Source organism: Haliotis cracherodii, unplaced genomic scaffold (genome assembly GCF_022045235.1).
Source record: "Haliotis cracherodii isolate W230 unplaced genomic scaffold, xgHalCrac1.p SCAF_4, whole genome shotgun sequence".
NCBI classification, from domain to species: Eukaryota; Metazoa; Mollusca; class Gastropoda; order Lepetellida; family Haliotidae; genus Haliotis; species Haliotis cracherodii.
In genome coordinates this window covers 8,522,740-8,594,828 of record NW_027266297.1, presented here as the reverse complement: position 1 = coordinate 8,594,828, position 72,089 = coordinate 8,522,740, and the positions used below count along the sequence as shown (strand labels likewise).

At 41.4% G+C, this 72,089-nt stretch overlaps 1 protein-coding gene and 1 pseudogene across 1 annotated transcript; both read left to right on the top strand.

The window, feature by feature from the left end:
• Positions 1 to 21,526: 21,526 nt before the first annotated feature.
• LOC139478487 (uncharacterized) lies at positions 21,527 to 22,672 on the top strand (annotated as a pseudogene).
• A 3,280-nt stretch (positions 22,673 to 25,952) lies between these two features.
• Positions 25,953 to 42,296, top strand: LOC139480502 (cystine/glutamate transporter-like). Its single transcript, XM_071263594.1, has 13 exons — positions 25,953 to 25,976; positions 26,728 to 26,789; positions 27,400 to 27,608; positions 29,401 to 29,625; positions 30,391 to 30,516; positions 32,241 to 32,340; positions 35,099 to 35,143; positions 35,659 to 35,782; positions 37,157 to 37,260; positions 37,738 to 37,834; positions 38,576 to 38,725; positions 40,480 to 40,657; positions 42,077 to 42,296. Exons 3-13 carry the CDS (start codon positions 27,410 to 27,412, stop codon positions 42,145 to 42,147), a joined length of 1,419 nt encoding a protein of 472 aa, XP_071119695.1. The 5' UTR covers positions 25,953 to 25,976; positions 26,728 to 26,789; positions 27,400 to 27,409; the 3' UTR covers positions 42,148 to 42,296.
• Positions 42,297 to 72,089: the final 29,793 nt, after the last annotated feature.

The following is a 72,089-nucleotide window of genomic DNA, read 5'->3' as shown; positions in this document are numbered from 1 at the left end:
AGTTTTACTTCAGAACGTGCTATTTTGAAAATAGATAGAAAACTAATAAGTACATGTACCAGTGTGACGGCACGAAGCTAGGTTGTTGGGAAAGTGATGGAAGCAATCTATAGGACATTTTCATGTTTACAATACTCACCCTTAATTCAAAGAGAGAACAGAGTTTATCATGGAGAATTGTTTGACGAGGAAAATGTTTTATTGGAAATGTATGTCGAAGCAGGTTTATTCATAGCTAATGTATAGCAGAGAGACTAAGCGACAGACCGCCCATAACAATGTCAACATACCCCGGCCTTACAATTAATGTCAACATACCAGCCTCGCCTGAAGCTTCCCATTCATAAATTGTGTGACCACTGTCCCGTATTTATGATATGTTAGGGAAGATGTGTTGTACATTTGTTATTTTAAAAGGGAGTTATTTCAGAGAGGATATATATGGGTATTCCCCTCATTAAACCTTTCTTTCGTTGGTGTCTATTAAACGTATCCGGTATTTAATACATTTGAATGATGTAGGAAAGTATGTGCGTGTAGATATTGTACCTATATCCGAACACGAATGTATGACACCTTTCAATAGATCAATTACGGTTCTAACCACGACACGCAACATGACTTATGAGCGTGGTTAGCAGTTCATATTTATAAACACATCGTAAATGACATATTTCTGATGAATGAACTCGCCCGCACACATGTCTATAGGGTTATGTTCGCCCGAACTGTAAACAGTGACACATTTCATAACAGGGAGGGTGTGTGGAATGCACTCGTCCTTGTAAGGGTAAAATACGCGTTTAAACTCACCATTTAAATGATGACACTACTTTTTAGATGTATTGGTATCAGTGAGTGAGTGAATTTAGTTTTACGCCACACTCGGCATTATTCCAGCTCTAGGACGGTGGTCTGTCAATAAACGAGCTTGGTTCAGACAATCCAGTGATCAACAGCATGAGCAGCGATCTGTGCAACTAGGAACCGATGGCACGTGTCATCCGAGTCGGCGAGACTGACCAACCGATCCCCGTCAGTCGCCGATAAGCATGGATAACTGAAGGTCGATTCTATAACCCGGACCTTCACGGGTGTAGTATGACGAAGACTATATACTAATATGATCGCTTTTTTAACATACTCACAAGTGTGCTGTGAAGAAAAGAGTGCCTTCCAAGATTCCCTGCACGTGTAAGACAGTATACACTCTACAGTAGTGTAGCTCGACAAACAATTTTACTCTCGCCAGCAAACGGATTGGACGTGAACAACTTGAAGAAAGCATCAGAGATTAGACTTGACCCTAGAGATATATTTAGGAATTTGATCCAGCTAGACGTACATGTTTTATTCCTACATTACCCGGCGTATATCATATTGACACAGCCCGTCTCTATTGTGGTATGATGTACTTTCAACACACACCCGGTATTCATCAAACCAGGTCGCACGCTCTAGCGAGCGCGGGTTATTTGAAACGACGAGGCCACGTGAGTTGTCAAGCGCGCTCAGTTCAAACTGGGCTGACGGGTACGGTCTGTCTATTTAGGGCAGCACGCAATACACATAACTCTATACATAACCCTTTACTTTTGTTTTCTTATGAATTCTTTTCTGCCTTATAAACACACACCTTTCATTCCCCACCCTTTCCCAACGCGCTGCTGATGCATGAGTCATCCTATCCGATTACGTGACTTGGATCAGCCAATCACCTTCCCTATTTTCCCTCAACCTCCCTCAACCAAAACTACCTTCTGCTCACTTAGACTATACTACTTACGTCGTGTGTAGTCGGTGAGTGAGTTGGGTTTAGCGCCGCTTAGAACAGTATGCCAGTTGTATCATGGCGTGTCGGCTTGATGTGTGAGGCAAGCTTGAAGTGATGCCGGTCTCAGACCTTTACCACTTAAGTGAAACCAACGCACACGGGTATGGTGCTGATAAAACCTAGAAACATAATCGGGTCTAACCGAGGTTCGAACCCAAGGCCACACTCGCCCCCGACGTATACATTGGGACAAGCATGATAAAGGGTTTGGGGCGAAAGTAGAATCTTTTCTGAATGCAAAAATTACAAACCTTTCGATTCTACTTGAGTTCAACTCTAACGGCCTTTTAAATCACATTATATCGGTATGCAAAAATTATATACAATTTTGAAAACTTCGGATAGAGCAATCAGAACTTGGAAGAGTGTGGTTGGGGATGGTAAATATCCTGTTTTGGTAATACCATTGTACTTAGCGAGCCTTGTCGACAATCTCTTTATCATAGAATGTCATTCTTAATGTCCATCGTCGAAATAGGTATTCTCATCTAAAAAACAATACCTAAACATTGCAAGTTTTACTAGAATGTGCGCATTGACATATTACGTCCCAATGTCACTGATTAGTCAGTCATACAACAGTCAATATATACTGAACCAAATTAAAAACTTCACAATCCTAAAATTTTAACATTTTGACCAGTTATCATTGTGGGCCCTAATTGTGTATTTAAACAGTAACGGCCACGTATTGTCTTCAGATAACACCCGTTTTTGTGCAGGTGAATCGATCAAAATCATGTGCACAGCACTATAGTGGCAAAAGTGGTTTTTCACGTGCAACTGGTCACGTGACCATAATACCGCACGTGTTTCCAGCCATACTTGTTAGCAGTCATTAACAAAATAAGAAAAACACAAGAAAACAAAAGTCTTTACGGCCATTTGTCATGCCACGCCTTTCAAGACCGAGAGCGATCAGGTCGACCACGTGTGACGTCACATGCAGAGGATCATCAGATTATCTTACGTCACCTCCGTAACCGATTTTTGACGGCTACATCAACCAGAAATGAACTGTTTAGGGGTAGACTGAGTGCGCAAACTGTTCGAAACCGTTTTAGAACTGCTCACCTTCAAGCACGACGGCCATACTGCAGGCCGATTCTGACTCAATTACACAGACGTAAACGTCAATTGTGGGCACAGCGACACTTACGATGGACTCAGAGGAATAGGAATCGAGTCGTCTTCAGTGATGAATCCCGATTTAATCTTCGATTTGCTGATGGTAGGGCGAGGGTGTGGAGGCGCCGTCATGAACGTTTCGCCCAGTGTTGTGTACAGGAAGTTGACAGATTTCGAGGCAGAAGTGTCATGGTGTGGGGTGCTTTCTGTGGCTTCTTGTCATCCGTGGCAACCTCAACGCTGCTGCTTACCGCGACCAGGTACTGGCACCAGAACTTCTGCCTTTTATGGTAGTACATGGACACGGTTTGATCTTCCAACACGACAATGCCATACCCCACATAGCAATTTTGACAAGGAATCTCCATCAGAATGCGGGAGTCAACGTCATGGACTGGCCGTCAAGGTCTCCCGACCTCAATCCCATCGAACACGTCTGGGATGCTCTTGGCAGAAGTCTGCGCACTCTCCAGAACCAACCACAGAATTTGCAAGATGGCACCATTTTGCAGCAACAATGGCGTCGTCTTCCCAAGCATGTGTTCACAAGCATCACAAGGTCCACGCGGAGGCGTTGTGTGGCAGTTGTCAACGCACTTGGTGGTTATACACGCTACCGAACTTGTGTGCCATCAGATTCACGTGCTTGGGACTTATGATTTAAACTGTTGATGTTATTACCGAATACCGTAGGTGCTTGGAACAAATTATGGTTATCACCGTTAATTAAAATCCTTCTTTGGACATTAATGATAAAAAATTACCTTCTTTGATACATTTGTCCGTTGTATATCAAATATGGGATAACTTTTAAAATGTGATGTCTTTAATTTGACTCAGTATAGTTCACACTGAAACTTCCCGCAGGCATCCACCCTAACCTCGCTAAAATGGCTTCCCGTTGGCATCTTCACTAACATTGCTTGATGATGGCATCTTCACTAACATTGCTTCTCCCTGGCATCTTCACTAACATTGCTTCCCGCTGGCATCTTCACTAACATTGCTTCCCGCTGGCATCTTCACTAACATTGCTTCGCGCTGGCATCCTTACTAACATTGCTTGCTGATGGCATCTTCACAAACATTGCTTCTCGATGGTATCCTCGCTAACATTGCTTGCTGCTGGCATCTTCACTAACATTGCTTCCCGCTGGCATCCTCGCTAACATTGCTTGCTGATGGCATCTTCACTAACATTACTTCTCCCTGGCATCTTCACTAACATTGCTTCCTGCTGGCATCCTCGCAAACATTGTTTCCTGCTGGCATCCTTGCTAACATTACTTCCCGCTGGCATCCTCCCTAATATTGCTTCCCGTTGGCATCTTCACTAGCATTGCTTCCCGTTGGCATCCTCGCTAATATTGCCTCCCGCTGGCATCTTCGCTAACATTGCTTCCCGCTGGCTTCTTAACATTGCTTCCTGATGGCATCCCCCCTAACATTGCTTGCTGATGGCATTCCCCCTAACATTGCTTGCTGATGGCATCCCCCCTAACATTGCTTGCTGATTATTTTTCTTACTCATCCCATGGTACATATTTGTTACAACCACGCAGGTACATGTAGAAGTCCTAGTGTGTTTATTAAATATGTTATCATCAAATCAACTCAAGTGTTTTTACATTTTGGTGCCAAGATATGCCTGACTATAAATCTTAATTTGGTGTGTTTGTGTCTGTGTCTGTGTGTCTGTGTGTCTGTGTTAACGCTGTTTCAGGTCTTATTTTCTAAAGACCTAGCTTACACATCTTACGAGTGGCATCGTATCCCAATCACGAGTCTGGTCCAGCTTCTTGACAGACGGCCGTCACACAGCTGGAATATTGCTGAGTGCGGCGTTAAACAACAAACAAACAAACATGCTGCTGTTAACCATTAAGAGCTGGTTTCCTAGATGAACATTTGACTCTGCCACACATGGGCAATTACGTTTAGGCTGTCATATGCTTCAATGTTCCGGTTGCGGCTGTTCACGCTTGGTCAGCACTCGTGATGGCTCCAGGCATCATTGGGAGGCAGAGGCTGCAGTTTCAAGCAACAGCTTGCATGCTTAAGTCATCGCCCCCTTGAGCGTAGTTACAGATCATAAAAAAACCCATTCCATCCATACTTTCTGCAGCAAGAAATATTAACTTGCCTTTAGACTGTCGTTTAAAAACCTTTGATGTCATGTCATTATATCTGATGTCATAGTAAACAGTTTGAAAGCTTAGAACAAAATCTTTAAAAAATTATTTAACTCTCAGCTGGATTTAAGAAAGCAACGGCTATCTTTACAGTTTAAGGTGAGTTTACTTCGAAGTCACCTTTATGTACACAGATCTGAACAAAAGTATGGTTAAGGGAGAAAAAAAATTCAATTGATTATTGATACACTTAGTTCAAAGACCTCAAGCTCAAACTTAGTGGTCGTTAGTCCTACGCCATGACTGTGGAATACGGACTGTGTAATATAAACCTAGATCAAACTACACCAATTCTACTTTCCTTGATATGAAAACAGCAGAAGAGGAAATGTTCTTTTGAATGATAAGAATTACAATTACTTTAAAGAAATGTTTTCATAGTCTAGGTAGTGGTAATCACAACCCTAAATGTTGTTCTCTTTTCCTCTGCCAATTTGTTTGCCCGGCAGGAACTGAAGAAATATTGCATTTCCTGTTTTCATTGGGCTGCTACTTCTACGTCAATCCGCGCTCTTGACAAGTAGCTTCATTATGAAGAATGTGTTTATCACTGACATACTATATCTACATTTGACCTAATCAACTCGTCGAAGTGTGACGTGATTTCCTTGAGGAAGCGGACTCGCCAAGACTACCATCGGGCTACAGAGTGTTTATTTTCACTGCACCTCTCCCTCTGGCTATGAATAGTCGCCGACACATCGCATCAGTAACTTAACCTCATCACTCTCTGCGAGCCCCAGACCCCAGGGTCTCCATCATCGTGGTGCAACTTTATCTTCACGGTCATGATCCGTGGGTGATGCGCTTCAGCTAACTCGAAACATATGTACGGGTTCAAAGCGTTTTCAGTTAGTGTCGTGAACGCTTTTTGTCTTGCTCAAGCACATGAACAGTGTAAGCGATCGGAATAACTGGATTGACGCATGATTGTTCCTATATTCCTGTACCAGGTAAGCATAGCATAGGGCCATTGCTAGTGCCTTTACCAAGCAAGTGATCAAAAACTGGGTAGGACTTGATCAAATAGTGCCATCCCGTGTCAACAATTATTACACTTTTTGTTGTTTTGTGTATATCTTATTATATAAGTCATCAAACCATGTCCACCCAGTCGTTGATCGCTTGCGTCATTACGGCACCAGCACCTGCATCGGAAAACACGTTTACTTAAGCTCATTATCATCCGGATGGAAACATTTCAACTTTGATACTCTATTCGTATATACGCACTCTTTTATACGTTAATCCTGTCTTGAAGTTTACTGAATATGGAATATAGGCTTTGAAAATAACCAATTTACAACGTAGTGAATACTATTATAGCAGTCCTTAGATGATATCACTTTACATACCAACATGGTTAAACTTGTCTTCACAATGCCGTTATGATTAAGCTTGCATACACCCTGCGTGACATGACAACACCGTTATAGTAAAACTCGCATACACCCTGTGTGACATGACAACACCGTTATGATTTAACTCGCATACACCCTGCATACTATGACAACACCGTTATGATTAAACTCGCATACACCCTGCGTGACATGACAACACCGTTATGATTAAACTCGCATACACCCTGCGTGACATGACAACACCGTTATGATTAAACTCGCATACACCCTGCGTGACATGACAACACTGTTATAGTAAAACTCGCATACACCCTGTATGACATAACAATACCGTTATGATTAAACTCGCATACATGCTGCGTGACATGACAACACCGTTATAGTAAAACTCGCATACACCCTGTGTGACATGACAATACCGTTATGATTTAACTCGCATACACCCTGTGTGAAATGACAATACCGTTATTGTCGGTTTCAAAGTCAATAAACATCAGATTCTGCATTTTCTCACATTGCTTTATTCTGTGATGTATCCAAACACTCAATGTTCAACGTATACCATACGAAGCAGGTTCAAGCTGAAACCATACAAAACAACAAACTTACTTGCATGTCCTCATGTCCGAAACACAGCCAGCTTGTTACAATACAAACACACTCCGTAATCATCCAGAAATACGGTAAATACGGCAATAACATGCTCATATCACAACACGGTGGTAACTCTCAAATAATTCTGGCTTTAAACGAACAATATATCATATTACAGCCCTTTCATAAATAAATAGATCATGCATGCATATGCAATGTATTACTTACAAATTTCGTGGCAGAATCATAGCGTTGACAACAGCCAGGTTATCACTCACTGCGATGCACACTTTCAAATTTCACGCCACCCCGCATGCTTTTTCTCACATACCATCCACCCGCAGTTACCACCCCTGTCAAGGCCAAACCATTCAACCGCATACCGCTAAATAAAGAAAAGTGTCTTTTTCTCATTTACAGTTATGATTAAACTTGCAAACACCCTGTATGACATGACAATACCGTTATAATTAAACTTGCACACACCCTGTATGACATGACAATACCGTTATGATTAAACTTGCAAACACCCTATATGACATGACAATACCGTTATAATTAAACTTGCGCACACCCTGCATGACATGACAATACCGTTATGATTAAACTCGCATACACCCTGCGTGACAGGACAATACAGTTATGATTAAACTCGCATACATCCTGTATGACATGACAATACTGTTATGATTAAACTCGCACACACCCTGTATGACATGACAATACCGTTATGATTAAACTCGCATACACCCTGCGTGACAGGACAATACAGTTATGATTAAACTCGCATACATCCTGTATGACATGACAATACTGTTATGATTAAACTCGCACACACCCTGTATGACATGACAATATCGTTATGATTAAACTTGCATACATGCTGCATGACATGACAATACTGTTATGATTAAACTCGCACACACCCTGTATGACATGACAATACCGTTATGATTAAACTCTCATACATGTACATATTGCATGGCATGACAATACCGTTATGATTAAAATTGCATACATGCTGCATGACATGACAATACGGTTATGATTAAACTCGCATACATCCTGTATGACATGACAATACCGTTAGGATTAAACTCGCACACACCCTGTATGACATGACAATATCGTTATGATTAAACTTGCATACATGCTGCATGACATGACAATACTGTTATGATTAAACTCGCACACACCCTGTATGACATGACAATACCGTTATGATTAAACTCTCATACATGTACATATTGCATGGCATGACAATACCGTTATGATTAAAATTGCATACATGCTGCATGACATGACAATACGGTTATGATTAAAATTGCATACACCCTGTATGACATGACAATGCCGTTATGATTAAAATTGCATACACCCTGTATGACATGACAATACCGTTATTATTAAATTCGCATACATGCTGCATGGCATGACAATACGGTTATGATTAAACTCGCATACACCCTATATGACATGACAATACCATTATGATTAAACTCGCATACATGCTGCATGACATGACAATACCGTTATTATTAAATTCGCATACATGCGGCATGATATGACAATGCCGTTATGATTAAACTCGCAAACACCCTGTATGACATAACAATACCGTTATGATTAAACTCGCATACATGCTGCATGACATGACAATACCGTTATGATTAAACTCGCATACATGCTGCATGACATGACAATATCGTTATGATTAAACTCGCATACACCCTGTATGACATGACAATACCATTATGATTAAACTTGCATACATGCTGCATGACATGACAATACCGTTATGATAAAACTCGAATACACCCTGTGTGACATGACAATACCGTTATGATAAAACTCGCATACATGCTGCATGACATGACAATACCGTTATGATTAAACTCCCATACATGCTGCATGACATGACAATACCGTTATGATTAAACTCGCATACACCCTGTATGACATGACATTACCGCTATGATTTAACTTGCAAACACCCTGTATGACATGACAATACCGTTATGATTAAAATTGCATACACCCTGTATGACATGACAATACCGTTATGATTTAACTCGCATACACCCTGCGTGACATGACAATATCGTTATGATTAAACTCACATACATGTACATGCTGCATGACATGACAATACCGTTATGATTAAACTCGCATACACCCTGTATGACATGACAATATCGTTATGATTAAACTCGCATACACCCTGCATGGCATGACAATACCGTTGTGATAAAACTTGCATACATGCTGCATGACATGATAATACCGTTATGATTAAACTTGCATACACCCTGCATGACATGACAATACCGTTATGATTAAACTCGCATACACCCTGTGTGTCATGACAATACCCTTATGATTAAACTCGCATGCATGTGCATCCTGCATGACATGAAAATACAGTTCTGGTTAAACTTGCATACACGTGATATCGATATATAACAATACATAAATGGTTAAACTATTCTTAACGCTGCACGCTTAATAACAATACCTATGACACTATTTTGTGGTCAAACCTGTTACTAAACAACAGATATCCCTGACAGAGCCTCACTTGGGAACACCTGCTGTCATCACTGTTTTCAGCAATATCATTTTCGCAGCTGTTTTGTCTTTTACGACCAATGGAATCTGTTTCGGCGGATAATTGAGATAATTGGTTATTCACTGGTGTTTATCTTCTATGTTTAAACATGAAACAACATGACTATTAAATCCGCACTGAGTGCCGCCAATATTTTCTCACGCCAGACGTATGTAACAACAAATACATGGTATGGTATGCAATTCCACACGAGACATTATACGTTTGTGTCAAAATAGTGAAATGAAAATCGCAGAATGTTTAGCAAATGGCTTTTTAAATAACCGCTAACATTACCGAGGCCTGCCGTCAGGATGCTTACATTTTGTAAATAATTCCCTGACAATGTTTATTTCATTTTTGTTTACCAAGTTGCACAATTCTTTCTTCATGCCTGCTGCAGCATGAAGAGAAAATATCATGTAACAAATGTTATATTTGGGATAACACTTTCTTAGTGCCAAATTTCACTTGTCAGAGGGTACGTACACAAGGTACGTGATCTAGACTACCAGTTGCCGGACTTTCACTTTTGAGAAAGCCCCGGTGGATGAGTGGGTTAGATCGCTGACTTTGATTGCTGGCGATTAGGTGCCTCACTCTGGCAGTGTGGGTTCGAAAACCGAATGGGACTCAGCCCCCCCCCCCCCCCCCAAAAGTAAGAGAATCTGTACTTTACTAAGAAAGTGTTATCCCAAATATAACATTTGTTTTTTTACCACTTTCAAAATGGCATTGTGAATGAAAATACTCATCATTGTGTGCGCACCGCTCAACGCAACAAAAGTCGGTACAATTAAACCGAATTGAGGTCATCATCTTTCAAGCAAACAAACAAACATGGCGTCTTTATCCAGAAAAACATACAAACTGGATTTCAGGGAGATTATGGGGATTAGGGGTGGGGAAGTGTAGTCTGTTCTATAAGGGTTTCATCTTGAGCTTCTGTTCAATTTGGAGTATATTCTGTTAGCAGTGTGACGAGGGGTACACGAGCCGGAGGCGAGGGATTTATGAGGAATTTATTCCCCGGCTGAGAAATATATTTCCTGCCACGGCGGGATACATAGTATTTTATCAAGATCACGTGAACCAAACAGATCTCATCGTTCTGACATGTAGTTGTGGTAAAATGATTTAATGACTGCTGTGTTCACTTTCATCTAACTATACACAGGTATGGACACAAACTTGACCATGAACTCGAGACATACCAGGCAGAAGTGTTTGTAGGGGATAGAGGGCTCATATCCTGTCTTGTGTAGACACAGAATGGAGAGGCAGCATCTCATGTGGAGTAATTTATGTGATACAATATGCGAGAGATATGTGATAAGTAATGTAATATGTTTCAGTATCTGCGATTATGGAAATATATTTCATATATATGAAGTGCCGATCGTTTTGTTTTTAAAAATATAAATAAGTGTATAGTAGACCGGTTTTGTTGTTATCTTTCTAAAAGATATAGTTATACTTGGCTATATGTTAGCAGCCACAATCTATTGTCTGACCGTCTGGTATGGGCTACAGATTAATAGGCATTGGACATGCTAATTAACATCGTTGTTACACACGACGACGTTGCGGCTCAGTGCAACAATTTTAAGACTGGATGAGAATGTACCCAAACATGCAAACCAAAAAGCCAGTTATCGAGTATTCGGGAGTTTAGTAAGCCTTTAAGATAATTATACTTTACTACTGTGACGGTCTACTGGTCGAGCGTCGTGACAGGTGATTATTCACATTGAAATAAACAGGCCTCAACCCGAGTTTTTATTCTTTGTGCAAAGGCGTATAACATACATCAAACTGGAGTTATATCCCTTCCCCAACAAACATTATGTAGCAGGGTACCTTTATCATATTCTTCCTAGTTATATCATTATTCATACATCATCATCATAATCATCTATATGTTCAATGTTTGTCTTGTCTACAGTTGAATATCAGTATATAACTCTTTAAACAACTCAACACCCTTACTCTCTGGGAATCTCTCACCAGATCTTCCCCTTCAACCTTCGGTCTATCTTTAGACATTTTTCACACCTGTAGGGTTTCCCTCAGTCTATTTATATCTTGCATTAAGCACTTCCTTTGATGCTTAATGCAATCTGTCTTCTAATTGGCCACCCTGGTCCTCTACAGGTAGTTTCTTCCATACCTGACTTCCTCCTCACTTCATGTGCTGCTGTTGAGGAGGAAGGACATTTTCTTTTCTTCAGGTATGGAATGGCCACATTTCAATCTGTTTTCATCTGCTTCTGTCAGAAATTAATATCTATATTAGGGTGCTGAATTAAATTGAATAATATATATAATAGCATTTAAAGTAATATCAAATTAATAAATGGAATATTGATATTATAAATCTTGCTTGTAAAATAATTAACCGCATGGTCCAATTTGGCCCATGTGCTTTTCAAGTGTCCTATAGTGAACTTATAACAGTAATTTAGCATTAAAGTTAGTTTTATCATAGTTATAAAATTGCTTTTGTACTTATATATTTAAGATAAATAATACCTGTGAACTTGCAAATATATGACTTCATGTGCTGCTGTTGAGGAGGAAGGACATTTTCTTTTCTTCAGATAGTTCTTCAACAGCAGCCACCCCCTTGTAATAAATCCATTATCATCATCTGCCTGTGTCTGTGTTTCCCAACGGCCCGAGCCGGATTATTACCACTACTCCGGCTACAAATTTGGCGCCCAACGTGGGGCCGTTGGCTGTCATTCTGGACACAGGCTTCATCAACTTCATCGTGTTCTGGGAGTAATCCTTCATCATTGTTGAAGGATTCATCGTTGAATGATTCAGGATGTTACTTGTGGAAGCTGTGTGTGTAGTGTTGAGCTATAACTCTGACTATAATTAAATCTTGATCAGCAATCGTCAGTGACACACACTTTGTTACAACATCAATGTCTGCATCAATGTTTATATTGAGGTGCTTCCTCTAATTCCTGCAAGTGTGACTTTTATTTTAATTGATATACATGTATTTGTCGTTTTGTTCACAAATGAACTTTTGATCAGTGAACCGTGACCATGAACTTTCTGAACCGTCTACATTCTGAACCAAATTTTATCAGAATGTTATTAGTTGACTGATGTTTCATTGTATATACATGTATGCTGGATATATTCATCACCATTACTTGAACATTTTGAAACTTCTCATCTTGTCACACTTGTGATCATCATATTTTCCACTTAGGAAGCATTTTTGACAACTGTAAAGTTGTACAGCTGTGTGACCCACTTGTTGCCATTCTGAGCTACGATTGCGGAATTCTCATTTAATTAAATTCTTATTTAAAATCAACCTATATCTCTACAGAATTTTGATTAATTCTATTTATACTCAGCTTTAACTGTGATCGGCTAATTGTGATATATTATAATTTTCATCCTCAATTAATGAATTTTATTAAATAAATTTGCAGTTTACTGGTATAAGCTAAGCCATTTAATTTGTAAAGTCAGTACGATACCTTTTGGCAAAGTAAGTACCCTAAAATAGTTATTTCCTATTTCTTACTTTAAATTTCTCACTCTTCTTTCCTGTCCGAAATATTTTTCACTGCTGGGAAATTCCTTATCTGCTCCACTAACATTTGCCATATCATGTCTTGTCCTTGTGCCGTCCTATTCATTCATACCTTTTCATCATCTTAGTTCATCATTCAATCAAAACAAATTCATTACACCTGTGTTGTTGATTACTTTTAGTTCGCAGCTTCAGCTTTAGTTCGTATATTGCTTCATACTTGGTTCTTCCTATATATATTCCTGCTCGCAACATTTTGGTAAGATTGTTGTGATCGTTGCTGCAATTGACTTAGTTTATCCTACACATCTGCTTGGTAACCAGATTGTGGTAGCTTAGTCACGTAATATTTTTTATTACAACAAGTGGTCAGTTGTGCTTACACCTATATTGCCACTTACCTTTTTCGTATTACTTACCTTAGCAAACTAGAGTTGTATTTTTCCCTTTTTGTTCTTGAAACTTTGTCAGATACTTAGTATTTTGGTATTCGGTTTCTGCTTTTCCAGTTTAGCTTAGTGAGGACTTTTGGTTCCCTTACTTCTATTTTGGCCAGCTGCAGTTCATTGTTCTTGTACCTTGTGGTGCACTAGAGGCTGAACATCAGATGCATCCATTTTGTATCCTTTGGTGAGGAGTAGTTTGTTGATGTTCAGATGTTGGATCTTAACTTGTGAGATTCGTGTCGCCTTTTAGGAGGTACTTCGGTTTTGATAGTTATCATATAGTTCATATTCCTCTCATTTCAAACATACTTGCACTTTAGTTTGTATTACCATGGCTGAATCTAATGTAAGTGGGGACCCGGAGGTAGATGTGGTACTTAGCTGCCTTCAGCATCTGCATCCTTCGGTCCGCACTTGTGTGCTAAATAGACTAGCAGATGATATTGCAAATCAGCTGCAGCATCCCAATACGACATATTGTGTTACTGGCACTGGTGCACCAAGTCTTGGGTTGTCCAATACTTATACTATTCCACCTACAATATATACCAGTCCTAGGGTGGCATTACCTGCTCACTCCCCTAGGCCGGTACCTCATCTGCTTAGTCATACACCACCATCAAGGTCACCTATGCCCACAGGTTCTGAGAATCTGTTTCAGATTTCTCCCACGACAGTGAACCTTAGTCCTATGATGGACCTACCAGCTTCACTGCCTAGGCCTCATGGTTCAATTTACAACTTTGTTCAGCCTAGGGCAACTTCTACACCTTACCTGAATAGTAACCTATCACAACCTTCACACACACCGCATGAGTCTTGGCCTAGTCACACTATTCCAACACCATATCCAGGCTATAATCCAACTACCTTTTATAGCCATAGTGTAGGTGCTCCTCCTAGACTTGTCACACCCTTTCAGTCTACTTATATGCCCATCATCAATTCTCCCAGTCCACGGTTGTCATCATTTTCTGGGGATGGGACCAAGGGTGAGGTCAAGTATAAGCAATGGCATTAAGAGATTGTTGGGTGTCGTAGGGAGAATGCATTCTCGGACACTTCAATTCTAAATGCCATGCGGAGGTCCGCCAAGGGTTCAGCTGCTGACCTACTTAGTGGGCTTTCAGAAACTGTTACCCTTGACACTGCTATTTAGCAGTTGGACTTAGTGTTTGGCAATGTGATGCCTGGTGAGACGCTTATGGAGCGTTTTCACACTGCCCGCCAGGAAAAGAATGAGTCTGTTTCTGCGTGGAGTTGCTGCCTCCAGGATTTGATCTCCAAGATAGAGGCATCTGGCACTTTACCACACAATGCTGCGCCTAGCTTGCTTCGAAGCCGGTTTTGGATGGGTCTCACTCGTGATGAGCTGAAGCAAGCGACTCGCCATCACTTTGATTCAGGGACAGACTATAACAAGCTGCTGCTTGCTGTCCGTAGGGTTGAGGAGGAGTTAGCCACCCCTGCGGATGCACAATCATGCCAACTGAGGTACACTGTTTTGAGGGAAGATAGGGGTTAGGCGGCGTCACCCACAGTGCCCCGCTTTAAACTCCTAGGAGTCAATGTTATGGGGCGAACATTGGACTCCGACATTAGCTCCAATTCTGGGTTGCCATCAAATTTGATTGGTCCCGCAAATGTCACATCTGTTAAGGTAGAAGGCCACTTGTATAATGTTCTTGTAGACACAGGTGCCCACGTTACCACTATGTCGGAGAAGTTTTACACAAATAACCTCCCTCAACATACACTCCATAACATAGGTTCAATCTTGAAGTTAAAAGGAGCCGGGGAAGCTAAGCTACCCTACTTGGGGTATGTTGAACTTGTAATCCTTATCCCTAGTGACTTCTTAGGTCAGGAAGTTGAGGTAACTTCACTTCAAGGTGCCTTTACTATTGGGTACAAATGTCATGACTGCTGCTGAAAGCCTGCATGGTGCACCAATAACTGTCACCGCATCTCCTTTGAGTCAGGCTCAGCAATGGCTCATTAGGCGTTGGAAAGACCTTAACCGGACTGAGTGTGTGCGGACAACCAAGCCAATTGTTATCCCTGCTTCATGTAATCAGATAGTTACAGGTATAAGCAGGGGTAAACCACCTCAGATTGGCATGCAGTTTTGTGCTACAGCTGCCCCCACACTACCTGGTTCACTTAACCTTGTTAATGGGGTTGTGAATTTTATACCAGGACAGTCTACAAATAGGATTAAGGTTGAGGTTGCCAATCCATCTACCAAGGCTGTCATTATTCCAGCCAAGACAGTACTTTGTTGTTTAGAGCAAGTAGATGTCTTAGATTGTCTCTCCTCTACGGATGAGCCGGCTTTCACATCTGACCCCGAGCCTAAAGACATTTTCAATTTAGAAACCCTGGGTCAGACACATACTCCAGAGGAAATAGCCAAGTTTCGCGCTCTTCTTAGTGAGTTTGATGACATCTTCAGCAAGTCTGATATGGATATGGGCCACACAGACTTAGTCACTCACAGGATTGAGCTAACTGATGAACGTCCTTTTAGGGAAAGACATCGGTGCATTCCACCTTCATTGTATCAAGAGGTTAAGGACCGTCTGAAGAACATGTTGGCTGCTAAGGTTATTCGTCCTTCTTCTTGTCCTTATGCCTCTTCCATGGTTCTTGTTCGCGAAAGGGACTCGTAATTACGTTTCTGTATAGACTATCGCCAACTTAATAGTCGTACAGTGAGAGACTTTTATGCTTTACCACGGATTGAGGAGACCCTTGATGCACTTCATGGCGCCAAATACTTTACTTGTCTTGACCTGAAGTCCGGCTATTGGCAGGTCGAAGTTGCTGAGGAACATAAAGCCTGTACTGCTTTTACGGTTGGTCCATTAGGATTTTACGAGTGTAACTCGATGCCTTTTGGTCTCACAAATGCTCCCGCAACTTTTCAACGTCTTATGGAAAGATGTATGGGCAACATCCATCTCCTACAGTGTCTCATTTACCTCGATGACATCATTGTGTTTTCAAAGACCTTTGATGAGCATCTGGAGAGATTACTTGCAATCCTTCTTCGATTGTGCAAGAATGGCCTCAAACCTAAGCCCTCGAAGTGCTAGTTCTTGCAGACCGCCATGAAATATCTGGGTCACGTAATCTCTGAGGAGGTTACAACGACAGACCCTGAGAAGATTGAGGCACTGGAGACCTTGCCAGTTCCACAGAATGTGGATGACATTCGTCATTTCCTTGGCTTCTCTGGATATTATCATCGCTTTGTGCCAAATTATGCCAAAGTCGCAAAGCCCTTGACAAATTTACTTGTTGGTCATTCCGGCAAGAAAAGGAAGAACAGCAAACCCGACTCGAACTGGATATGGGGGGAGGAGCAGCAGTTGGCTTTCAGTGATCTTGTTGGTAAACTTATCAGCGCTCCCATTTTGGCTTTCGCAGACTTCACTCAACCATTCGAACTACACATTGATGCAAGTGGTGATGGCTTGGGTGTGGTACTTTACCAAACCCAAAATAGCCAGAAACGAGTGATAGCATATGCGAGCCAAGTGCTTTCCAAATCAGGGCGCAACAACCCAGCTCACAAATTAAAGTTTCTAGCTCTGAAATGGGCTGTCACCAGGAAGTTCCATGAATACCTGTATGGCAACCCATTCACCGTTAAGACCGACAACAACCCCCTCACTAACGTTTTAACATCAGCAAAATTGGATGCAACTGGACATCGTTGGCTCGCTGACCTTGCTGCTTACGACTTTTCAATAGAGTACGTACCAGGGGCAAGAAACAAGGATGCTGATGCGTTGTCCAGGTTGCCCCATGAGGTCATGGATATCCAGTCTGTGTCTGCAGTTTGCAACAGTCAGCAGTCGTCTAGTGTTGTAGAGATGCTCTCACTTTGGCATGAGGTATTAAACTGTGTTTTAGCAGTTGATGATTTCGAGTCTACCAATGTTGGGACTGATCAGCAGATGCTTTCTTGCCAGCAGGCGGACCCCTCAATCTGCACGATTGTGGACCTGTTCCGTAAAGATCAGCGCCCTTCAAAGGAGTCTCTTAGGTCATTTGATCGTGACACAGCTTCAATCCTCAGGCAGTGGCATGCTCTCTCCATCACTAACAATCTCCTTTATAGGAAACAGAAGACTATAGAAGGTGATTATCCCTACTTTCAACTCATTGTCCCACAGCAGCAACGAGAATCCGTCATTACTCATCTTCATGACGGGATGGGGCATCTGGGTAGGGACAGGACTGTGGCTGTCCTACGGACAAGGTTTTATTGCCCAGGAATGAATGGGGATGTCGAGAACACTTTCGTAGCTGCCAGAGGTGCATTCTTCGGAAAGCTCCCAATCAGACTGAGCTCGCACCATTGGTCAACATTCAGACCACTCAACCCATGGAAATGGTGTGTGTTGACAATCTCAGTCTGGAACCTTCATCTGGTGGTTACGAAAATGTTATGGTCATTACTGACCACTTCACCAAGTATGCTGTTGCGATTCCAACTCGTAACCAAACAGCGCGAACAACAGCGAAGGCCTTGTTTGAGCACTTTATCGTACACTATGGTCTCCCTGAAAGGTTACATTCAGATCAGGGACGGAATTTCGAGAGTGACGTTATCAAACAAATGTGCAGCATACTTGGGATACAGAAAACAAGGACAACTCCCTATCACCCTATGGGGAACGGGTTATGTGAACCGTTTAACCGGACACTTCTTGGGATGCTGGGGACTCTGCAGGATCAGGAAAAGGCACATTGGAAGGACCATATTGCTCATGTGGTCCATGCCTATAAGTGTACCTTGCACGAGTCTTCTGGGTTCACGCCCTATTTTCTCATGTTCGACAGACATCCTAGACTGCCTGATGATGTTGCCTTTGCCACGTCTCTCGCCAACACTTCATCGGCATCTACGCAGTTTGCTGCTGATTTGAAGCGCAAGTTGACAACTGCGTATGAGCTCACTTCTCAAAACATGGACAAGGCCCGGGCCAAACAGAGGAAGACTTATAATCTGAAGGCCTGTGGTGCTACTGTTAAGGTAGGTGACGTCGTGTTGGTCCGCAATGTCAACATCCGTGGGAAACAGAAGCTTGCCGACCGATGGGAGGAAAATTTCTATGCGGTGGAATCACAGCCGAATTCTAATGTTCCCGTGTTTAAAGTCTGTAAGGAAGGCAACAGGAGCATCATTTACTTCACCACAATTTACTGCTTCCCATTGGTTCAGATGGCCGTCCCATTCCTAAACCTCGGAACCCTCCGCCTTCTCTACGAGAATCCGCTGTACCTGGTGATACCTCTAACACCACTTTGGAGATTTCTACAACCGACCTTGATTCCTTTATCTCCAGTGCCTGGGGTTCTCCATTGGGGCAGCCAGTTGAAACTCCTTTGTTTCCAAGGTCACCACCAGCTCAATTACCTGGTGTTCCCTCTTCGACAACGCCATCTCTGATGTTGCCGTCACTTGAGTTGCCTGGAGGAATTTCGACTTCCTCAGTGCCTTCCAGCCCTTCCACTTCTGTTGGTCCAGATTTATTTTTGGTCACCCCACCAGTGGTTACAAGTCCTGGCAGGTCACGCCAGAAACCAAAGTGGATGACTGACGGTCAATGGGTGGTGAAACAGAACATGGTTTGGGTATAGTTCTCTATTTAGTCCATTGTATATATGTTTGAGCACATTTTATTGCTTCTCAGGTTCAATTTTCTGCAAGCTTTCATTATCCTTCTCCTTTCCTTGGCTGGTCGTCTGTTTTCAGCTGTGTATGGTTAGGGCACCATTTCCCAAAAGGGGGGTGCATGTAGCAGGGTACCTTTATCATATTCTTCCTAGTTATATCATTATTCATACATCATCATCATAATCATCTATATGTTCAATGTTTGTCTTGTCTACAGTTGAATATCAGTATATAACTCTTTAAACAACTCAACACCCTTATTTTTCAGTCTCTGTGTATCTCTCACCAGATCTTCCCCTTCAACCTTCTGTCTATCTTTAGACATTTTTCACACCTGTAGGGTTTCCCTCAGTCTATTTATATCTTGCATTAAGCATCATAGGAAGTGCGTCGGGTCAGTCATATATATTGTGTTAAAATGATCATGCCGCAAATCGGAGTGGAAGGGGCAATCTACGAGAAAATTAACCTCATCCTCGACTGCGCGATTGTTACATAATTTGCAAATACGGTTCGCAAGGGGAGTAACAGGACACGAGTACCGTCCGGTCTCTACTTCTAAAGGTAAGGTTCCACATCGTAATTTACTTCACACAGAATGTTGTGATCTATTCAAAATTTTAGTAACGTATGTTTCTGTGCTGAGTACGTGTTTGAATAGGCAGTATGTCCTCAGTTTGTTGCCGTTTATGTTATTTCTATCGTCCCACAATCCAGCTAACCAATCACGATGATCTAAGGCAATGAGCCAATCTTTTACGCACAAAAATTCAAAATCACTAATATTACTTACATCGGTAAAAAGAAAATGAAATCCTGTGAGCATACAGAGAATTCTGTTACTTAAAGATTTGCAGAAGTTACGTGACCATCTGCGAATGGCAGAAACTAATCTGTTGTCACCTATAGATTGCCAAAACCTTATAGTTTCAATTTTATTTTTGGTGGATGGTGAAGTCCAACCCATTTCACCCCAGACGGCTGGATTTGGTGTTTTCCAGCCAATGGCGAGAAAGAAACGACAAGCTGTATTTTGCACTGCGTTAACACAAGAAAACTCCCTACTTCCCCATATTGCTGCACCGTAAGTGAGGATTGGTTGAACTAAGTTGTTGTAAAGGGTGTTAAAAACGTCATATGCCATTCCACCGGCGGCCTTAAATTTGCAGATTAAAATACTGAGCGCTCTATTAGCGTAATTGGCTATTTCTCTTGCTGTAAAGTTAAGATCGAGATTTTCATGCAGCCATATCCCAAGATACTTCTAAGCATGACAATAGTCGATAACGTCACCATTAATGGAGAAGGCGAAATATGATCTAATGGCTGATACTGGACGGTTATGGACAATTTTAGTTTTTTTCGTATTCACGAGGAGTCGCCACCTTAATAACCAGTTTGTCTCACAGTCTAACATTCGTTGTAGGGCTTTAGTATCAGAGCAATACGTGCAATGTCGTCCGCGTAGAGGAGCATACTCAACATCTGCCCATAATATGAATACCTGCGTTTAGACTATTCATTTCGCTCGCAAAGCCATTGATATAAACGGAAAAAAGTGTAGGCGATAAACCACAGCCCTGCCTGCCCAGCCGAAACAGGAAATGTGTCCGTTATGTAGCCATTGATATGAACACGTGACCAAGTCCTACCGTACATTGCCTGGACTACCTCAAGGAACTTTCCCTGGATTCCCAATTGTATAAGTTTATACCAGAGACAGTCCCGATTGACTTTGTCAAATGCCTTTTTCATGTCAATGAAACACACATATGTCGATTGTTTGGTAAGCTTCCTGTTATTGATAATCGAGTAAAGACTATATATGTGCTCTTGAGTTCCGCGTTTTGTACGAAAACCGTTTTGCTCATCAGCTAATACATCATTCTATCAGCTAATCACGTAATGTTCGAGATTCCATGAGATTGCAATTTGCAGTGCAGACGCTTTTTAGAGTTCTGACAATTTTCAACTCATTTGCTATCAAACAGTGTATAATTACACTGTGTGGTCATAGTATCTGACAGAGTAAATTATTATTAACTTGCTACTAGATCTAAGTAGATCTAAGCGTAAAATTACGCTCAAAACTTTCCACAAGTCAAAACAATGGCTGAGGACGTGTTGAAAAGTCCCCGTCCCGTCGACGCGGGTGTGTCTAAATCCTCTAAAGGGAAACAAAAAGCCACTAAATCCCCTAAACTGTCAAGATCGACGGCTTCTGCCACTTCTCAAGCAGATCATACTTCCTCTCATCCTCATGCGCCCGATGTTTCTGGGACTTTGCTTGACGAATTTCGCAAGATGAACGAACACATGGAAAAGAGAATGTCTGATTTTGAAGGCAGAATTGACACCCTTACACAAGATTACACTTACGATGATGAGCAGAATGTTATTTATGAGTATGATGATGATGATTATATTCCGCCAAGTAAGGCACATACTGCAAAAAGAACTATTAAGTGGTGAAGAAGTCATGCACGCGCATAACGAAATCAGTGCCGATCCTTCCGGTTTAGAAGTTGTAAACCTCATCAGAGAAACTCTGCCAATAACGACTGATGGGGACCCAATTGACACCAAACTGGCTGAATTGGTTCATCAGGTATTAACTACCAAGTGTGATGATGCGGTCATCGCACAGAAACTAAAAGATCTGAAAAAGCCAGCTAACTGTTCGGATTTGAACACGCCGGAAATTAACAAGCTAACATGGGATTCCCTGCAATCTGACACACTTTCAATGGACGTAAAAATGCATCGTGTCCAGTGGAATTATAAAGTCGACCATAGTGTTTAATTGCTCACAAGCAAGAGGTGCCAGCCACTTTGTTAAGAGATATTGTTTCCAAGTTGAGTGACTCACTTACATGTACGATGTCGACGTATGTCCATAGAGAATTAAACCTCAGAAGGAAGGAACTGATAGAACCACAGTTGAATGATCATTATCGTGCACTGTGTACCCCAAGTGCTCCGACAAGTTCAGATTACCTATTCGGGGAGGATGTGGCCAAACACTTGAAAGACATTGTTATGTCAACTCGACTTGGTCACAGGGCTACTAGCTATGGACATGGAAGAGGCCGTGGTTGGCATGGTTATCAACCCTATCCATATGGTGGTAACAGATGGGCCAGAGTCCGTGGCAGAGGCAGATATTTCCATGGTACGCCTTTTTAAGGGAACGGCAGAGGCCGCTTGAACAAGTTCTCCGAAAAAAGAGCAGGGAGGAAGTTGGCCAAGCAATAGATGGCTGTACACAAACAACAAATGATAGGCAGGTAGGTGAGTACCTTGCTATGTCTGACTGCTCAAATGTTGATTTTATGGCTGGTCGATTATCTTCATGTTTACATGAGTGGGAGAAACTAACAAAGGATCCTTTTATATTGAATGTCATAGAGGGTCTCAGAATTGACTTTATTGAAAATCCAAAGCAATTGTTTGAACCTCATCAAATTAGATTTAATCTACAGGAAAGTGCTATCATTAGTGAAGAAATTCAAATCTTACTCAAACAAAATGTTATTGAACCAGCAGAGGAGACTGCTGATCGGTTTGTTTCAAATATTTTTATTAGAAAGAAGAGTAGTGGAAAATACAGAATATTAAATTTGAAACAGCTCAATGAATATGTTCAATATCGCCACTTTAAAATGGAAAGCTTGCAGAATGTGTTGGACATGATCACTCCAAATGTCTACATGGCATCCATAGATTTGACAAATGCTACTATTCAGTAAATGTCCCTGTTGCACACAGAAAGTATCTCAGATTTAGATGGGGAAACGGTCTCCACCAATTTACATGTATGCCGAAAGGCTTAGCTGGTGACCCTCGTGTATTCACTAAGATACTGAAACCAGTCTATTCCTATTTCAGGTGTCAAGGTTATCAGTGCCTCGGATATATTGACGATTCTTTCACTCAAGCAACAGAAAAAGAAAACTGTTCAGTTTCAGTATGTGAAATGTCAAGAGCCTTCAGTTCACTTGGCTTTACAGTTAATTTTGGGAAATCTGTTTTAGAACCATCTACTAGAATAATATTTCTTGGTTTCCACATTGACTCAGAGAAAATGACACTGGCTTTACCAGATGACAAAGCTCAGGCTATCCAAACTAAATGTAATTTAGTTTTGACTCAGCGACAATGTTCTGTAAGGACAGTGGCTCAGTTGCTAGGTCTAATTGTAAGCACATTCCACGCTGTCATTTTCGGACCACTGCACTACAGACAACTAGATAGGGAAAAAACAGAGGCACTTCAAGATAATTATGGTGACTTTGATGCAATGATGGTATTATCAGAGGATGCTAAGCAGGAAATAAAATGGTGGAAGGACAGTGCCACGGGTGCTGAGAAACACATTACAACTTCCTCCGAGCCAGATATAAAAATTAGTACTGATACTAGTCTATTAGGATGGGGGGCTTGTAATAACAAGAAGTCTATAGGAGGGCGTTGGTCACTCCAGGAGAAGCAGCTCCATATCAATGCCTTAGAAATGAAAGTTGTCTATCTAGCCCTTCAAGCTTTCTCCCTGACTGAGTCATTTCAAGGAAAACATGTCCACATTTTATGTGATAATACTACAGCAGTGGCTTACTTAAAAGCTATGGGAGGTTCAAAATCTAAAGTTTGTAATGATCTTGCAAGGGAAATTTGGTTCTGGTGTATAGAACATAGTGTGTGGTTGACAGTGGCTCATGTGGCCGGGACTGACAAATGTTGAAGCTGACAGAGCATCAAGAAATTTTTCTGAGCGAACTGAGTGGTCTTTGGACATGACTGTGTTTCAGAAAATCCTTGAACACTTTGATCTGAATCCAGCCATAGATATGTTTGCTTCACGTTGAAACACGAAGCTTCCACGTTTTGTCAGTTGGCGGCCAGAGCCTATGGCCGAAGATGTAGATGCTTTCAGTTTGTCATGGTCAAAAGAGCTAACTTATTGCTTCCCACCTTTTTGTTTATTGTCTAAGTGCTTGCAGAAAATACAGTCAGATAAAGCAGATGCTCTTGTTATTGCTCTACTTTGGTCAACCCAGTCATGGTCAACCCACTATGGTCAACCCAGTTGTCCAAAGGGAAGACTGTGGTTACGTCACTGGACGGGAAGGTTCACCCGCTAGGAAAGAGACTGAATCTGGAAGCTTTCCTACTCTCCGGCAAATATGCGCAGACAGAGGCATTTCTTCAGATGCAACCAGTGTCATCATCAGTTCGTGGCGTTCCGGCACCAGGAAGCAGTACGCTACATATATCCGGAAATGGAGACTCTTTTGTTGTGAAAGGGAGATTGATTTTACTAGACCACATCTAGGACAGGTGTCGGACTTTTTTATGTGTTTATTGGTTACAGTTCTATACACACAGCACGATGTGCATTATCAACATTTATTGATTTGGACAATAGACCTAGTGGATCACACCCTGTAGTGTGTCGGTTTCTGAAGGGTGCCACCAAAACCACGTTATACAGAGATGTGGAGTATGACAGATGTTTTGCGTTTTGTTCAGAAGCTTACACCTTATGACAAGGAGTCAGGATGATATTTTGTTTACATTTCATGTGACAAATTAGTCAAGCAGTCTAGACCAGGTAGATTACCTAAACCAGTTGAAGTCAGGGCCTATTCTCATGACGAGTCACTTTGTCCACTGAACACTTTGAAGTGTTACCTCAGCAGAACTGAGAGCATCAGAGGATCGGTTACACAACTATTTATAACTTACATTAGGCCTCACAATGCAGTGTCAAGAGACACACTGGCAAGATGGACAAAACTCGGACTCTATAAGTCTGGTGTGGACATTCAGGTATTTAAAGCCCATAGTATTCGTGCTGCCTCTGCAGCGAGGTGTGCATCTGTACCCATTTCAAACATTTTGGAAAAGGCTGATTGGTCGCCAGAGAGAACATTTGACACATTCTTTCACAAGCCTATTGTAGGGGACAGAGGTCTGTTTGAATCAGCAGTTTTGGGCAGTGTGATTAAGTAAATATTGCTGGGTTGGAAAAGCTGTCAGGACTTGTCAGTCAATTCATTGTACTTTTAAGTCAGTGTACATAACGCTTATGTGCGACTTATAATGGTAATATTGTCAAGGGTAGCTACCTTCACTACCATTGTATTTGAGAACAATACATTTAACAATTAAACTCTTTTGAACATTGCCATTCTTATTTCATATTTGGAATAAAGGTTTCCACTTATGGTGTATTCCCAGCTCACAAGAGTCGAGTGTAAATCGGTCTTTAAAATATCATGGAATCTCGAACATTACGTGATTAGCTGATAGAATCTAAAAGTTAAACGAGACTTACCTGTAAGTTGAAGGTTGACTGTGGTTCTATCAGCTAATCTTAAGTAATGGAGGGATTACATGCCCTCCCATGGATTCCCACCCTTTTTTCTGGGTATAAGTAATATTTCTGATACACACTCGTACTTTAAAGTCTGACTCGCGCATGCGCATTGCAATTTCATGTAATCCCTCCATTACTTAAGATTAGCTGATAGAACCACAGTCAACCTTCAAATTACAGGTAAGTCTCGTTTAACTTTTAGATTTTCTTCTAACCAGTGACTAAGTCGACAGTTCAGAATATCGGCGTATATCGTACACGGTACTGATAGCAATGAGATTCCCCTATATCGAAGTGGGTCACGGTGATCCATATTTGGTTTCTTAATCGGATTTATAACGCTTGATCGCCAAATAGTTGGACAGACATTGTTATTAAAACAATAAGAAATCAATTTAAAAAGAATGTAAATACAGTGTTTTTTCTTAAGAGATTCAGCGGGTATCGAGTCGGGACCGACCGACTTGCCACGTTTAGCACGTGTGACTGCGGCTTCAATCTCTTGACACGTTATCGGTGAATCTAGGTCAGTAGTGTCATACAAGGGATTGTGTCTCCCGTAACCGTTGTTTACATCGTCGATGACATTTTCAAAGTGGTGCTGGTCAAATTGTGACAAGCCCTCCTCTACAAAAAGAGAACTGTAATCGGATTGCCATTTGTCAAGAACAACACTTGTGTCAGTACACAACTTGCCGTCTTTTAACAACTCCCAGGGAACGCTGGAATGCCTATCGTTATTCATGCCTATCTTACCTATAGCCTTCCAAAAGGATCGGGAATCCTCTCCTTTAAATCTATCGAGCAGCCGCTGCTGTTCACGAAGTTGGTAGATGCGTTTATGTTTTCTCAAAAGTCTATCAAAGAATTTCCGTTTCGTCACGCAAATCTCTTTTAGCTTCCTACCGTTAACCATGGACTTATCCCACAGCCCAAGACGCTCTGCCGTGCGCGGATCGTCCCATTTCTCCTGAAGCTCATCACACCAGTAAGGTTTGTATTTAGATTTAGCATTCGGGTTTCTCCTTACTGACTCATGATGCATAAAACTAACAAACTCGTCATACGCAGCGTCAACGTTATTTGAAACAGTCAATTCTCTCTCAATTTTATGAATGACGGCTGTTACTTTACCAATTAGGAAAAGCAACGAAGCATTTGATCTCATCCATGCCGATATAGCAGGTGAGTAAACTGTAGGATATCAACCAGAGAAACCAGCATGCTGCCTTTAAACGGCATCTTCAAGTTATATGTCCAACGCATCGGGTTGGAATCAAGTATTACGGGGGTCAAAAATGTGTAAATAAAAGCGAAGTAGATTGTACGATTCCGACAATATCAGGAGCATGTGTTTATGAATCACTATCAAATAGCGATGACACCAGTTGAAAGGAGAGCGTATACTACACCACGGGTGGACTCCGTCAAAAACACACGCAAAGGCAATGCTACTATTCACCTGAATTAAAACCCGAATATATGGTGCAAGTCAAATATTACTGGAAACCTTTGTCCCAGTAGGCCTTTGTTCTCCCCGACTTAAGTACTAATACAAATCACGTCAAACTCACCCACTCTCACTGATCATTTACTTTTGCAGCATCAGCAACATGACAGTAGGACTCAAGCGGCAGCTCGGCATCATCAGCGCCATTAGCTACGTCACCGGCGGCATCATTGGAGGCGGCATCTTCGTCAGCCCAAGTTCGGTGCTGTCTGGTGCTGGGGCGTCTGTTGGGCTCTCCCTCTGTGTGTGGGTGTTCTGTGGATTCATCAGCTACTGTGGAGCTTTGTCCTACGCCGAATTAGGTAGGTGGTAGTTTAGTGCCGAATTAGGTAGGCGGTAGTCTAGTGCCGAATTAGGTAAGTGGTAGTCTAGTGCCGAATTAGGTAGGTGGTAGATTAGTGCCGAATTAGGTAGGTGGTAGTCTAGTGCCGAATAAGGTAGATGGTAGTTCAGTGCCGAATTAGGTAGGTGGTAGTCTAGTGCCGAATTAGGTAGGTGGGAGTTTTGTGCCGAATTAGGTAGGTGGTAGTTTAGTGCCGAATTAGGTAGGTGGTAGTTTAGTGCCGAATTAGGTAGGTGGTAGTTTAGTGCCGCATTGGGTAGGTGGTAGTTCAGAGCCGAACTAGGTAGGTGGTAGTCTAGTGCCGAATTAGGTAGGTGGTAGTCTAGTGCCGAATTAGGTAGGTGGGAGTTTTGTGCCGAATTAGGTAGATGGTAGTTTAGTGTCGCATTAGGTAGATCGGAGTTTAGTGCCGAATTAGGTAGGTGGTAGTTTAGTTCCGAATTAGGTAGATGGTAGTTTAGTGCCGAATTAGGTAGGAATGAGTTTAGTGCCTAGCGAGGTAAGGAAAATAGTTTGGTGACGAACTGTGATAGTTAAGTGACGAAATAGATAGGCGATAGTTAACGAAAGAGCTGGATAGGCGATAGTTCAATGCCGAACTCCTCATGAGATAGGTAAGTGCCCTAAAAGAACACATCCTATGACATCGTGATTATGGCGTCCCATCTTTAGGACATAGTGAGTGAGTGAGTGAGTATGGTTTTACGCAATATTCCAGCAATATCACAGAAATGGGTTTCACACATTGTTCCCATGTGGGGAATCGAACCCCGGTCTTCGACGTGACGAGCGAACACTTGAACCACTAAGCTCCTCCACCGCCCCTGTAGAACATATCCCTACATGAATTTATTTTGTCTCATTGAAGTGGTTCAATTATCATGGTGAAAATTACCATTTGGTTACATAAAGGGAACATAAATTCAATTAAAACGGATCTTCACAGATTCCTGCATTCAAGCTTTCATCCTACAGAAAATATTAGGATCAACCAATGCCACATCACTAATCACGTTAACTATAACAACAGAGTTTGTTTTGCCATTGTTTTATGGCTGAATGGAATAACCTAGTATGCTTTCAGTATAGAAATTTCGAACTTCGATTCAATACCTAAACATTTTACAAATTCAAAACCTTAGATTAAGAAATTTACAAGTGTCCAATCTAAGTTTGAAACCTCTTTATTGAAAACAGACTTGATCTATCTCCAGAGTGAGTTGGGTTTAACGCTGCTTTCAACAGTATTCTAGTAATATCACGTCGTGTCAGTTTGATTTTGGAGGAATGCCCGAAGAGCTCGGGTATGGTGCTGAAGGTCCTAGAAACATAATCGGGGCGTATCGGGATTCGAACCCATAATCAGATATGCTTCTGGCTTGTCAAATGGACGCAACTCTGCACAGCAAATTGCAGCGCCTCACACGACTGGGCCACCCGTGCCCCCACCTCGAAGTACTGAACACGGCAGGTGGTGGGGGATAGGGGATTTGTCGCTGAATCCAGGACATGTCGTCCATGGACGTCTTTTGTTATATGGAACACAACATTGACTTATTGTAATTTCATGCTCTCCAGTTTGGAAAGGTAGTTATTGTGGGGATTTTTTTAGTGGCTCTAGTAATGTATATTACTCAAAAGAAGTTAAAGAACACCTGACTGTTTCGTATGACTATAGTTAGTCTGTCAGGGGTGGTGGATATTGCAACACACATCCTTCCAATTGTGTGTTTTTGTGTCTGCTGTTTCAGGTACCCGTATTAAGAAATCTGGCGGAAGTTACACTTACGTAAGAGCAGCTTTTGGAGATATGGCCGGATTTACGGTGTTGTGGGCACAGCTGTTTGTCGTGCGCCCCCTAGCGGCCGTATTGGGAAGCCTGGTCACTGCCGAATACATCATGAGGCCTTTCTACCTGGAGTGTCCCGGCTTGGCTCCAAAATCAGCCAAAGTTCTTCTGGCCACGGCTATACTAGGTCTGTGTTACATGTCAAACTAACATGCAACTTTAAAGACTAAGAGTGCTTAATTTGTTTCCCTAAATTTGACCACCGCCACTAATTTTCGTTATAAATTTTGATAACACCCGTACGCCATACAAGTACAGAAAATGAGGTTTGGAATGTAGAAGTCTGTTGAAATAAAATTGTATGTCTTCTTAAAACTTTAAATGTTTTTAATGCTCAAGGAAATCTAGACCATTTCATCAAAGACGTCATGTTACAGCACTCTAGTTCACCCACAAATATGCACGAACTACCCATTTGATAAATATGCATTAAATGTCATATGAATCGTTTCAACTATTGATAGCTGTAACATTCTGGATGATGCAATCTCAGAGGGTGAATCATCACAAACAATAAATCAAGAGAGTTGTATCCCTTTGTTGTGCCAGAATCCGATGACCGAAGATTGGAATCCGAGATCGAAACAACGGTATAATATGTTCTTGGTATAAGATGGCTGACGTTACATCAGGCAACTCGAGTATTATGTAAATATGTCCGCGGTATATTGTCGTGAATTACATGGGGCAGCTCGTGGGATAAGGTAAAATATTTTCTTGGTATTGTCTGGCGAGAAATACATCAGACAGCTCGAGAAGTAGGTAAATTTAAAAAAAAACATATCGGGCATTACATCGGGCAGATCGCGGCATACGTAAAGTATAATGTTAAATAAGATGTTTGTTGAGTTATACCTATGTCATAAACGTTCTACTCCATTTGGTTTCACAGCGTTCATCGTTGCCTGTAACTGTTATAGCGTCCGCGTTGGTGCCGGAATACAGACAGTGTCTGCTGTCTGTAAGGTCAGCGCCCTCATCGTTATTATAGCAGCTGGTGTGTATCACCTGATACAAGGTAGGTCCACTGTCTGCAAGATCACCTCCCTCATCGTCACTATAGCAGCTGGTGTGTATCACCTGATACAAGGTAGGTCCACTGTCTGCAAGGTCACCTCCCTCATCGTTATTATAGCAGCTGGTGTGTATCACCTGATACAAGGTAGGTCCACTGTCTGCAAGATCACCTCGTTATTATAGCAGCTGGTGTGTATCACCTGATACAAGGTAGGCCCACTGTCTGCAAGATCACCTCGTTATTATAGCAGCTGGTGTGTATCACCTGATACAAGGTAGGTCCACTGTCTCCAAGGTCACCTCCCTTATCGTCATTATAGCAGCTGGTGTGTATCACCTAATACAAGGTAGGTCCACTGTCTGCAAGATCACCTCGTTATTATAGCAGCTGGTATGTATCACCTAATACAAGTTAGGTCCACTGTCTGCAAGGTCACCTCCCTCATCGTCATTATAGCAGCTGGTGTGTATCACCTAATACAAGGTAGGTCCACTGTCTGCAAGATCACCTCCCTTATCGTCACTATAGCAGCTGGTATGTATCACCTAATACAAGTTAGGTCCACTGTCTGCAAGATCACCTCCCTCATCGTTATTATAGCAGCTGGTATTTATCACCTAATACAAGGTAGGTCCACTGTCTGCAAGATCACCTCCCTCACCGTTATTATAGCAGCTGGTTTGTGTCACCTGATACAAGGTAGGTCCACTGTCTGCAAGGTCACCTCCCTTATCGTCATTATAGCAGCTGGTGTGTGTCACCTGATACAAGGTAGGTCCACTGTCTGCAAGGTCACCTCCCTTATCGTCATTATAGCAGCTGGTGTGTGTAACCTAATACAAGTTAGGTCCACTGTCTGCAAGATCACCTCCCTCATCGTTATTATAGCAGCTGGTATGTATCACCTAATACAAGGTAGGTCCACTGTCTGCAAGATCACCTCCCTCACCGTTATTATAGCAGCTGGTTTGTGTCACCTGATACAAGGTAGGTCCACTGTCTGCAAGATCACCTCCCTCATCGTTATTATAGCAACTGGTGTGTATCACCTGATACAAGGTAGGTCCACTGTCTGCAAGGTCACCTCCTTCATCGTTATTATAGCAGCTGGTGTGTATCACCTGATACAAGGTAGGTCCACTGTCTGCAAGATCACCTCGTTATTATAGCAGCTGGTGTGTATCACCCGATACAAGTTAGGTCCACTGTCTGCAAGGTCACCTCCCTCATCGTTATTATAGCAGCTGGTGTGTATCACCTGATACAAGGTAGGTCCACTGTCTGCAAGATCACCTCGTTATTATAGCAGCTGGTGTGTATCACCTGATACAAGGTTGGTCCACTGTCTGCAAGGTCACCTCCCTCATCGTCACTGTAGCAGCTGGTGTGTATCACCTGAAACAAGGTAGGTCCACTGTCTGCAAGGTCACCTCCCTTATCGTCACTATAGCAGCTGGTGTGTATCACCTAATACAAGGTAGGTCTACTGTCTGCAAGGTCACCTCCCTTATCGTCATTATAGCAGGTGGCGTAGTATCCTCAAATCTGACAATGATAAGTGGGCGGTGCAACTTAATAATTTGAGGGGGAAATATGAAAGAGCAACATTATAAATCTCCTTAACATTTCAGTGGCTGTAAAATTGTCATTACGTGATATCAAATTCTTGTATACTTCTCTTATTTCATATTTTTGAAAACTTACATGTAAAATCAATTTTATAGGTCACAATGAAAACTTTAGAGACCCGTTCGTGATCAGCAACCTCAACCCTGGTGACTTTACCATGGCCTTGTATGCAGGGTTGTATGCCTATGTAGGATGGTAAGTTTGATTCCGCCTTGTATGCCGATATGTCTGTCATCATGCAGGGATCACATTGTGTGGTCTCACTGTGTGTGTGTCATTCTGCAGGAGTATTGTATATGCCAACTGTGTGTTATTCTGCAGGTGTAATGTGTATGCTAACTGTGTGTAATTCTGCAGGTGTAATGTATATGCTTACTGTGTGTAATTCTGCAGGTGTAATGTATGTGTTAACTGTCTGTGTCATCCTGCAGGTGTAATGTATGTGCTAACTGCCTGTGTCATCCTGCAGGTGTAATGTATGTGTTAACTGTCTGTGTCATCCTGCAGGTGTAATGTATGTGCTAACTGCCTGTGTCATCCTGCAGGGGTAATGTATGTGCTAACTGTCTGTGTCATCCTGCAGGGGTAATGTATGTGCTAACTGTCTGTGTCATCCTGCAGGGGTAATGTATGTGTTAACTGTCTGTGTCATCCTGCAGGGGTAATGTATGTGCTAACTGCCTGTGTCATCCTGCAGGGGTAATGTATGTGTTAACTGTCTGTGTCATCCTGCAGGGGTAATGTATGTGCTAACTGTCTGTGTCATCCTGCAGGGGTAATGTATGTGCTAACTGTCTGTGTCATCCTGCAGGGGTAATGTATGTGTTAACTGTCTGTGTCATCCTGCAGGGGTAATGTATGTGCTAACTGCCTGTGTCATCCTGCAGGGGTAATGTATGTGTTAACTGTCTGTGTCATCCTGCAGGTGTAATGTATATGCTAACTGTCTGTGTCATCCTGCAGGGGTAATGTATATGCTAACTGTCTGTGTCATCCTGCAGGGATCACATTGAATGTTCTCACTGTCTGTGTGCCATCCTGCAGGTGTAATGTATGTGCTAACTGCCTGTGTCATCCTGCAGGGGTAATGTATGTGTTAACTGTCTGTGTCATCCTGCAGGTGTAATGTATATGCTAACTGCCTGTGTCATCCTGCAGGGGTAATGTATGTGTTAACTGTCTGTGTCATCCTGCAGGGTAATGTATGTGTTAACTGTCTGTGTCATCCTGCAGGGGTAATGTATATGCTAACTGTCTGTGTCATCCTGCAGGGATCACATTGAATGTTCTCACTGTCTGTGTGCCATCCCGCAGTGATCACATTGTATGTTCCCACTGTCTATGTGTCATCCTGCAAGGGTTACATTGTATCGGCTTACTGTCTGTTTTTCTCGTCATGCATAGGTTATGTATGTGCTAACTTTGTGTATGGCATCCTGCAGGGGTCATGCATGCGCTACCTGTCTGTGTGTCGCCATGCAGGCGTCATGTATGTGCTTCATGTGTGTTTGTCATCCTGCAAGGGCCATTTATGTGCCAACTGCCTGTGTGCCATCATGCAGGAGTTATGTATGCGCTGTGTTATTCTGCAGGGGTCATGTTTGTGCTAACTGTGTCATCCTGTCAGGGCCATTTATGTGCTAACTGTCTGTGTGCCATCATGCAGGAGTTAAGTATGCGCTGTGTCATTCTGCAGGGGTCAAGTTTGTGCTAACTGTGACATCCTGCATTGGTCATAGCAATTGGTCATCGGATCACATTGTATGTTCTCATTATATGCGTGTCAGTCTGCAGGTCTCACTTTGTATGTTCTCATTATATGCGTGTCAGTCTGCAGGGCTCACTTTGTATGTTCTCATTATATGTGTGTCAGTCCGCAGGGCTCACTTTGTATGTTCTCATTATATGTGTGTCAGTCTGCAGGGCTCACTTTGTATGTTCTCATTATATGTGTGTCAGTCTGCAGGGCTCACTTTGTATGTTCTCATTATATGTGTGTCAGTCTGCAGGGCTCACTTTGTATGTTCTCATTATATGCGTGTCAGTCTGCAAGGCTCACTTTGTATGTTCTCATTATATGCGTGTCAGTCTGCAGGGCTCACTTTGTATGTTCTCATTATATGTGTGTCAGTCTGCAGGGCTCACTTTGTATGTTCTCATTATATGTGTGTCAGTCTGCAGGGCTCACTTTGTATGTTCTCATTATATGTGTGGTAGTCCGCAGGTCTCACTTTGTATGTTCTCATTATATGCGTGTCAGTCTGCAGGGCTCACTTTGTATGTTCTCATTATATGTGTGTCAGTCTGCAGGGCTCACTTTGTATGTTCTCATTATATGTGTGTCAGTCCGCAGGGCTCACTTTGTATGTTCTCATTATATGTGTGTCAGTCTGCAGGGCTCACTTTGTATGTTCTCATTATATGTGTGTCAGTCTGCAGGGCTCACTTTGTATGTTCTCATTATATGTGTGTCAGTCTGCAGGGCTCACTTTGTATGTTCTCATTATATGCGTGTCAGTCTGCAAGGCTCACTTTGTATGTTCTCATTATATGCGTGTCAGTCTGCAGGGCTCACTTTGTATGTTCTCATTATATGTGTGTCAGTCTGCAGGGCTCACTTTGTATGTTCTCATTATATGTGTGTCAGTCTGCAGGGCTCACTTTGTATGTTCTCATTATATGTGTGGTAGTCCGCAGGTCTCACTTTGTATGTTCTCATTATATGCGTGTCAGTCTGCAGGGCTCACTTTGTATGTTCTCATTATATGTGTGTCAGTCTGCAGGGCTCACTTTGTATGTTCTCATTATATGTGTGTCAGTCTGCAGGGCTCACTTTGTATGTTCTCATTATATGTGTGGTAGTCCGCAGGGCTCACTTTGTATGTTCTCATTATATGTGTGTCAGTCTGCAGGGCTCACTTTGTATGCTCCAACTGTCTGTTTCATGCTGCAGGGATCACATCAACAACGCAGTGGAGGAAATCATCCAACCACAAAGGTACGTACAGAGACTTCAACTGATCTCAAACATTATCTGAGGTCCCATCACTTCAATGGTCGCGGGGACAAGATTGGTCAAGGGATCTGGAAAGCCCTCTAGTCATGTCCGGATCCGTTGGTCGTGGGTTTGAAACCGAAAGTTCCCATGACTTTGATCCATAATAATGTTTATGGGATTCTCCAAAATGTATTAAACGTCTATGTGCTGTGTCACTAAAGGCTTTACTTCTACACAAAGGAAGCCTGCAATTATATACTGAACTATATAAAATGAATGAATTACTACTGACAGCTGCTTCGACCGCCTTATGTTGCCTTAACGTTCATGTAGGTTTTATTCCTTTTGATGAAACAAGCAGTATGGAGTTCTTCACCTCATGAAGTCAATGTGCGGGGAAATAATTGAAAAACTTATCTTGAAAGTTTCAAGTATTTTGAAAACAAAAATAGAACAAATTCTAACAAAAATGTTTAAATTTACCCTCAAACAGGATTGACTTTTGTGTGTTTAAGGACGATGCCAATAGCTATTCTTGGAGGCCTCGCCATCCCCACCGTCTGCTACATCACGGCCAACATCGCCTACCACGCAGTCATGACTAATCAAGAGATTCTCTCAGGAGTTGCAGTTGCAGTTGTAAAATGTCTTTCTTCATGTTGTTTACTTGCAAAGTGGATATGGAAACGCATTTATATCAGTCACATTGCTAGAGATTGTCATAGGAGATAAACCTCATGTAAAGTGGACTTCTTTATGTTTTAAAGATGAACAGATTCAAAATATGTTTTTAATCTAAAATAGTGATTTATTACTGGGCGGGGTAAAATGGGGTTTGACGTTGCGTACAAGATAACTGCACGTATGAAGCGACGTGCATGCACGTGTGAGTGTGTGTAGCTGTTTTCACTAGTCCGGACCTACGCCGGTGTTTTAATGCTAGTCTTCTGGGATACCATGCCGCTATTGGATACCCCATTCAGACGCATTATATTGACTCTGGGTCGATCAGTAGCACTTTGTTTGAACAACGTTTGGTATGACACGGCCAAGGGATCGAACCATCGACGGTCCGCTCTCCGGGCAGACGTTCTGTCCACTAGATGCCGTCTGATATATAAAAGTATTGTCGATCGGGTGTGCAAAAGAATGAATTAATGGAAAGGAAATGTGGTGAACGGGCTGCCTGCATTTCCCTTTTAACAACTAATCATGAATTGAGGAAATAGACTGGGGGGCAAAAGGAAAAGAATGTTCAAAATTTTAATTGTAATCCACACTTGTAAAGTTTCGGATAGTCGGATCTGTCAACACAATCATCAAAAACGCGTTTGATGTTGCATACCAATATTCTTCAGAATTTACGTTGATGAGAGATTTTACGTCGGAAGAAATTACAATTTTACATTTTGTAAAATGTTCTTCAACTTTTGTGAAATAGGTTACCTAACTATCAGGTCTTGGCATTTTGAAATCATACACATAATGAAGAGAATTTATGGATGTCAACTTCTTTATTATGAGGAACACAATGTTTTGGTGTATATAACTACTCCGTCATCAGGTGAATAAATGCTACGAAGCACAGACCATATACATGTACCTGTAAGAACAACAAAAGTAATAAGATAACAAAGGTAACATCTGAACAAGGGAAGCCAACAGTTAACTGGAGCTGATGGGTGATTAGAAATGGACAACAACGTTTCGGTGAATATACTTCATAGCTAATCGCCTATAAGCGCCAATTAACTGTTGACATCCTTTGTTATCATATTACTCTAAATAATAATTCCTGACGACTGCTTACATTAAATGATTTTTTCTTATGAGGTGATAAAACAATAAACACCGACCGCTGCAATTCCTAAAGACTCATCATTGCGATTGATAATGCTGCCTTAACCAAACTCGCGTCGTCTGACGTCTTATATAACTTCTAGAAACAGCAATTGCATCATTGTGAGGACCTTTCACAATCGTAACCAACGTCATATATATCAATGCAATTAGGTGTTTGGTGAGCGAATGCTGGGCCCTCTCAAGTGGGCGATGGTGCCCTGCATCGGGATGTCTGCTGCTGGCATCGCCAACGTCATCATTTTCACCTCCAGCAGGTGCGTGATAGTCGTCGACCACATCAGCAATGCCTCCTATGCATATGTTTACCAGCTTTATTTGACAATATCCATTTCGTTTTACGTACGTCTGCCAACTCCGGTAATATCAACGAATAAACCTTCAGGAATGTTTCTTTAAATCAACACTCTTCTTTCATCATATGACTATTAACGCTGGCTTGTTAATAGGTTTACAAAGGTATCATACAATGATGATATTGTCATTCAAGATAGTATATCAACGTCTGCACTTCATCTTACTCCATGGGTATACATTATTACTAAAAGGACCGTGTTAGTGGTTTCCTGCACCAAATACATAGTTGCCTTAAGTTGGCACAGTGGAAGGTAATGTAGTGATATGTTTAGCAGAAAGTGTCGAACCAGGTGATAGATAGCAAAATAATACTGTTTACACTTTTGTGTGCGGCTGCATTTGCGCGTTTGAAAAGATTTAACGTTCTTTGTTAAAAGGTTAAACTTCGTTGGCGGCAGAGACAATGTCTTCCCTCGATTTCTGGGAATGGTGAATGCTGAAAGCAGGACGCCGATGCCGACAGTGCTACTGGTGGTAAGGAAGCAACTCACCCCAACTCACCTCAATTCACCCAACGTCACCCCAACTCAACCCACCTCACCCAACCCAACCCCAACTCACCTCACCCAAACCCAACCCAAACCACCTCACCCCAACCCCAACCCAACTCATCTCACCCCAACCCACCTCACCCCAAAACCAAATAAATTTCTAAATATGTGTCAAGCCCCTGAGTCTAGTTCTTGGTTCTTTCCATTGTAAGACCAAACATACTCTTACACTAACTGTTGCATGATGGGTTCATCGTGTTACAGGCGGTGATTTCAGAGTTGCTGTTACAGGCGATGGTGTCATCGTTGTTGTTACAGGCGATGGTGTCACATTTGCTGTTACTGGCGATGTTGTTACCGTTGCTGTTATAGGCGATGATGTCACAGTTTCTGTTACAGGCGATGATGTCACTGTTTCTGTTACAGGCGATGATGTCACTGTTTCTGTTGCAGGCGATGATGTCACAGTTTCTGTTACAGGCGATGATGTCACTGTTTCTGTTACAGGCGATGGTGTCACTGTTTCTGTTGCAGGCGATGATGTCACTGTTTCTGTTGCAGGCGATGATGTCACAGTTTCTGTTACAGGCAGTGACATCACTGTAGACTGAATAATGATCCATATTCAGTCTCGCAGATCTGTATGAGATATGAAATTTTAGCAACGTTTTCAGACAAAGTGTCCAAATGTTTTAACGTTCACCTTACTTTTTATCCTTTTAAGTTCGCCTTCTCGCTGGTCGTTGTATCTCTGGGGGATGTGAAGAGCATCATCGGGACCTACTCCTTCGTGCGGGCTCTGCCGGAAGCTGTGGCTATAATTGGCATATTGCGTCTGAGGAGAAAGTTCCCAGACACTCATGAAGTGTACAAGGTCTGTTATTTGTATGCTGGAGAGGATAATGCAAATTAAATATTCAACTATTCTTGTAACCGTTTGTCAACGAATTAAGAGTTGATTTTAGAATGGTGATGACGTCCATGTAGATGATGTGATAGATGAGTGATGGCGCACAGGTTCATATGTTGTTAGAAACGTGATGTTGTACATCATTTAGAGAAATGATGGCTCAGAGGTTTTTGAAGTGTTAGAGGAGTGATAACGCACAGGTGTATGAAGTGATGGAGAAGTGATGACGCACAGGTATATAAAGTGATAGAAGAGTGATGATGAACAGGTGTATGAAGTGTTAAAGGAGTTATGACGCATAGGTGTATAAAGTGATAAACGAATGATGACGCACAGGTGTGTGAAGTGATAGAGAAGTGATGACGCACAGGTGTATGAAGTGATAGAGAAGTGAGGACACACAGGTATATACAGTGATAGAGAAGTGAGGACACACAAGTGTATGAAGTGATAGAGGAGTGATGACGCACAGGTGTATGAAGTGATAGAGAAGTGATGACACACAGGTGTATGAAGTGATAGAGACGTTATGACGCACAGGTGTATACAGTGATAGAGAAGTGAGGACACACAGGTGTATAAAGTGATAGAGGAGTGATGACGCACAGGTGTATGAAGTGATAGAGGAGTGATGACGCACAGGTGTATGAAGTGATAGAGGAGTGATGACACACAGGTGTATGAAGTGATAGAGGAGTGATGACGCACAGGTGTATGAAGTGATAGAGGAGTGATGACACACAGGTGTATGAAGTGATAGAAGAGTGATGACGCACAGGTGTATAAATTTATAGAGGAGTGAGGACACACATGTGTATAAAGTGATAGAGAAGTTATGACGCACAGGTGTATGAAGTGATAGAGAAGTGAGGACACACAGGTGTATGAAGTGATAGAGAAGTGAGGACGCACAGGTGTATGAAGTGATAGAGGAGTGAGGACGCACAGGTATATACAGTGATAGAGAAGTGAGGACGCACAGGTGTATAAAGCGATAGAGAAGTAATGACGCACAGGTGAATGAAGTGATAGAGACGTTATGACGCACAGGTGTATAAACTGATAGAGGAGTAATGACGCACAGGTGTATAAAGTGATAGAGGAGTAATGACGCACAGGTGTATGAACCGTAAGACAAATTATAACGCACATATTTATGCAGTGGTGGAGGAACGATAAGGTCCATATAACTCTAATCGGACATACCTTCCGATGAATCTCGATACCAGTCAACCCACATATCAACTTAACATTTGAAGGTAAAGGGGAGTCAATAGTGCCAGTCAGATTGTTGTCAGATGCTGCATATAACAAACAAAACATATGCTTCTGTCTAAACCATACACCCGGAATCCGCTGAAGCTTCTCTGTAAACATGCCTCGTCCACTGCACCCACTGCACCCACTGCATCCACTGCACCCATCGCATCCACCGAATCCACTGCACCCACCGCATCCACCGAATCCACTGCATCCACTGCACCCACTGCATCCACTTCACCCACTGCATCCACTGCACCCACTGCATCCACTGCACCCATCGCATCCACCGAATCCACTGCATCCACTGCACCCACTGCATCCACTGCACCCACTGCATCCACTTCACCAACTGCATCCACTGCATCCACTGCATCCACTGAATCCACTGCACCCACTGCATCCACTGCATCCACGGCACCCACTGCATCCACTTTATCACACAAGGACTGTTTCAGGTTCCCCTGGTGTTTCCAATCATCTTCGTCGTGTTCTTCATGGCGTTGTCAGTGACCGCCATAGCCTACCAGCCGGCCAAGTTCCTCGTGCCCCTGGCTATAGTGTTCCTGGCGGTCCCTGCGTATCTCATCTCTGTCTCAGACTGGTGGCGGAAAGGCCCCTCCATCTCATTCAACGGTGAGCGCATCATGGTCACATAGCCAAAGATACGTATACATCAGCTTCACATCACAGCTAATGATATGTGGCTTCTGATACAGCTGGCTAAAGATACAGGCTACACATTTTCATAATTTACTAACAAATAAGTTTCTCATTATCAAATAATCTGTGAAATATAAAAATATACGCCAATATCTCAACTGATATACTCTAATATACAAGATTCCTCTTGAGTAACAATTATGTAGATATCAAATCAGAATAACCACCTCGGACTGACCAATCCGATTTGAGCATTTTTAAATAATAATACCGTATTCGACGTAATAAGGGCGCTGCTCTTATAAACGCCCACGTCTATATTTGCTAATATATTGGCTAGTGAACAATCCCAATTAGCACGCTTTCCGATTGATCAATATACACAAGACTTATATATTCGTGTATAATACGCACTCGTGTGTTATATGCACTATCAATTATGGGCAATTAAATTCTGGAAAAATATATCTGTCGTATATAAACATTTTAGACTGTCAGCATAAACCACGAAATTTACGATCTTTTTAACGACAATAATATTCTAAAAAGAGCCCCCTATTTCTAATTTTGAGAGCGGACTGGGCGCTTATTAAGTCGAATACGTTGATAGGTCATTATATGCAGGGTTGCAGTTACCACAATATTTAAAGTATGCATATATTTGAGCAGTAAACATGATAGAAACCGACTAAGACAGTAAAAATCCGAGCTTTGGGGACAATGGAAAGCTTGAAATTTTGCGTTTTTCTTGATTAGCTCTGACGTCATATGTTATGCGTCCCAGTCCCGGCGTGACGTTATAATAGTGACGTGCGATGTAGAACGAAGCCTTGCTATGTGTGCTTCCTTATCTTTAGGGGGCACACTTCATGTTGACTTGCAAAGTAGCTGATTTTGTGCGGTATTGTTTCAATAGTTTTTTAATATGCTCAGCGTTCAGTTTAGCACGGGTAACCTATCTCTACAAGAAAACACAGTCAGCTTATCTCCTAATTAACATGAAGATTACGTCAGTGTTTCTGGCCCATAACAAAGTGAATATTTTACAGATTAAATATCAAAGTTTGATTGTGGTGTATATTTTGCTTTGAATATTTCATATGTTTACATAGGAAAAATATATAGATTTTAAAATTGGTCCCAAAAGTCCCCTTGGCACGACATAGAGATAGGAAATGTATGGATAATTGGTACCTATAGCTAGAGTTTGTTAGTGTGTTTGTTTTGATCAATGGTTCAAATACTTCAGATGTAATTTGAACATCAAGTTTGGCGCTATGTTAAACGTCAAAATGGTCAAAATAATGATGGCATTCGCTTCGTCAGGGTAATTCTCTACATTCACTTGTGTGTTAAATATTGTTCAATCAATAATCGGTAATTTATTTTTAGCAACGATGGTTACCATCTGTCGCCGTCTACTTCTGTGTCAGCTGGCGGAAGCCCCACAAAACTTGATGTAGATGCTGCCACGACATCGTCACAAATCACCTGATCTTATGATGTAGATACTGACACGACATCGGCTCCTCTCACCTGATCTTAGGACGTCGATACTGCCACGACATCGGCCTTACTTACCTGATCTTAGGATGAAGATACTGCCTCGACATCGGCCCTGCTCACCTGATCTTAGGATGTAGATACTGCCACGACATCGGCCTTACTTACCGGATATTAGGACGTAGATACTGCCTCGACATCGGCCCTACTCACCTGATCTTAGGATGTAGATACTGCCACGACATCGGCCTTACTTACCGGATATTAGGACGTAGATACCTCCTCGACATCGGCCCTACTCACCTGATCTTAGGATGTAGATACTGCCACGACATCGGCTCCTCTCACCCGATCTTAGGATGTAGATACTGCAACGACATCGGCTCCTCTCACCTGATCTTAGGATGTAGTTACTGCCATGACATCGGCTCCTCTCACCTGATCTTAGGATGTAGTTACTGCCATGACATCGGCTCCGCTCACCTGATCTTAGGATGTAGATACTGCCACGACATCGGCTCCTCTCACCTGATCTTAGGATGTAGATACTGTCATGACATCGACCTTACTTACCGGATGTTAGGACGTAGATACTGCCACGACATCGGCTCCTCTCACCTGATCTTAGGATGTAGTTACTGCCATGACATCGGCTCCTCTCACCTGATCTTAGGATGTAGATACTGCCACGACATCGGCTCCTCTCACCTGATCTTAGGATGTAGATACTGTCATGACATCGACCTTACTTACCGGATGTTAGGACGTAGATACTGCCACGACATCGGCTCCTCTCACCTGATCTTAGGATGTAGATACTGTCATGACATCGACTGCTCAAGTGACCTGATGACGTCCTCCTCGGATGGCCTGATGTCATTTTGTAAGCTATGAAAGACTTCTCAAGTGACCTGAACTCCAAGTTGCGGTATATGTTCATCTCTATTAAATTAACCTATCTTTCTTACATTTTAGGAGACGCAGCACCACATATAGCACAAAATTATATGCATCATTCTTGAATGTGTTTACACATTGTATTCAAAGTTACTATGCACGTGCCATGTACATAAAATACTTCTACAACTCGAAATTGGAACTTGTTTTATTCTCATTCGAATCTCATACTTGAAACGCCTGAACGTGGCCGTGACGTCTCATTGACTATGGTGAGAGTAGCTTCCCTTTGACAAAGGGCAGTTACTCTAGCGGACAGACCGATGGATTGCCGCGAAAAGCAAGTCAAAACAATTGTTTTGCGTATATGTTGCTTCGTCACTGTATAAGAAACAGATTCCAGTTGGAACTATTCTGGCTACTGTAACTGTCCGACTGACACATCACTTACCCTGTGACGTAATAAATATTAATGCGCGCCTTCCAGGAAAAATGTTTGTGAGAGATGGAAAGCTATTTTCAAGCACAGAATTATAGAATGACATTATATGATAAAGAGGTTATCACGCTTGTGTTTGGGAATGGTAACTGTCGTCAAGACTTGCTAAATACAATGTTTATTCCTTATGCAGGATATTTACCTTCTCCAAACTCACTCGCGTGATAACCCCACTACAAACTTCACATGTACAAAATAGCATTGCACTTTGTACAAAACCTGTCAGGAATGGCCATGGAGAGAATTTTTCAATATGGCTGACGGGGGAATCGCACATCTTGAACAGATTGGGTTGTCCAATGGAGTATCTGTATTGGATGTTCTCGGGCGGCGAGGGTACGTCAGACACCCAGCACCCCCCCAACGCGGCCTAGATTTGGGTTTCTCTTCAGGAGGAATGGCGGGCAACACAAGGGCAACCATACGGAAGTTAATAAACCGTACACCTTCAAGGTGTCGAACATGTATCGCCCAACATATCCGACTATATCATGAGCATGTGTTTATGAATCACTATCAAATAGTAATGATACCAGGTGTTCGCGAAAAGGTGAGCGTATCGTGCCCCACCGTTGGCACCCGTCATAAACACATGCTAAGGCAAGTCAATTGTCCCCCTGAAAAAAAACCGGGAACATATGGTACACGTCAAAATAGGGAACTGCAATGGACACCATTTTTGTCACAGATGCGTTATAGTTGGAAATAGTCCTCCACACGTCTACCCTATGCATAGATCTACATAGGAAACAGATGAGGCGATCTCAGTGGTCTCCTTTATTTCTTTGTTTTGCAAATCCGAGCAGACATTCCGATTCATATTCATAAAGAAACTGATCCGCAAGAACGGGAGCACAGTTGGGGCCCATGGGGATTCCTACTCCTTGCCTAAATGTCTTACCCCCAAATTTTACGTAGATGAGGAAGTCCAGCATTTCACATATTATTTTCTCAGTAAACTTCAGATGGCATTTGCTTTCATTTTCCACAAATTATCCTGAACCTCGGAATATAGATACGTAACTGTATCTGTGTTCACCACGTTTTAACAAAAGCTCCATGGATCAAGGAATAAGTTGTTTCTTAAGTTTAAATTATTCCCAACTATAAAGCTTTTACTTTTTCCTTGAGAATCCAGATTACGTTTCAAAATCTGGCAATATTGTTCAAACTAATCCAAACAATGCTTAAAGCCTCAGTCTACAGGAAACACTCAGAAGTAAAATATATCATCTGTCAGCTGGAATAAAATATACAGCACTGACCTTTAACTATCTGTTATCACTGGACTGCCTCATAAGTGAGTGAGTGTATCAGCTCATTATATTGTCGGCGAACTGAGTGCAGGCGAACTGAGTGTAGGCGAACTGAGTGCAGGCGAACTAAGAAGTTGGAAACATGTTCTTTTTTTCAAGAACGAAACGATATATAATCTGAGGTGGCTGAGAAACATGTTCATTTTTAATCTACACGGTAATAAACGCACAGACAGACCTGAGATGGGAACCACACAGAATAACACGCGAACACGGTTGGTATCCGCCCGATATCGAGAACTTTTTAATTTGTAAAAACCCGATACCACGAAAGGGAAAATGGTTAAGAGCGAGGTTGTGTCCGATCGCGCGAAAGTAATCATTGGACTATGAATTGTAAAGAGAGACAAAAATAAAGAGATAGCATTCACTGTTTCTTATAGTGAGGTAAGTAAAGAGTTAATCCCTTTTTAGAGTGAATATTGGTTCATTAGCTGTGTCTCTTTAAAAGTCTGACGATGGATCAAACGTTAGTGAGGAATATCGTTGAGTAGGCCATTAATTCTTTAACAATCTTTTCCTTTCAATTGGTTACCTCAGAATCCAAAACGACCACGATCTGTTGTACATGTCAATTGTTTTTTGCGCGTTTGAGGTTACAATTTATATGTGATACCTCGTAACAGGCAATAACTCATTCAGTACAGTAAAACTTAACAAGACAGGATGAAGGCGTCAAGAGATCATATGATTTATGCATCCTGTTATTGAACTTTCTTGTTTGCTGTTACAATAGTAAAACAAAAATAGGAGCTGAAAACAGATTCCATCAAAAGCCTGTCTTGTTTTATCTGATTTCCAAACACATGAATCGACCCCATTGAACATAATTTCACCAGGAGACAAATACTTGAGAGTCGTAGCTGTCAATATGCCACCCTTCCCAGAGTGGGCTGTTTTCCTTCTGTTCCTTCAACTAGTTCCAATGAAAGCTGAAGTGACCAATTGTGATTTCCATAGGTCTAGATTCAGCATTGGTGATGCAAGCAATGAGACACTCTGGGTGATAAGCCTTGAGAGAAGTGTAGTGAAATGCATCTCACGGTGTTTCAACGATGGAAGCTGTACATCCGTCTTGGTGAACAGAGACGCAGGACAATGCAGGGGACTGAAGCTCACCTCCCCGACTCCACCGGGACAGACTGACACGGATGAAGCTATGTATACACCTTCGTGTAAACGTATGTTATCGTTGTTTTCTCGTCCGAATCACGGGTAATGGATAATGGGAATATAGTGTCCAAAAATGTATTTTGTTCTTCCATATAATATATATTTCATTCAGTTATTTCTGACCCCGACGTTCTTCATGACAGCCACGTAGATGAAGAAGAGAAATGCAAATTGGAGAACAGAATTATGTTTCCTAACTGTATCTATAAAAAAAACCTCGACGTTGTTTTGGTACCGTCATGATTTGTTATTCCAAGTCTATTGGTTATGTGGGGCGGTCGGGTAGCCTAGTGGTTAAAGCGTTAGCTCGTCACGCCGAAGACCCGGGTTCGATTCCCGACATGGGTACAATGTGTGAATCCCATTTCTGGTGTCACCCGCCGTGATATTGCTGGAATATTGCTAAAAGCGGCGTAAAACCATATTCACTCACTCACTATTGCTTATGTAGCTTATTCGGTTTTGAGTAAATCAAGTCAGAGTTCAATTGTCAACCGTGCCTCCAACCCTGGTATCTAAGCGCGAGAACATACCATTTACAGGTAGTTTACATGTACATAAAATTAACATATTATTAACTTATTTTGCCAGACTGATATGTCATCATCTTTGTGTAAGTTTTAACTGTGTACGTTATGATGTTTCATTTATTCGTCAGCGTGTCAGCATAATGTTAACATAGAATAACCCACGAGGTACGAATGATTACGGAAAATATGTCACGAGTGAAATTAATGTTTCAAAAATCGAGCTTTAGCATTAATTTCACGAGTGACATACACGGAACACCTGTCAATTTTTGTTATGTGTCATTTGAAAAAAATGCCAAAACCTATAACAAAGTAGAAATAAGGTACAGAAATCCTGTTTGTCAGAGAAAAGTTACGAAAAGTAGGTAAACTTTGAAAAGTACGATTGCTGTCACAGTGTCGGAATGGATGACCCGACTTGACCCAGATATGAGACAGCCGAAACCAGGAATGGCAACAGAACCGGCGTTACAGTTTAAGCCGGACAACAGGTTTAATGAACATCTTGTCAAACACGCTTGTGGATTTGACACAGCCTAGTGGATAACGGGATGATATTTGGATGTGATTCACAGGCTAATGGTCCAATAGCTGTTGATAGACTTACACGGTATCTGGAGACTTGGTGACAAGCTGTCCGCATTCACGGAGTTTATTTAGTCCAATATCGGACACAGTATCAGCTTGCTTGGGTAAGTTTTCTTTTCCTGTATTGTTAATTATTTTTGTTTTAATTTCCAAACCTCTCCGAGTCCAGCAAAGTGGATCATCAATTTCGCGAGTAGATGTTGGTAATCATGTCGCTGAGGTAACAATCTATGCTACCCTTGATCTCCTTCATTTCGAACTCTGATGCGTAGGCCGATGTGATAAATTTGCAAAGACTAATGTTTAGTTCCACCTTTCCTGTGTCATTTACCCTCATGGTGCCTGGACGTCAGTCAGCCGGCATGGCGCTCAGTGCCGCACTGTGTTGACGCCGAGGTTACAAAAACGTATACATTGTATAAAAGAGTGTCACGTTCTTATTTCTTCACACAACGTTACAAATTTCTACGAAATGATGGATCTTATATTGCCTTTCGGAAAGTCTAAAAGTTGTTGCAAAATGAGTTTCTTTTTATTCTAATGCGATCGCCGAAAGTGTGAGTTATGTTGTAAACAAACATGGCTGACCATTTGACACCTGTCAAAGTAAATGACCTCGTAAAAGTGGACGGAGGTCTGACATGAAGAGTTATTCGCATAATTCAACCTCTGAACACATTTAATGTATTTGTTGTCAAAACTGCATATGGCCAGATGGAAGTTCCAAGATTCAGATTTGCCAGAGCCTGTTTCTTGTGCGCAAAAGTCAACACCACCAAGTCCGGGGTTGCCAGTTCTGAGCTAGAGGACTTGCTGTTCGACGACATTTTCGACCCCCCCCCCCCCCCCCCCCCCGAATCCAAACACCTGACTGAATGCAGACAGGTTTGCCTTTGTGAACGATGATGACATCGAAACGTCCTTAACTGCCAATGAAAACGAAAACACCATGAAAAAGACTAAACTTGATATGAATTTAGTGCACAAATTTATACAGGAAAGATTAAATGACACAGAAAAGGTGCAAGAAATTAGCCCCAGTGAACTTAACATTATTCTTTCATTTTTCATTTCGGCACGCAAATCAGATGGTACGGAATACGAACCGTCTACTCTGAATGGGATCAAGGCTAGCATTGAGCGTTACCTCGAGCTCAAGATACACGATTACAAACATCTGTTGGCGGAACCTATGCAGTTTGCTAAACTGAGGGAGGTTTTGGAATCAAAAATCATTAAAAAAAGCAAGGAAAAGGAAACATACGCCAGCGAGCTGATCCTGTGTCAGATATGGAACTGAATAAACACCGTGAATGCGGACAGCTTGGCACTAAATCTCCAGATGCTGTGTTAAAGACATTGTGGTGGAACAATACAGTCTACTTTGGACAGAGGTCGGCCACGCCCCACAGACGCATGCAGTGGGGCGACGTCACACTCAAAACTGATTCCGATAATAAGGAATAGTTACAGTATTTGGAACGCCAGTCAAAAACACGACAAGGTGATCAATCCTGTGACTTGGCACCCAAAGCGTGGGCTCAACCTTGGGACGAATGTTGTCCGGTGGCAGTTTACAGGTTGTATCGGGATGTTCGCCCGCGAGACTTTAGCAATGATGAGAGTGCATTTTATCTTGCACCCAACACACAGGTCGGGGTAATATCTGAAAACACCTGGTTTAAACGCCAACCTGTTGGTAGAAACAAGTTAGGCTCTCTCATGACGATCATGGCATCCAGGGCTGGACTGTCCTCAGACAAAAGGTTGACGAACCACAGCGCTCGAAAACGAATGATCCAACTTTATCCGACAATGGTGTCCAAGCGCATCAGATTATGCACGTTTCTGGTCACAGGAACGTCCAATCTATCAACAGTTATTCGACAAGTAATGAATCACAACATCAAAATATCAACAAAATCCTGTCATCTTCTATGTCCACTCCACAAGCGCGTTTGTCAAATCCTCCCAGAATCCCAGATGCACTAGTTTTCCATCAGTCATACGTGTCACAAATCACACACGCCGTCCATTCCCTGCACACGGTGCACACCCTGTTCTCGGGGCCCATATATGGAGGTTTTTTTAATTTCACCATTTCTTCTAACGACTCGGTCACTCCATTGTCGACAGTCATCTACCGGGCCCAAAGAGAAGAATACTCATTGATTCTGAATCTGAGTAGTCTATAGAACGCGTTGTCCGGAATAGACTTGCAACTTGGTTTCAGCTGTCTCAAATCTTGGTCAAGTCGGGTCATTCTTCAGACCCTGACAGCAATCGTATTTTTCAAAATTACCTACTTTTCGTAACTTTTCTCAATCAAACATGACTTCTGTACATTCCTTCTATGTTGTTGATACAGGTAATTGGCATTTTTATCGAATGACAAATGAAACAAATGACACTGTCTGGTTTTCCGTGTTTCCTCTTCTCAATATGAAATTCATGTCCATGCTGATGCACGACGGCTGTTGTCTTGACAATGAGAGGTCTTGTCAAAACAAGCCTTGATTAAAAAGCTTGTTGAACTTTTTTTGAAAATTGTCTTCTTTTATCAATGCTAGATAGTGTACGCTGTGTAACTCAGACAGAAAAATAACTGCAATAATGTGATCTTCAAAGTTTTGTTAACAGAACTATATATTTTTACGCGTAGCAAGACGTTGATTCAGTAATGCGGTTTGAATGTGTGGACAGTGTTTTTTCACACGCAGATCGATAAAAAAAACTGCTGATTCTTGATCGGCGACAGTTGATTGTTTGGTGTTTTTTTAAACATGTCGCTAAAGTTCGGAACTTAAAACATTAATTTCACTCATGACATATTTTCCGTAATCACTCGTACCTCGTGGGTTATTCTATTATTCTAAACCCTTCCATTAAGATGCAGCGACTTGTATCAGATTCAGAATCACTGGATTGTCTTGTCCAGACTCGATTATTTACAGACCGCCGTCATATAGCTGGAATATTCCTGAGTGCGGTGTTAAACAACAAACAAACAAACAAATTAGTACCATTTGGAAACCCTGTAAAATTATTTCGCCATTTCAGCAAAGAAACATCACATCATAGGTCAGGCTTGTTCCAGCGACCGCGACTGTAACACCCACATGGAGAGGACAGGTTGCTACAGTGGGACATGCTACTGTCGTCCACGCCTGCTGTACTCACCATCGGCCGGGGCATGTACGCTATGTGAGTGATTGTTGTTACTCACCATCGGCCGGGGCATGTACGCTATGTGAGTGATTGTTGTTACTCACCATCGGCCGGGGCATGTACGCTATGTGAGTGATTGTTGTTACTCACCATCGGCCGGGGCATGTACGCTATGTGAGTGATTGTTGTTACTCACCATCGGCCGGGGCATGTACGCTATGTGAGTGATTGTTGTTACTCACCATCGGCCGGGGCATGTACGCTATGTGAGTGATTGTTGTTACTCACCATCGGCCGGGGCATGTACGCTATGTGAGTGATTTGTTGTACGGGTATAATACAGCGAGTGAGTGAACAGGTGGGTGGATGAGTGAGTGATTGTTGTTACTCACCATCGGCCGGGGCATGTACGCTATGTGAGTGATTTGTTGTACGGGTATAACACAGCGAGTGAGTGAACAGGTGGGTGGATGAGTGAGTGATTGTTGTTACTCACCATCGGCCGGGGCATGTACGCTATGTGAGTGATTGTTGTACGGGTATAACACAGCGAGTGAGTGAACAGGTGGGTGGATGTGTGAGTGAGTGTTGTTATTCACCATCGGCCGGGGCATGTACGCTATGTGAGTGATTGTTGTTACTCACCATCGGCCGGGGCATGTACGCTATGTGAGTGATTGTTGTTACTCACCATCGGCCGGGGCATGTACGCTATGTGAGTGATTGTTGTTACTCACCATCGGCCGGGGCATGTACGCTATGTGAGTGATTTGTTGTACGGGTATAACACAGCGAGTGAGTGAACAGGTGGGTGGATGAGTGAGTGATTGTTGTTACTCACCATCGGCCGGGGCATGTACGCTATGTGAGTGATTGTTGTACGGGTATAACACAGCGAGTGAGTGAACAGGTGGGTGGATGTGTGAGTGAGTGTTGTTATTCACCATCGGCCGGGGCATGTACGCTATGTGAGTGATTGTTGTACGGGTATATCAGAGCGAGTGAGTGAACAGGTGGGTGGATGTGTGAGTGAGTGTTGTTTGATGCCAGCTTTTAAAACCAACAACCGAACCATTTTATTTTGGGATCTTTTCTCAAGGATGCATATTCTGTTTGATGATCATATGTGTATATCAGATGCTGATAATGAGTGTAGTTTTAAGAAATCTACCAGCTTTACAAACCAAAAACCAATAACTTTCCTTTGATCAAATTTCAAGTATGCATTGCAACTCTTGTTACCACGCCCCGTGAGCGGTATATCTCAGTTAATGCCTGTGTATAAACATCAGGTATGATGCAATGGCTGTGACAAGGACTGAAGTGGATAATCATTGGTTAAAACAGTTATTGTAGGCGTGTCCTTAGCGTCTCGGCTTGTCACCGGAAGAACAACTGATCAGCTGTCAACAGTTGATCAGCCATCTTCCCGAGGCAAGGGAGTTAGCTGACTTTAAAAGTCCAGTTTCCACCCTTGCCGAACTAGGCTGGAATTCCTGGGCTCGACTGTAGCGCCACCAGTGGTTATTACGAGTTATGTCCCTTCTAAACCTCTCATATGGACCAATCTGATTCCACCTCTCGTATCACTTGCATTTGTTTCAAACAAAATGGCGGCGCACAGTCAAAACGATCTGATCGATAATCAAGATCTATAGTGTGATAAAACTGGTCTTACATAGCGAAGTGCATCAAATCACGTGAGCACCTTGGTTAAACACATGAAAAGATTTGGAAAATATCTGTTGACAAAGAGTTGGCGGTGCAAATGTTTTGCACATCCTGCAATCGACAGAAATCTGCACGACATTTTACGAACCGGATTTCGATTTCGGTGCGCGATTTTGATTGGACTATGCATAGACTCGCTAGTCCAGCCAAAATATAACTGAGTCTCCATAATACCAGCCTAGTTCGGCAAGGGTGGAAACTGGACTTTTATAGTCAGTTAACTCTCTTGCCCCGGGAAGATGCTAATCAGCTGGCTGTTCTGAACGTCGAGAAGACCACAAATAACTAATTGATAATACTGCAAATAATCGAGTATTGGACAGGCGAAACTGTGATTGATATAGTGAACAACTATCCACGTTGTCGGAATACGGTGACACGTTATCAACAAAGTTGCCAAGCTTGACCACCCGATCCTCTGTAGACGACTGGAGCAACCAACGGAGATACTGGGACCTTTACTGAAAAAAGTAACTATGATCGTATAAAGTGATTGATACCTGAAATGATGTCACGATCAAACAGCCTCATATCTTTGCTGGTTGTGTGTTGTTTCACGTCGGTTGTTTGTTGTTTAAGGCGGTCTATAAATAATCGAGTCTGGACCAGACTGCGATCTAAGCTACTTTGATACGATGACATGCATCAGCACAATTCAGAGAGCCTCACCACCCGACCCCGTATTATCCACCCATCGACTTACATACATACTTGTGTCTACTATTTTCTTTCTCCAAGGGGCACGGATGGCCCAGTCGTCTAAGGTGCCGCGATTCGCTGTGCAGAGTTGCGTCCCTTGTGGACGTCAGAAACCTATGATTGTGGGTCCGAATCCTGGTTCGCCCCGATTATGTTTCTAGGTTTGTCAGCACCATACCTGTACTCGTGGGTTTCACCGAAGTGGTAAACGTCTGAGAACTGCATTACTTCGGGCTTTCCTCCAACATTAAGCTACCACGCCGCGATATAACTGGAAAAGTGTTAAAAGCGTCGCTAAACCCAACTCACTCACTCACCCAATTCTTTCTCCAATATCCGTATCTTCAATAGTTCAATTTGCATTTACATTGTACATTTTGAGTATATCGTATTTAGTCGGAATGTTACACCTTTGCGGTTTTCTCATTTATCATGGGGTACAGGTCCGTGCAGATATTGGGATGTCAGGATCCGCTTGTTGCGAGTTCGAGTTTGGTCTGATTATGAACCTTCGTTTGTCAGTACAACACCCGTATTCGTGGGATCTAAGAACGTGCTTAACCTCTGCGACCCGAGGTGCTGTGGTTTCCTCTCACAGAAGGCCAAAACATAACTGAAATACTTTTCAAATCTGAATTGAACCCATGCTATTCACCTATTTAATTATTTGTCTTTCCAGGTACAACCTTTGGCACAACCTTCAGTGTGTATCCAAATCATGGTGTCAAGTCCAATAATGACGAGAGATTCTACAACGTTGACAGTGTTGAAGAGTGCCAGAAGATATGCCTTGAGGTGAAGGGGAATACTTGCAGGTCTGCTGAATACACGAAACAAAAGACTGTAAGGTACATGTTTCTAAAGCGGGAAAAGCCATGTTATATTTCGTTTGTATCTATGAAGGATATGAGAAAGGGCGACCTTATCGGCGCCGACAACGGGTGGACTCTGAGTCTGCGGGACTGTGAGTGACTGCGGATGGACCAATAGCCTGTGGGACTATCAGTGACTGCGGATGGACCCATAGCCTGCGGGACTATCAGTGACTGCGGATGGACCCATGGCATGCGGGACTATCAGTGACTGCGGATGGACCCATAGCCTGCGGGACTGTCAGTGACTGATGATGTATCCACTGCCTTGCGGGAATGTCAGTGACTGCGGGTGGATCCATGGCATGTAGGACTGTCAGTGACTGATGATGGACCCAAAGCCTGCGGGACTGTTGGTGACTGCGGATGGACCCATGGCATGCGGGACTGTCAGTGACTGATGATGGATCCACTGCCTTGCGGGACTGTAAGTTACTGGTGATGGATCCACTGCCTTGCGGGACTGTCAGTGACTGATGATGGATCCATTGCCTTGCGGGACTGTCAGTTACTGATGATGGATCCACTGCCTTGCGGGAATGTCAGTGACTGATGATGGATCCACTGCCTTGCGGGAATGTCAGTGACTGATGATGGATCCACTGCCTTGCGGGACTGTCGGTGATACACTACTCAGCGCTTGATGGTGCTTACTCGTGTCTAAATACTAAATACTAAGTATGTCAGTAAAAACACCTTCTTATCACTGTCTCTCTATATATCATGGCTTGAGGTCATTTAACATTTGCGATACTTACATTTTAAGTTAGCTTAAAAGGTTAATGTCGTCGGTCTTGTGACACAAGATAAGATAAGACTATGAATTCTTCGAATCCCAGCACATAGGAAGGCATATATTGTTGTTTGTTTTGTTTTTTTAAACCTCGACAATATTTAAGAATTGACCTCCACTTTGTAAGAGTTCATTGGCCTATGAACCTTCATGTGAAATGTGGAAGTTGTACGTCAGTATTTAGGGAATTTCAAGTATAATGTCCCTCGAAAAACGTATGAATGAGTGACTATGGTTTTACGCTGCTTTTAGCAAAATTCCAGCAAAATCACGGCGGGGGACACATCGATTATTTGATAGACCGCCGTCATATAACTTGAATATTGCTGAGTGCGGCGTTAAACAACAAACAAACAAAAATAGTTTTCTCATATCCCTATTTTGTACCTCGAAGGAGGTATTCATATTTTGTACGTGTGACTTATGTTTTCACTTAGAGCCATACATCAACCAGCTGCATCGCGGAATAAAATAGTGACGGTACCCTGACGGTACTCTATCAATCAAGTTTATTTCGAAATTCAGGCAACATGGCCCATAGTACAGTTGTAAGATCAATAATATTTTAGGTCACTCGTCCAGAGTGTTACATCTCTGTCGATCTCATTTTAAATAAGTTAAATAAATATAAAGCTATCAAGCGAATACATTAATATCACATGATTTAAATAAATTTGCAAACGTAATATTACCTTTATAATATTTCTGTAATGAGGTAACTAAAAATATTTCTCAAGTGAGTATATTTCTTACATACTAAATCAAGCCCGTGAAGATTCCGGGATAGAATAGGTCTTCAGCAACCCATACTTGCCGTAAAAGGCGATTATGCTTGTCGTAAAAGGCGACTAACGGGATCGGGTGGTCAGGCTCGCTGTCTTGGTTGATACATGCCATCGATCCCAATTGCGTGGATCGATGCTCATGATGTCAATCACTGGATTGTCTGGTCCAGACTCGAATATTTTACAGACCGCCGTCATATAGCTGGAATATGGCTGAGAGCGGCGTTACACAACAAACAAACAAACAAACAAACATACTAAATGAAGGTCACGTTCTTTACATATAGATTCGGTAGGAGGTATATTTATCCATAACCGTTTACGAATACTGTTGACCCGAAAGTTGTGAAGAGATATTCGAAATTTACACATTGTTCTAACTAATCGTTTGTCTCCGAGTACTGTTATGTATAATTCGGGTTGCAGAAGAGATTTTATATCAGCATAATGCACAAAAAAGTAGGCGACTCTAAACTGTGATTGGAAATATATATATCTCTAAAGCGTCTTCTAAATGCATATAAAAACATGTTCTTATCACAAACACTTTGGAATAACCACAAATAGGCAAAACCGCTTTTATTAACATTCGTCTCACATACGATGCCCAAGTGAATTTTTCCATTTTCATTTATTCTTTAAGCATAACATAACTTTGGAAGGGCTATCGACTTGCATTCATTCGCAAAAGTTTAATCCATTACTTAATAACCTTTATATGCGTATTTATAAACATACAAAGACGTCCAGTTTCACCCAGAAAAGCTTTAGTTTGCTGCAAATTTACCCACACCAAGAAAACGTTTAAAATAGCATATTTTTATCTTTTCAATTATATCATGATATTTAATACCCCATATTTCCGAACCATACATCAATATTGGACTGATGTTACTGTCAAATATATTACAAGCAGTTGAGAAATGTATAAATTTGTTATTTCTAAACAAATGAAAAACTGTCCCTATTGCAAGGGCAAGGGTTTCACATGCTTTAGACCATATTAACCGTGAGGAGAACATAATTCCAAGATATTTATATTATGTTACCGTCTTTATTTTCACATAATTCAGTGACCATACTTCATACTAGGTATTTCAAAACAACATGTATTTAAAACAGCTAGCTGTCTCTGCAAGCCCCGAACAGTGTACGAGAAAAGTATAATGTCATCGGAAAATAAAAGTAACATCAGATCTTCAATATTTTGTGTAACAAACATACCATGATCACAAGCAGCATACATTTCTAGCACAAGCTCATTAATAAAGAATGTAAATAAGACAGGGCTCAAAACGCAGCCTTGTCTTACCGTACAAGAGGTGTTTTAAAAAGATGTTTTAAAGCAACCAATCTTTACACCTTCTTTTACAGATGCATACATATTTTTTAACAAACTGTACATTTTACCATGGCATCCTTTGTAACTGAAAATATAGCATTTTTTCCTGTCAATGAATGCACAATAAAATCTGCCGTCTGGCCTTCAGATATATTTGGAACATACTGCATGAAGACATGATCAATGGTAGAGTGAGTGAGTGAGTGAGTTAAGATTTAAAGTCACATCGGCAATATTTCAGCCATATAGTGACTATAACAAATTAGACAATACATCAATTTAGAATATAAACCTGTCGACAAAGGACAGTAAAAGTACTAGATTATCACAGGTGTAGGTTTAAAACTAGTAAATGATCATAAAAATTCACAATTCATATAATACAATACGTTACAATACAACGTAAAAGTGGGCTATAGATCACCAGCAACCAAAAGGTAGGTCACCATACCGGGGACCATGGGGACTTACAGTACCTTTGCTACCTGCAAGGACCCCGGCAGGATTTACACCATCCCTTCAGTTACTGGTGATTATGGACAAGTTTAGCCAAAATTAAAACTAACAAATATTCTACAATTAAAAACCTGGTATATATAAATTACTTTAAATGAAGAGGGGTTACGCACCCTCTCAGGGGGACAATAATTTTACGCTACTTCAACCCCCATCAAGGGTACAACCACTTACAATCTCAGTTAAGAACTATATACTACCAATTTATAAAATATATAACTGTAGACATCAAAATTTATTAATCAATTCAATTTCCTTTAAAAATCCAAGAATTAAATGAGAGCTTAGGTTAAAAAGATCCTTGAGTGATGAAACTTTGAAATAGTTATCCCTTGTGATGGCAAAATCAACACAGTCAAGCAGGACATGCTTGACTGTGATTCTTTCATCACAAGGGATGCAGAATGGAGGATCTGCACCTTTTAAAATATACTCCTGAGTGTATCGTGAGTGACCAATACGACATCGTCTTAAAATGACCTCTTCAAATCTGGACTGACAGCCCAAGTAGGTGTAACCAATATTAGGTTTAATTTCATGTAATTTATTGATACCTACTTGGGCGTCCCACTTCTGCTGCATTAAATCTCGGATGTAAGATCTAATCATGGGTTTGAAATCAGTGTACGGGATCAGAAGTGGTGTCACAGATTTGTTGAGTGCTGCTTTTGCAGCATTATCGGCCATGGTGTTACCAACAATTCCGACATGGCTGGGTAACCAACAAAAAACGATGTCGTATTGGCCAGTAGCTAGAGAATTAAACAATTCAATAATTTCGAGTAAAAGTGGATGTTGATGTGACATATTATGAATAGCCTGCAGGCACGAAAGAGAATCAGAAAATATAATAAACCTCTGATATTTTGACTGTGTACTAATATATTTGAGAGCTACTAGAATGGCATTGGCTTCTGCTGTGAAAATAGAACAGTTATCAGGTAATCTGGATGAGATAGTCTTGGATCCAATGACAGTGGCACTGGCAACGGTGTCACCATCCTTGGATCCATCTGTAAAGATTGATTTGTAAGTATCATATGAATTTCTTAATTCATTATATTGTTGTTGATAAACCAGCAGGTTTGTTTCAGATTTCTTTTGTTTAGTTAAGGTTAGGTCCACCACTGGTTTCACTAACTGCCATGGCGGAGAAGACAAAAGCTGAGTAGGGGCTATAGTGTCAAGATTTATTTTAGCAGCAGAAATATGGTATTGTATTCTTATTCCAAGTGGTGGAATAAGAGATGATTTTTTTTTATAGAGATTTTCGTAAAGGGGATTAAAAACACAGTCATATGCTGGATTCGAGTGATTAGAATATAATTTAGAGACATATTGTAAAGACAATTTTATGCGACGGTGTTTTAGGGATGGCTCATCAGCCTCCACATACAGACTATTAATGGGTGAAGTCCTGAAGGCACCAAGGCAAAGCCTCAGACCTTGATGATGAATTGTATCCAATAATTTTAAATTACTTTTACAGGCTCCACCATAAATGATGGAGCCATAATCCAGTTTAGATCGGATAAGTGCTCTGTAAAGTTGGAGGAGGGTTTTCTGATCCCCTCCCCACTTGGAATTTGAAACAACTTTCAGCAAGTCAAGTGCTTTCAGACAGTTATTTTTCAAATACTTTATATGCGGTAAGAAGGTCAAATGGTGATCGAAAATGATGCCCAAAAACTTGGCCTCCTTTACAACTTTAATAGGATTGCCAGCTAAAACTAGTTCTGGGTCTTTATGAGGTTTGTATTTTCTGCAAAAGTGGATGCAGTTTGTTTTAGATTTTGAAAATTTAAAACCATTTTCTAATGCCCATTTATGAATTTTATTTAGACACAATTGCAGTTGCCTTTCGACAGTATTCATATTTTTACCACAGCATGAAATATTAAAATCATCAACAAACAGTGATCCATCAATTGAATTGCTTAAAACTTTTGAAAGGCTATTAATTTTAATACTAAATAAAGTGACAGACAAAATACTGCCTTGTGGGACACCCTGATCCTGATGATAATGATCAGACAGGGTAGAACCCACGCGGACTTGAAAATGCCTGTCGGTTAAAAACTCAGATATGAATTGCGGCAAACGGCCACGTAATCCAAAATCGTGTAAATCTTTTAAAATACCATGTTTCCATGCAGTGTCATATGCTTTTTCTAAGTCGAAAAAGATAGACACTGCATGTTGTTTATTTATTATTTCATTTTTAACAAATGATTCTAACCGTACTAAATGGTCAACGGTACTTCGATTCTTTCGAAAGCCACACTGAATATTTGTAATTAAATTATTTGATTCCAAGTACCATGTTAATCTATTGTTGACCATGCGTTCCATGGTTTTGCAAACGCAACTGGTCAATGAAATGGGTCTATAATTTGAGGGATCACTGTGATCCCGTCCAGGTTTCGGTATGGGTATAACTATAGCATCACGCCAGGAAGAAGGAAACTGACCTGTTGTCCATATATCATCAAAAATCAACAAAAGGGTTTCTAAACACGATTCTGGCAAGTGCTTCAGGAGTTGGTAGTGTACATTATCAGCTCCTGTAGCAGTATCATGAGCTTGTCCAAGAGCAGTATGAAGTTCATGGATCGAAAATATTTCATTATAGTCTTCCCCATTATCGGATTTAAAATTTATAGTTTTCTTTTCCTGCTGTTTTTGAAATTTTTGGAATTGAGGGACATAATTTGAGGAAGAAGAATGTTTCGCTAACGTTTCACCGAGTTTATTTGCAATATCCGATTTATTTGTTATAAGGTCATCCCCAGACTTAAGATGGTGGGTACTACTTTTAGAACCCTTACCTTTAATTTTCTGTATCATGTTCCATACCTTGGACATGGGCGTTCGTGAGTTTATTTTGGAAACATAATGTTGCCAAGATTGCCGTTTATTTTGTTTAAACGTACGCCTGGCTTTAGCATTTAAGATTTTATATTTATTCAAATTATGAACCATTGGATGACGACGGAAATAGTGTTCAGCCTTTTTCCGTGCCTTCCTAGCTTGTTTGCAGTCATTGTTGAACCATGGTTTACGGATGTGTGGATTTGTAGAGGACTTAGGAATACATTCATCAGCGATTTTGTTTAATTCATCAGAAAATAATTGCACAGGATCAGTCACGTCAATAAATAGGTCAGGCTTCAATTTTTTGGATGCGAGCATTTCAAATAAAGGCCAGTTGGCCTTAGTGAAGTTCCATCTTGTTGAAGGTGGAACATCTGAAGGTAAGACAGGTTTTAAAATGGTAGGGAAATGATCACTGCCACAGAGGTCTTCGTGGACGGACCATTCAAATTCGTTTAATAAATCAGAGTGAGTGAGTGATAAATCAAGAGCAGAGTAGGTACCTGTACCGGGATGTAGATATGTGTTTGAACCATCATTATGTATACACAAGTCGTTGTTTGAAATGAAATCTTCCAAAAGTTTACCCTTGTTATTTGTCTGAACACTACCCCAGAGTGGATTGTGCCCATTTAAATCACCCATAATAATACAGGGCTTGGGTAGTTGATCATAAAGAGCCTGAAGTTCAGACTGTCGAAGGGAAGAAGATGGTGGAATATAGAGCGAACACAAAGTAAAAACTATGTGTAAGGTTACACGGACGGCAACAGCTTGAAGAGGAGTAGCAAGTTGAACAGGGCTATGGATAACGCCGTTTTGCATGAATATTGAAGAACCTCCAGTGGCTTTTGCCCCTGGAGGTGAAAAGACATTGTAGGAGGTATAACCTCTTATATCGAAGTGATCAGTGTCTTTGTAATATGTTTCTTGAAGACACATCGCCGATGGTTTGAAATCCTGAATTAAAAGTTGTAAATCATTATAATTATTCTTAAGTCCTCTACAGTTCCATTGTATTAAATGTGATGATTGATTCACGGTGGCTCAATGGGAGATCTCTCACGTGAACGTGAGGAAGAGGAACACCTTTCGCTACTGTCTGACGATGGAGTCACCTCCATGTCTAAAGCACTAAAGGAGTTGTGAGTAGTTACTTCCGAAGAAGAGGGGGTACTGGGTGATTGATTTCTATTTAACTTTTTTCTTTGTTTTTTAGATGATTTTCGTTCCAGAGAAGATGGTTCTTCAGGAGATGTTTCAGGCAATGCTGCAGTAGAAGTTGCAGTAGCAGCTTCAGGAGATGCTTCAGACGAAGTCTGAGTTTCAGCCTGAACACCATACGATAGTGATGTGGATTTACGTTCAGTGATAGCAGTGACGGAAGTACTTGGAACAGGTCGATTTGAATTGACCCATGTCAAATCAGTCTGACACAGTACAGATGAGAATTGTTTAGCAGATTTGGTCACGGCAGCAGAATAATTCAGAGTTGAAGGAGCTGTTGATTGACTGGCAACAAGCTCCCTAGCCTCTGCAAAAGAGATGTTTTTTTCACATTTCAGTTTTAGTATTTGGGTTTCTGTTTGATATACAGGGCAGTATTTAGAAGAGGCCATGTGTTGGCCTTCACAGTTTGAACACTGTAGATCCTTAGTACAATCCATACTCTCATGGTTGCCACCACAACGATGACAAACCATGGGGCGTCTACATGTTTTCGAACCGTGACCAAACTTTTGACACTTGTAGCATCGGAGTGGATTGGGGACATACACATCCACTCCGATGTTGACATAACCTGCTTTTATTGATTGTGGAACCGATGGACGGGCAAAGGTGAACAAATAGGTGTTTGTTTGAATGATATTTGACTTGTCATCCTTACGGGTAAAACGTTTGACAGATAGTACTCCTTGATGTTTGAGTTCCGAAACAATCTCATCTTCTGACATGTCTGAAAGTGAACGTGTCCTGTCGCGAACAATGCCACGACAAGAGTTCAATGTTCTATGCTTAGAAACAGCAACCTCAACATTAGCAAAGTGTGTGATTGATAATAAATTTAGAGATTGCTGTTTCCTCAAGCATTCAACCAGAAGAGATCCAGTACGCAGTCGTGTGACATTTTTGACTTCTCCACAACATCCATGAATTGCTTTGGATACAGCAAAGGGATTTAGTTTTAGTGGTTCATGATCTGTGGCTTCGATCACAAGGAATCGAGCCCAGGAATCAGGAAGAGTATCAGCTTCATCAGAAGAACTAGAGTCCAAATGACGTCTTTTTGAACCAGAGTGTGAGTTAGCCATGATTATGTTGAAGTGATTCAGCAACCCTGCTCCCCACCCACCACGGAGTATCATAATAGACAGTGTTGCAAAGCACCGGATCTCCAAGATGCATACACCAGGGCTACAGGGTTGTTATACTCCAGAAAATATGACACAAACAGCAATATCTGTATACCAAAATAAATGCCAGGCTGGTTCTGCCCATGACAAGAAATTGGATACATACTGAGTTTGGAGGTCAACATTACCAGATTGGCCCATGAGCCACCGCCTTCAGGCATGGGACTCTAGGCAAATTTGTACATATAATTTTCAAGGAGAACATTCATTTACAGTATTCAAAAATACAGAACATAATTAACATGAATGTGTACCATACACAGGGCATGGCATGACCAGCCGATTGATAGAACCGGGCCCATTCTACCACCCGTCTAGGTGAAGTTAGGGTCAAAGTGGTGTGTTGGGCAAAGGAACACTGTTCCTGGAACCAGTGCCCTCAACCACCAGAATCCCGTCCTCCACCGACACAGGGGCGCAACCCACGGCAAACAGGTTGCCCAATTTCGTCGCCTTGTACGACCAGCAATGGGGTGCTGTGGACAAATTCTACCCCGAGTCCACACGGGGGAAGAGCTATTAGCGCTACCCAGCACTCACCACGAGGAGGTTGCTCTTCACGAGTGCCTGATCAATGGTAGAATATTGAGAACGGAAACCTGCTGGGGATTCTGAAATAAGCTCACCTCTATCCAGATTCTAATAAATTAGTTCCTCAAAAGGAGAGACGGGCATGTGTATGCTCATGCTTAATTCTCTGCAGTAACATCTTGTGAAGTTTTGTTACAACAAATAAAGTCAAATGATCACCATCAGATGAAAGGCCTGTTAAGAACTGCCTTAGTAATGGAAGAAACAGTGAAAGTGATCAGTGATCAGTTGGCCTATCATTGCGAAATCATGTCCTGCAAAACCCTGCACATTTACACATATGTACACTTACGACATATGTAAACCTTATGTATACATAGTTCCATATTGGACACATAGATACCCGTAAGATCCGGGGAAGAATAGGTCTTCAGCAACCCATGCTTGCCGTAAAAGGCGACTATGCTTGGCGAAAGAGGCGACTAACGGGATCGGTCGGTAAGACTCGCTGACTCTACTGATGCATGTCATCGTATCCCAATTGCGTGGATAGATGCGCATGATGTAAATCACTGGATTGTCTGGTCCAGACAATCTGGTCCAGATTATTTACAGACCGACGTCATATAGCCTGAATATTGCTAACTGCAGCATTAAACAACAAACAAACATAAAAATATAACCATTTCTGGCTGACGTACATAATACCTACAGAAGAGACAATTGAATTTGCCAGAATCAACTGTAATACTATCTGTAACCGTCGCTTAATGAAGTCTTGGCCTGATTACTTATTAAAATTATATGCTTTCACTGTGAGTAGTTTGAGTGGAAGTCTGACATGCGATATTTGAGTTTCATTTCAAAAATAGGCAGCATGACGTTTTCTTTGGTTCACGCTGTTTCTATGTCTGACAATGGAATAATTTTGCACTGAATGTGCGACTGTATATTATTCAACACCATATCAAACAAGATAACTGTGTTGCTATTATACCCCGCCATGGGGCACATTAGAATTGTGAAAATTAATGTTAACAAGAAAAACAATTGAATTTCTTTGCAATGAGAAAATCTGATTTTTGAAATCAGTCCTAATAAGTTTCTTTTAGATAAGCTTGCAATGTTTCACTCACGTAACTTCAGTAGTTTCTGATGATACTTTTCCCATTGCACACCCATATGCACTAAAAAAAACATGACATGGATCAAAGGCCGTAAATGTGTATGCACAAAATCTAAACAACATGTAGCAAGGGGTCGACCTCTGGAAAATTTTTTTATTTATGGCAACAGTTTTGTAATCAGTCTTGACAACTATCTCTTGCATAACTTTCATTCACGTAACTTCAGCAGTTTCTGAGAAAACTTGTTCCCATTGCAGACACTATGAGGGGGATGAAATCATGTAGCAAGGGAAGTAACTCTGGAAAATATATTTTGGCACCAATTTTGACTGATTTCTTGTCAATCTTGGCATGTGGTAGTAAATTCAATAACGAATGAATGTTATCCGATCTGGGTGGACTTTTATAGGGCAAGAATGGGGGAACGCATGTGCATTTCAATTTGCACGGAACTCACGTGCATCGGGTTACCATGGCCGTTGCCGTGATGCGTTTGAGCGATCGGTTTTGTTGTCATCTGCTTTGTTTTGTCATCATCAAATTTCATTTTTCCGGACAAGGTAATGTTAAATTTTAGAAACTTTGACAACAATCACCCGGATATTTAAATGACAACTTTTCATGCAATGTTACTTCGGGTGACGTTTCTTTTGCGGTACAGTATATGTCTCAAAGTATGTATACAGTGTTTGGACAAATAAAGTTTCTCATATATCTAGTTTGCGGTTCAGTATATATATATACGTCACTCTTTTTTGAAACTTAAAACCCATAATAAAAAGTCTACATTAACAATTTCTGTCAGAATTTAAAACTGATTTTTAACAACTCTCTCTCTCTCTCTCTCTCTCTCTCTCTCTCTCTCTCTCTCTCTCTCTCTCTCTCTCTGTGCATATAGATAGATAGATAGATAGATAGATAGATAGATAGATAGATAGATAGATAGATAGATAGATAGATAGATAACTGATTTTATCTGGTGTAAAGGGCAAAATAGCTTTGAAAATTATATATATGGACAACTGAATATCAGTGATAACGACAGGTGTTCGTGAAAAGGGTAAGCATGCCCTGCCCTACCGGTTGCCCCCGCCATTCACACAAATTGCATTAAAGTGTGAGTATATATTATTGCCGCAGCACAACAGTAGACCCTGCCATGCGACGGCAGCCTTTAAAACAAACCATCAAGTGATCGATGAACCAGAAGATCCAGTGACACGATAGAGCATTTACTGATTTTGTTGAAACTAATAAAAACGGTATTTTAGTTTTGGATTACGTCGCCTGTGTTCAAGTGAAGAGATTCTGCTGCTTGTCGGTAAAAAAAACAGTGGGGACAGTTGTTTTTTTGTAGTTGACTCAGCATAGATATATACCACTGAGCTTATCATGAAACTTGGTGTCTTCAGTACACCAGCAGAAACATCGACCCTGCATATATATTTCACGTAAATATTCATTGACAATGCAAGAGAATAACCAATCTTGATTATCAGCATAGATAACTGCTTCTGAGCTACACGCAGACTATAAATAATTACACATAGCAGATCCATACGTTTCCTGTATGATTTATTTATAGCTGTCGAGCCATTCAAAATAATACAAGTCTCTTTGTGCTCAAGCATCCCTGTCTCCCGTAACCATAGTAACAGTTGTGTTCTGAAAACAAGCTGCACAGTTCATGGATACCATCATCTTTCCTTGCTCAGATTAATATATATCTAAAAACGTTTTCTGAACAGCCAGGAACAAGAATTGTCTGAGTAATTTGTAATGCTTACATTGATTACTTTGTTATCAGAATTAGTGCATTTCATTAGCTCCCTCTCTCCAACCCTCTCCCCCTTTCCTGCTGAAATGGTATTGCCCTGAAACATGACCCACAAAGGTCGAAACTCTGTGCAGGACAACAAATCATGTATACGTATACTGGAACATCCATGAATCCACTTGTATGTATTACCATGTCCTCCAATGACAACTGTAGCCGGAGCATGTATTCCTGAGTCCTGGAATCTGCCAAGGTAGAAGTTGGCATCATTGCACGTTTTCACTTGGAAGATGATGCTGGAGTTGATGTAGATAAGCTTCAGTTCCTCATGTGTCAGCTGGACATATGTTCTATAGCGGGTGGAAGGAATTTCTTTTCGGATCCAGGGACCTGTTTAATTACAAAAATACATTTGAAGAGTAATAACTGGTAATTATTATGATGTTTATGCTAGATTGGCTTGTCTATTCAAGGCCGCCTCCGATGTCTGGTTGAAGAGCGTCTGCCCGAAGAACGGAAGGTCCGGGGTTCGATCCCCGGCTGCGTCATACCAAAAGCCGTTAAAAGATGGTACTTGTTGTGTTCCTGTCTGGCGCTCGGCATTTAGGGGCTACAACAAGGACTGGTCGGCTCGGAGTCAGTATACTGTGTCTGAGAAGGGTATTCATGTTAAACTGCGGCACGGTATCTCGTTGGGCTAGCACAAACATCAGCATCAGACCGGACTTGTACAAGCAGCCACACACACGTGCATACACGTCACTATATGTGCAACAATCCTTTACGCGACGTTAAATCCCATATCACCCCACCTCACCTTCTCCATTCAAGCAAACAAATCTTAACACTGACGAGGCTGTGGTATCTGGCTCAATCATATCAACCTTGCCACTAAAGAGGCTATGACATCTAGACTCAATCATACCAGCGTTAACCCTAAAGAGGCCGTGGTATCCAGACTGAATCATTCCAACCCTTAACACCCTGACTTCTACATTCAAACCGTCTGAATAACACTCACAATAAAAGTTAAGAGAGGCATTGCTCCTAGACTGGATCTCGTGCACCATGCAAGTCGATAGCGATGTTATCCATAACTCAAATGACCTCACCTGAACAGTTAAGAGAGGCGTGGCTCCAAGTCAGATTTCCAAGGCAAGTGGTGTTGGCGGCCACCACGTCAGTGGAAGTGTCCAGGAAACCATGGTGACACGTGTATTTCCGGACCCTTCCAACAAGTTGCAGGCCGTCACTGAGGTTGGCGTTCCTGACAGACGGAGGTGGGCGGGGACAACTTGGCGTTGCTGCAGCTTTAGCTGGAAGATTTATATATGTCTAGGTCATACCTTGTTGACAACAATGTGTAACCATCAAATTGTTATTTCTGAAATGCTGTCATGTACTTAGTTTGTGTCCTTACCTGCTGTCACTGAGCGAAGATTGGCAGCAACCATTGTACAGACGGGGACTATTGTTCTGAATACAATGCACTCTTCATCCAAACCACACGTCACTGCTGAACAGGGGCCGACGGCAGACTAGATTAGAGGGAAATTAATGTAATAATAAGAAGGAGAAGGCGTAAGAAGAAGGAGGAAGAAAGAGAAGGAGATGAGAAGAAGTAAGGAGAAAGGAGGCGAAGAAGAAAGAAGGAGGAGAAAAGGAAGGAGAATGACAAAAAGGAGAAAGGAGAAGAAGAAGAAAAATAGGCCATTTATATTGCGCATATTTCCACACCACACAGGGGCATGCTCAAAGCGCTATTATTTCCCCGGTCACCGGATCAGTATGCACTCAACAATCATTCTCAGCTCCCTGGTATTTGTGACCTGTGTGGTGTGCGCAGGGCCACGTGCCACCACTAACCTTAATGTCACACACACAAAATATGCCTTTGAAATGAAAGTCAAATAATAACTTGACAAAGAAACGTGATCAAACAGCCTAAAGTAAAATAGACGTGTAATCAGTAACATTGATTTTATTAAGTCAAATCGCAGGGCCGTTCCCAGGGAGAGCATTCCATATCATGGCAAGGGTTCATCTTGAAGAAAGACAATAAAAGAATGAAAGCTTCATGGATGGAATCGCAACACATGTCTAAAATACTCTCCAAATATCGTTGGCTTTGAATCAGCTTTGAAAAATGACAGCCAGAGATGAAACGATTTCGAACCCAAAAACACCTAATGCCGCAGCACACTCAAAACACTGAGCGTGGACCATCCAAAATCCTCCATGCACGTTGGTAGTGGGCCATTCTTCTATTTGACACTGCAGTGAAAGATCGTCAAATCTCTGAACCATAAGCATCGTTGATTTTCATTATCAACAGTATCAGTGGGTGAGTTTGGTTTTACGCCACTTTGAGCAATATTCCAGCAATATCACGTCGGGGGACACCAGAAATAGGCCTCACACATTGTACCTATGTGGGGAATCGAACCCGGGTCTTCGGCGAACGATTTAACCACTAGGCTACCCCACCGCCCATCAACAGCATCAACTACTCTTGGCCATAGTGCAAAGAAGAATATCATTGTTCTCAATGAAATACATAAAGAAAACGGCTTAAGGTTTTCCAAAGTTAAAACCTGTTGTGTTAATCTTTGCAACAAACAGAAAAAAGATAAAGACCCAGAATTGACTTTGTATAACTTTCAAATAAAAGTGCTCAATGTTAGGTATATTATCTTTCATCAAAAGTTGTCTTATATACCTCATATTAAACATCTTACAGCTAAGTATTTGAAACCCTTGATATTCGCATGGTGGTATCAAATGCTAAGTGGGATGGCGATAGAGAAACACTTCTGCATAACTTAGGAACAATGATCAGGTCAAAACTAAACTACGTCAGTTTACACCTGATCAAAGATGCTTTATTTACGGTTCAGTTCGTAAATGGTATCTCCAAGAACATTACACCATTCAGCAACCAGAAGTTAGCATGTTAATCGTCATTCGTCATTTGTCATTCAACTTACAAAATTAAAATATTTGAATGGCGAATGACGAATTTTTAGTCTTTCAAATGGAGAAAGACAAATGACGAATTATTTCTTCATTAGCCATTCAATATACAACACTAAATTTCAATTGAATCCACTCAAATGTGAATGACAAATGACGAAACACGACAGAACTCGTCTTTCATCATCCAACTTATAACTTTCAAATACACTCGATTGGTTAATAATGAAAGACGAATATTTCCTTCATTCGTCATTCAGGTTATACCTTATGAATGGTGAAAAAAATTGAATGGGCTCATATTTAATGATTGAGCCTGGACGAGGGCAGGGCTGTGTCCTTAGTCCGCTGCTATTCACTCAATGCGATATAGTGCGTAAACTCTTGTTTATATACAAATAACGTTGTGTAAATTGAGTAAATCTCGGACATGTGGTTCAACTCTTTTAGGATGGATCTGAACTATGAGGTGGTCAAAGGTTGATGTGTAAAAATGAAGTCATACATGTGTAAATGATTTCATAAGTTCCGAAAGAAACATGAAAATGTAATAGCACTTGGGCATTGTGCTATTATTCACTTTAAAATCGTTGATACATATTGCAAATGCTTGGCTTCCAAGGAAAACCAATAACAGACTGTAAGGAAACACTGTAAAAAAACTTGATGAACACAGATACAGTTACGTATCTCTAATTCAGAGGTTCGGGGCAATTTGTGAAAAATGAAAGCAAATGCCATCTGAAGTTTACTGAGGAAACAATATGTGAAATCCTAGTCTTCTTCATTGATAAATCTAAGGACAATGTTGGGGTAAGACATTTTGGCAAGAAGTAGGCATCCCCATGGGCACCAATTGTGCTCCCCTTCTTACGGATCTATTTCTTTATGCATACGAATCGGAATATCTGTTCGGATTGGCAAAGTCAAAATAAGGTAATCTGGCCAAAAAGTTTAACTGAAGCTTCAGGTATATCGATGACCTGAAAACGTTCAATAACAATCAAATAGACAATTCCCTTCCACTGATTTGCCCAACCTGAATTAGAAATAAAGGAGATCAGTAAGACCGCCTCATCTGTTTCACATTTAGATCTATGCATAAAGATTCAGAGTGACAAAACACTTTCCACAAGACTGCATGACAAGAGGGGTGACTTCAATTTTCCAAAAGTCAACTTTCTCGTCATTTCGAGCAATATTCCAGCAGTTCCTGCCTTTGATGTTTACATTTCGAAACTTTTAATATACAATCAAGCATTCTCTTTCTACAAAGATTTCAGAGAGCGTCATACGACTCTTGCTCAGAAGTTGTTTGATGAAGGTTCCAACATCCAAGGCCTCAGTAAAGCTTTCAAAACGTTTTATGGTAGAAATGTGGAGGACACATATGTACAGTAATATCAGTCATTTGTAAAGATGAAATTTCAGTCCCCCTGGTGTCCGTCGGGGAACAAATTAATCACCACTGGTCTTTTCAATAGTTCTGAATGATTTGGAATCTTATCTGGTATCAACAGTGTAAAAATCGAAACTACTGATGAAGTCGCTGCAACGTTATGCCTTCAATATCGAGTAGATATAAAAAGTTCCTTTTGCTACCTAACTCAGTATCATAATCTCTACAAAAACCACTAAAATTTAGTACATCAAACAATAGTGTTGCCATTGAGACTGGAAGATGAAGCAACGCTCTCAGAGAAAATAAACCATTTACATTACGTAACTCACCAGGCATTGCAGATGAATTTCACAATATTTCGCTGTAAAGTTTTCAGAAAACAAAGAATGACATGTATTGATAGTAAATACCCAAACATCTCGAATCTAAAACGCCTCTCATGTACTCCTAAATGTAAAGACATAAAGCAACTTGGTAGGTACATAACAACGGATAATACAGAATTATACTAGAAAAGATAGATACAAACTTATAGCACGTTGAAGTCGTGACATGTGCAATGACGATATATAGATCTATGTCACACATGCCCATGGGTAAGCTCAACTAGTTGGAAGGAGATCTTATATGAATTCATGACTGTAAGGAAACACTGTTACAAAACTTGATGAACACAGATACAGTTACGTATCTCTAATTCAGAGGTTCGGGGCAATTTGTGAAAAATGAAAGCAAATGCCATCTGAAGTTTACTGAGGAAACAATATGTGAAATCCTAGTCTTCTTCATTGATACATCTACGGACAATGTTGGGGTAAGACATTTTGGCAAGAAGTAGGCATCCCCATGGGCACCAGTTGTGCTCCCCTTCTTACGGATCTATTTCTTTATGCATACGAATCGGAATATCTGTTCGGATTGGCAAAGTCAAAATAAGGTAATCTGGCCAAAAAGTTTAACTGAAGCTTCAGGTATATCGATGACCTGAAAACGTTCAATAACAATCAAATAGACAATTCCCTTCCACTGATTTGCCCAACCTGAATTAGAAATAAAGGAGATCAGTAAGACCGCCTCATCTGTTTCACATTTAGATCTATGCATAAAGATTCAGAGTGACAAAACACTTTCCACAAGACTGCATGACAAGAGGGGTGACTTCAATTTTCCAAAAGTCAACTTTCTCGTCATTTCGAGCAATATTCCAGCAGTTCCTGCCTTTGATGTTTACATTTCGAAACTTTTAATATACAATCAAGCATTCTCTTTCTCCCAAGATTTCAGAGAGCGTCATACGACTCTTGCTCAGAAGTTGTTTGATGAAGGTTCCAACATCCAAGGCCTCAGTAAAGCTTTCAAAACGTTTTATGGTAGAAATGTGGAGGACACATATGTACAGTAATATCAGTCATTTGTAAAGATGAAATTTCAGTCCCCCTGGTGTCCGTCGGGGAGCAAATTAATCACCACTGGTCTTTTCAATAGTTCTGAATGATTTGGAATCTTATCTGGTATCAACAGTGTAAAAATCGAAACTACTGACGAAGTCGCTGCAACGTTATGCCTTCAATATCGAGTAGATATAAAAAGTACCTTTTGCTACCTAACTCAGTATCATACTCTCTACAAAAACCACTAAAATTTAGTACATCAAACAATAGTGTTGCCATTGAGACTGGAAGATGGAGCAACACTCTCAGAGAAAATAAACCATTTACATTACGTAACTCACCAGGCATTGCAGATGTATTTCACAATATTTCGCTGTAAAGTTTTCAGAAAATAAAGAATGACATGTATTGATAGTTAATACCCAAACATCTCGAATCTAAAACGCCTCTCATGTACTCCTAAATGTAAAGACATAAAGCAACTTGGTAGGTTCATAACAACGG

Excerpts from the sequence above, each read along its gene's own strand:
- LOC139480502 (XM_071263594.1), top strand. The coding sequence starts at position 27,410 with ATGACAGTAGGACTCAAGCGGCAGCTCGGCATCATCAGCGCCATTAGC. Across the intron at positions 27,609-29,400 it reads TTTGTCCTACGCCGAATTAG|GTACCCGTATTAAGAAATCT; the intron begins GTAGGTGGTAGT and ends CTGCTGTTTCAG. Across the intron at positions 35,144-35,658 it reads GAAATCATCCAACCACAAAG|GACGATGCCAATAGCTATTC; the intron begins GTACGTACAGAG and ends TGTGTGTTTAAG.